Source organism: Sphaeramia orbicularis, chromosome 3 (assembly GCF_902148855.1).
Source record: "Sphaeramia orbicularis chromosome 3, fSphaOr1.1, whole genome shotgun sequence".
Lineage (NCBI taxonomy): Eukaryota > Metazoa > Chordata > Actinopteri > Kurtiformes > Apogonidae > Sphaeramia > Sphaeramia orbicularis.
The window spans coordinates 23,779,388-23,849,685 of record NC_043959.1 but is presented as its reverse complement, the minus strand read 5'-3'; the positions used below and the strand labels follow the sequence as shown (position 1 = coordinate 23,849,685).

The 70,298-nt window shown below is 36.7% G+C and overlaps 1 protein-coding gene across 2 annotated transcripts; it reads right to left on the bottom strand.

The window, feature by feature from the left end:
* Positions 1–14,895: 14,895 nt before the first annotated feature.
* Positions 14,896–44,159, bottom strand: bnc1 (basonuclin zinc finger protein 1). 2 transcript variants are annotated; one of them, XM_030126031.1, is made up of 5 exons: positions 43,863–44,159; positions 33,229–33,331; positions 28,136–28,371; positions 20,783–22,812; positions 14,896–16,379 (listed from the first exon to the last, which is right to left on the bottom strand). In XM_030126031.1, exons 1-5 carry the CDS (start codon positions 43,875–43,877, stop codon positions 15,551–15,553), a joined length of 3,213 nt encoding a protein of 1,070 aa, XP_029981891.1. In that variant the 5' UTR covers positions 43,878–44,159; the 3' UTR covers positions 14,896–15,550. The 2 variants fall into 2 exon arrangements, with proteins under 2 accessions (XP_029981891.1, XP_029981899.1); XM_030126039.1 differs by lacking the exon at positions 43,863–44,159 and adding an exon at positions 41,432–41,839.
* Positions 44,160–70,298: the final 26,139 nt, after the last annotated feature.

The window sequence follows — 70,298 nt, the reverse complement described above, 5'->3', positions numbered from 1 at the left end:
AACAACCAATCACGCTCACTTTCACACCTGTGGGCCATTTTAGTTTGACCAGATCAGCTATCAGTGTGTAAGGCTCAGAACCTAAAGTAATTTATGTTGAAGAAATGTAAGGTTTAACAGTGAAATAAATTACAGGGGATAAGTTAATTCATGTATTTGTTAAAAATATATTCACAGTGTTTACCCAATTAACTATTTACATTTATGTTTGCAGAATTATTATTTACAGGTTCACACATTTAACCCTTTCATGCATGAATTATGAGAACCTTAGTTGAGTTGTTTTTTTGTTTTTTTTAAAAATGTTTTTATTCCTCCTTAGGCATGAAAAAAACAATGAGGTTGAGGTTTTTTTCAGAGATTTACAAAAATGTCCACTCAGCTACACCATGAATTTTATTCTTGAAGCAAAGAAACATGTATTTAAAACCCAATATCATAAAGTGATAAGAAAACAGTGAAATGAAACCATGTTTAATGCAGCTAATCTGATGTTTTCTCACATTATAACATATTCTAATACTAGTTATTACTCACTTCATGGAGATAATATGCAAAAAAATAACAATTAACAGTTGATTTCCACTCAAGAACCAACCAAGACCAGCAAAGTTAAAATAATGGTATGAATTGCAGTTTATGAGATGATGCATAAGTGTCCACTGTGTCGGTTGATATGGAACTAAAACAACAAAACCCATGAATATACAAGAGAACAGCTGGAGAATAGCTGTCCACTGGAGTGACCACTATGCATGAAAGGGTTAATTATTCTCATTTGTTGTATACAAGCAGCTCAGATAATCTGTTGAATCATTTACTGATCTAAGTACTGCCAGCTCCTGATTGGTTAGTTCAGTCATGTGAGGAAATGTTTTAGAAAGTGTTTTGGCGGTAGTGGCGGTGTGTGAAAAAGTAAAGCACTGTTTAAGAAGAAATCCATCTCCATCCTGCTGTCTCATTTTATAAAGAATGAACCAATAACCACCAACGAACCCTCACGTTACAAGTGCATGTCTTTGCGTGGGTTCTCTCCGGCTACTCCGCCTTCCTCCCACCATTCGAACATGGAGAGAACATGCTAACTCCACACAGAACGGTCCCTGGTTGGGTACTAGGTTATTATTTTAACCCAAAGTTAGTTAAAACTTACCCAAACCATGACCCAGCAGTCACATGTTTCAGTAGGCAGCAAAGCAAGGAAAAAACAGGTAAATTTTTTCTAAAAGGTAGATTTGAGGTGTATCTGTAGATGAAAAGTTAAGTTTGGTGACTGTCAAGGTCGTAGTTCATCGTAACTGGCATTATTTTTATACTCATGGAATACTTGAGAGACCTGTAGGACTATAGCTGAGTTTATACAAAATGTCAAGCAACTTTTGAGAACTCACCTAAATGAAAATCAACTTATTCGAAGTAAATAATCCAGAATGTGTTTTGTCACCAGCAGGGGGCACTGTAGGTTACATTACACATTGCTTTAAAAAACAAGTAGAAGGACTAAAGGGTTCTTTAGCTGGGTTCCGTCCAAAATGGGACTGATTTGGTCTCGTCTTTTGTTCACATTATCTGATGTATCAAACATTTTTTCGCACTTTCATTAGAATATCCATGAGTTAAATGTTCGACACACAGGAGCGCCTCTACCAACTGTGGGCCCCATGAAAGGTAAATGTTGTGGTGGCGCAGTCCATACATAACATCACTTACGCTACCATGCACTGTAAGCCCGGAATTTGTATTTACTAAAATGCTTTAATTACAATGCACTTAAATGATTTAAGTTTTATGATATTACTATAAAATGTTAAGTATATTCTACTAATTTGTAGACATAGTTGAAAGTACGAAAAAGTTTAAGTTGAAAGGAATTAAATCACTAAGTTTTAGTCGTGACCACACCTTTTTATCTTCGCATTGCATTGTGGGTATTGGGCATGTTGTTGAAAATGTGTTATTTTTCTGTGCAGGGGTTCAGCGGGGTTGTGGTGTTAGTGTTCATTTGGATTTAATGTGTGTATGGCAGTGTTTATTGGCCTTTTTGTGTTTGTTTTTGTATTTTTGTAGAGCTGCACCATGAGTCAGAGCCATAGGAAGAACAATGGCTTTACTGTTCAGCTAAAACTATTTTTGCACAATGGAAATCTTAAAGACTTGTCAAATTTAAAGCACTTCCTGTACTGATAAATAGCATTGAACTAACTTCCACACATGCTACAATATATTAAGTTGAATAATATCATAATTATTATGGTCAGGAATAGGATTTTGAGTTTGAATATCTTAAAAAAAGTTGTTTAATCAATGATAAATGAATCTGGCTGCAGTTGAGAAAATTAGTCAGTATAACCTAAAATGCTGAGTTGAATGGTTGGATAGTGGGGTTGATTTTACAACAGATTTAAAGTACAAATAACTTGTCTTTTAGTGTTTTCTACCGAATAGTTTAAGTTCAATACTTTTAGCATTAACCCTTTCATGCATAGTGGTCACTACAGTGGACAGTTATGCACCATCTCATAAACTGCAATTCATACCATTACTGTAACTTTGCTGTTCTTGATTGGTTCTTGAGTGGAAATCAATTGTTAATTGTTATTTTTTGCATATTATCTCCATGAAGTGAGTAATAACTAGTGTTAGAATATGTTAAAATGTGAGAAAATATCAGATTAGCAGCATTAAACTTGTTTTTATTTCATTGTTTTCATATCATTTTCTGATATTGGGTTTTAAATACTTGTTTCTTTGCTTCAAAAATATAATGCATAGTGTAGCTGAGTGGACATTTTTGTAAATCCATGAAAAAAACCAACTCAATTGTATTGTTTTTTTCATGCCCAAGGAGGAATAAAAACACTAAAAAAAAAAAAAAAAAAAAAAAAAAACCCAAAAAACAAAAACTTAACTAAGGTTCTCATAATTCATGCATGAAAAGGTTAAAGTTGAACCTACTTAAACCAACTGATTAGTCGATCATTACTCAAATCATTTAAGTGCAATCCTTGCCTCAAATTTTTTGAGTAAACTCTCCTTATCCGGGCTTACAGTGTGAAAACGAAACTGAACATACTAAACATACTTTGAATGTCCGACTCCCGACTTCTATGCCTGTCTTATACAGCTGATCTTACACGAAATTTTCACTTCTTCTAACCTGTAACCCCTGGACCCCCTCCACTGCTCTGTGGGCCCCCCACAAATGCTGGGCCCCATGAATTTGTCATGTTGGCACCCCAGTCGACACAGATTTTATTCCAAAAAGGTATTTTCAATTCCTATTCACACTTTTAATCTTTGGTATAAACTGGCCAAAAACACCTTAAATGAGTGAAGTGTTTATTTTCGTACTTTTCTGTTCCCATAAACATTTTCCAGTACTTATCGACCAATCCCATCCGGTTTTTCCATTAATTTGTCGCCTTTCTGTAACTCCCAATGCACGAACAAACCTTAGTCACAGCTTCTTTTTCTTCTTCTTCTTCTACTTCCTTTTTTGTAGGTGTTTGAAATCTGTCATAAACGCAGCGAGTACATTTCAGAAAACCATTGTGGCAAAGGCTCCTGCATGGCATCAGTCTGTTGCTTCTTAAAAATAGCCCAAAGATTCGAGTTGTTCCAGATCCAGATACAGCGATGTGGAGGAAGCTGAGCAAGTGCTCCACCTCTACAGATCAACCAGGTTCTCTGCTGAATATTGTCGCCTACATACAGCACACAGGAGGGACTGAAATAACCCATTGTGCCCTCTCTGAGTGGTACTAGATTTCTGCAACGTGCCAGAGAAAAAGGACGGGGGCCACTTGTCAGAACTGGGTTTTTCAGTTCCTAAGTGATGAGGAACCGCTCTGCAGCTTTGCTAATGTACAGTAAATGTGATGGGTGGGTTGAATTGTTGAGTTATGCAAGGCTTTCAGCCCTCTGTATTAGTGGAATACTTTGGCATGTTGCGTAACGGATTTGTCCTCCTCGCTTTTTCAATGTGGGCCCCGGCGATACTTCCACTGTCCCTGGTCCATTTCCATCCATGCCCTTTAACTTCGCATAGTGATTAATTCACCTCTTCAATGAATGTGAGTGCTATTTTTTAGGGGGGTTACTGTAGTATCAGTCATTTTGCAGAGATGCAAATTTTTTCTCACTTCAAAATGTGACTGTCATCTCACTGTGTTTGCTGTTCGACGACTCCAAAAGAAAAGCCAAACCAACTACATCAAACCTTAGAAAATATTCTTGCTTCACACACAACGTCTTTGTGTTGACATTACCTGTGTGTATGTGCGTCTCTAATGTGATGTACTTGTATGTTCAGGCTGTTAATCAAGGCCTTGTGGCTGTTCAATGAAGCAATTATCCTCTACTGAGCTCCAAATTCCTTCATATACTTAACATGTGATGGAACTTTATTAATCTCAAAGGAAATCCTTGTGACATATGTTGCTTACTGAGAATTTAACATAAGAACGTGGTAAATAAGAGGTAAAATACAGCAAAATAATAAATAATAGAAGTCAAGTCAGCAATGATTGTTTTTACTAGATGTTTGTTTTTATTGGATGTTCGATTTTATTTGATGTTCTGATTTTATTGGATGTTTTGAATGTATTAGATGTCTTATTTATTGTTATTTATCATTTTATTTTATGGCACTGAAGAGGGTAAGCTCTACCTGGTTTCGTTATACAGCCATTGTACAATGACAATAAACCTATTCTATTCTATTCTATTCTATTCTATTCTATTCTATTCTATTCTATTCTATTCTATTCTACTCTTTTTTTTTATTTCGTTGTACCTGTACAATGACAATAAAGACATTCTATTCTATTCTATTCTATTCTATTCTATTCTATTCTATTCTATTCTATTCTATTCTATCCTATCTTTTTTTTTTTAAATTTCGTTGTACCTGTACAATGACAATAGACATTCTATTCTATTCTATTCTATTCTATTCTATTCTATTCTATTCTATTCTATTCTATTCTATCTTTTTTTTTTAATTTCGTTGTACCTGTACAATGACAATAAAGACATTCTATTCTATTCTATTCTATTCTATTCTATTCTATTCTATTCTATTCTATTCTATTCTATTCTATTCTATTCTGTTCTATCTTTTTTTTTTATTTCGTTGTACCTGTACAATGACAATAAAGACATTCTATTCTATTCTATTCTATTCTATTCTATTCTATTCTATTCTATTCTATTCTATTCTATTCTATTCTATTTTTAAAAATTTCGTTGTACCTGTACAATGACAATAAAGACATTCTATTCTATTCTATTCTATTCTATTCTATTCTATTCTATTCTATTCTATTCTAGGCTGTTGTTGAAGAGACATGCAGTTGTTCTTCCACACAAATAAAAATAATCTAACATAATCAAAGATAAGGTAAAATATGTATATTGATCATTTAAAATAATCTATAGCAACAAACACAACTAATTGTAATAACATGATATTACGTGAAATTTAAGTAATCAAAGATTGTGTAGGGATTTGGTGCAGGCTTTAACCTTGGGAAACAGTAGGTTTGTAATAAATAGCGATACAAATGCATCAAAATGATAACTAATACATATAAAGTGTATCTAAAATGTCCTTGTTATAATGGAACGGTGTCTCTGGACATAATGGAAAGTGGAAAAAGGTAAGGTAAAATAACCCTTGCATATACTGATAATTAAAAGTAGTATGAAAACACAGAATTACACATTCTATTGTACATGTAATGTTAACTGAAGTAATAAAAGATAGTGTGAAATTTGATGCATGCTTATGGACACTTGAACATGAGAAAACAGTAAATATGTAATTATTAAGAGGTATAAATACATCAAAATAATAAATAATACAAGCCAAGTCAGTGCCTGTTGTTGAGGAGACATGCAGATGTTATTTCACACAAATAAAATAATCTAACATAATGAAAGATAAGGTAAAATATGTATGATATTGATCATTAAAAGTAATCTATAGCAAGAAACATGGAATTACATGCTATTGTGCATGATATTAAGTGTGTTAAGATGTCTCAGTTATAATGGAATGGTGTCTCTGGACATAGGAAAAGTGAAAAAGGTAAGGTATATTAAAAGTAGCATGAAAAAGTAGAATTACACATGCTATTGTACATGTAATGTTAACTGAAGTAATAAAAGATAGTATGAAATTTGATGCATGCTTGTGGATACTAACATAAGAAAACAGTAAATATGCAATAAATAAGAGGTATAAATACTGTAAAATTATAAATAATACAGGTCAAGTTGTGGAGGAGACATGCAGATGTTATTTCACACAAATAAAAATAATGTATAATAATGAAAGATATGGTAAAATATGTATGATACTGATCATTAAAAGTAATCTATAGCAAGAAACATAAAACTACAGGATATTGTACATGATATTAAGTGAAATTTAAGTAATAAAAGATTGTGTAGGGATTTGGTGCAGGCTTTAACATAAGGTAATTTCATAATAAATAGAAGTACAAATGCATCAAAGTTATAAATAATACATATAAAGTACATCTAAAATGTCTCTGTTATAATGGAACGGTGCCTCTGGACATAATGGAAAGTGGAAAAAGGTAAGGTAAAAAAACCCTTGGGCGAACTGATAATTTAAGGTGAGAATGTAGAATTACACATGCTGTTGTACATGTAAAAGTTAACTGAAGTTATAAAAGATGGTGTGAAATTCGATGCATGCTTGTGGACACTAATAAATATGTAACAAACAGCGGTACAAATACATCAGAATTGTAAATAATATGACTAGAATACCTCTAAAATGTCTCTGTTAGTGAAGACATATGCAAATCTACTGCACATGCTGTTATTTCACATAAAAATAATTAAATGTAAGATTATACATGACACTGGCATGCAGAAAATGTAGAATTACACATTCTATTGCACATGATGTTGAAATAATAATTTAAAAAAAGTGTGAAATTTGATGCAGGCTTGTGGACACTTTAACTTTAAGTATGTAATAAAAAGGTACAAAAACATATAATAATGTGTGTGAAGTACGTCGAAAATGAGCCTGTTATTGAAGAGATACGCAGATCTATTAAACATGCTGTTTTACATTAACCTCCTGAGACCCAGCAATGCAAGAGTTTCACAACTTTACTTTAAAAAAAAAAAAAAAAAAAGTCCACTGAAAGGGCATTATATTAAAAAAAATCATTTTGAAATAAAAAAAGAATGTATCTGTTGCATCATGCTGTTTCCAATTAAGGCAATTATTTAATGTAAAATAGCGAAAATGTTTACTTACTGGGTCTCAAGAGGTTAATAAAAATAATCTAAAGCAATAAAAGATAAGAATGCATAAATTATTCTGGTAATTAGGAGTAATCTGTTTAGGATTACATGTAACTGAAGTAATAAAATATAGTGTGAGATTTGATGCATGTAAGATTTTAGAATAAGAAAAGAATAAATATGTAATAAATAAGAGGTACAAATATGTGAAAATTATAAATAATACATGTGAAGTACTTGTGCATATGCTGTTATTTCACATGATTAAAAATAATTTAATGCAATAAAAGGTAAGATTACATATGCATAGTACTGATAACTAAAAGAAAATGTAGAATTACACACATGCTGTTATACATGTAAAAGTAAACTGAAGTAAGAAAAGTGTGAGATTTGATGCATGTTATTATAAATGATGCTGTTGTACATTGATATGTATTATTCACTACAAGCTAGCGCATATATTCCAAAATCTTTAAATACAACGGAAAAAACTGAAATGGAATATGTGATTTGTTTGCCTCTGACCAAAACTTGGTGATTTTTCTCTTTAAAAGTGACATTCTGTCAAATTATTAAAAGCCCTGTCAGCACACTTTTCATAGGGAATATTACTCAGGACGAAAGTAATCTGAAAATATGAATTATTGGAACAGGTACATGCACAATATGGACAAAAGTATTGAGACACGTTGAATGCAGATGTTTCTTTTCTAATAATTATGTCATAATATAGTTTTACATTGTCATACATATCATTGTATTGGTTAGTTTGGTTTAAATTGTTATCTTTGCTTCCAAAATGACTCAGAGATGGTTTTTACTTAATTTCTCTCAACATTGATTTTTGTTTTTGTTTTTTTTTATCCGTGACTATGATGTTAAACGTTCTACCTCGAAATTTATGAAATATTTTTTGTGCTCTGACTGTGAATAATAAATAATAATGATAATTTTCTACCTCAACTAACATCTACTTTCTTCACATCTCACTTAGGAAGAAAAATCTGCCATTAAACTTTAAGGAAATATTCATGTTTACATCTCAAATCAGCTGTAGACATGATGTGTCCCAATATTTTTGTTCATATAGTTTATAAACATCAATATTTCCTTAAAGTTTAATGGCAGATTTTTCTTCCTAAGTGAGATGTGAAGAAAGCAGATGTTAGTTGTGGTAGAAAATTATTATTTACAGTCAAAACATGAAAAATATTTAAGAAATTTAGGGGTAGAAGGTTTAAAATCATAATATTAAAATAAATAAATACTACTACTACTACTACTACTACTACTACTACTACTACTACTACTACTACTACTACTACTAATAATAATAATAATAATAATAATCTTTGCATTGCATTGGTTAGTTTGATTAAAATAGTTTTTTTTTTAATCCATGTCTATGATTTTAAAACCTTTAAATTCCTAAAATATTTTTTTGTGTTCTGACTGTAAATAATAATCTTCTACCACATCTAACCATCTACTTTCTTCACATCTCACTTAGGTAGAAAAATCACCCATTAAACTTTAAAGAAATATTGATGTTTATAAACTATATGGACAAAAATATTGGGACACATCCTGTCTAGAGCTGATTTGAGATGTAAACATGAATATTTCCTTAAAGTTCAGTGGATGATTTTTCTACGTAAGTGAGATGTGAAGAAAGTAGATGGTTAGATGTGGTAGAAGATTATTATTTACAGTCAGAGCAGGAAAAATATTTAAGAAATTTAGAGGTAGAAGGTTTAAATTCATAATAAAAAAAAAAAAAAAAAAATAATAATAATAATAATGATAGTAATCATTGCATTGGTTAGTTTGGTTAAAATGGATTTCTTTTTTCTTAATCCACGTCTATGATTTTAAATGTTCTACCTTTAAATTCCTAAAATATTTTTTGTGCTCTGACTGTAAATAATAATCTTCTGCCACATCTAACCATCTACTTTCTTCAAATCTCACTTAGGAAGAAAAATCTGCCATTAAATTTTAAAGAAATATTGAGGCTTATAAACTATATGGACAAAAATATTGGGACACATCATGGCTACAGCTGATTTGACATATAATCATCAATATTTCCTTAAAGTTCAATGGGTGATTTTTCTTCCTAAGTGAGATGTGAAGAAAGTAGATGGTTAGTTGTGGTAGAAAATTATCAATATTATTTATTATTTACAGTTAGAGCACAAAAAATATTTTTGGAACTTAAAGGTAGAATGTTTAAAATCAGTCATGCATAAAAAAAAAAAAACAAACAAACCAAAAAGCATAATCAACGTTGAGAGAAATTAAATAAAAAAACATCTCTGAGGCATTTTGGAAGCAAAGATAACAATTTAAACAAAACTAACCAACGCAATGATACTTATCCTGATATAAAACTATATTATTACATTAGTTGTTATCGTTTTGCATCCCGGACCCATGTTAGAAAAGAAACACCTGAACTCAACGTGTCCCAATACTTTTGTCCATATAGTGTAGGCTGCTGAATTCACTTTTAATCATGTAATAATAGTGAAATTCATCTGTGTTGCATTCATATCCCAGTCCAACACTACTTCCCTGCTTGTAAACCAATATGAAGTGACGGTTTACGGTGAAGGAGGAGGTGAATTAAACAACCTTTTAAGAGTTGTATCTTTTGCAGCGAAGCCTGTGCGTTAACCTCCCCGCAGCCTGAAGCCCGTGTCTGTTAGTGCCTCATCAGTATTGCTCCGCCTAACACCGAGTATTACGAGGCCTCGGGGGAGTCAGCGTGGATCAGATGATGCTTCTGCTGCGGTGGAGACGAGCAAAAGCAACACCAGCACCGTTAAAATCCTCCTCTGTGCACTCTTTGTTTGCGTTGGCGTCCTTACATTTATATACCTGCTGTATATATCTCCCTTAGATGGTCATGTGTTACTTAAATATAGCTCCTCTGATGGGATTCAAAGCTGTTGTGCATTTATAAAAAAAAAAAAATGGGGAAGAAGTGAATGGGATGAGGCTTGTAAAACATATGGCTTTTTATTTAATTGGAATGATATTGTAACATTAAAATCAAATTAAACATGAACACCTATCAACATGTGTGTGGGATTTTTTTTCTTTTTGCTCTCTTTTTTTTTTTTTTTTTTTTTTTTTTTTTTAGAAACAAATACATGGGGGTTCATATTTTTCCCATCGCATTTACATAGAGAATGAAAAAAAAAAAAAAAAATACAAAACACAGAGCAAAACCACATCAGTAAACCATAATCGGACGTGTACAAGACAACATTCTTGTTCATTCATTTAAAAAAAAAGAAAAAAAAAAGAAAAAAAGGAGAAGAAAATGAACAAAAGTAAATTAAAACATGTAGCTAATGTTAGTGGTGATGTCAACCTATTTTATACAGTATATTTTTTGGTTTCTTTGCGATAACAAATCACTCTATTCACAAAATGTACAGCTAATAAACCGTTTTGTTTTTTTTTTTTTTAAGGTGTGCTCTTATGTGGGGCTTCTATTATTAGTCTTATTATTATCATTATTATTATCATTATAAATTGCATTTTTTTGTCTTTGTTTCTCAGTGTTTGACTCATTCACAGTACATGTCACACAGCATCGGATCTCCTCGTCCAATCAGTCAGTCAGTCAGTCAGGATACTGCAAGCGACCACACAAACCATACGAGAACGGCGTCTTTATCAAGTCTAGATGTCTTTACACCGTCAGCTTTTCAATCCTGATCAATCAAGTATTTTTGAGTATTTTTATTTTTTGCTTTTATTTACAACAGAGCCCGTGCCTGAAATACTGCTGTTAATCACAAATTCGACAAACAGGAAAAGAGTTGGCGGGCCCTTTTTAATACTGCATCCCCCCTTTCGCACGAGAAAAAAAAAAACACTGGAAGGGTTTAATTGTTTTTTTTTTTGTTTTTTTTTCAACTATACACACCTGCGGAATGAAAAATCTTTGGTCAACATTAGCGGTATGCAACAACCAGAACGATAAAAGACAGCTCATAGAACACCATACAATAAATTATTGTTTCAAGTCCACAAATACTATAGCTTCTCGGCGAGAGATTCATAATGAAATGACACAGTTGAAATGACACGTGTAAAGGTTACTTCACTACGTTATTACGCACACAGCTCCACGGGGTAAAAAGTAGGGGGGGGGGGGTAAAGGGGGGTAAGGGGGCGGGGCAGGAGATGAGACGTCTGACAACGAAAAACACCGATAAAGCAATCACTCGCTTCGTAACAGTTTCTTGACTCAACTTACACTTTTTGACAAAACATGGAAGATTCAGTTCATACGAGTGGAAGTTGGTTACTGGGCAACAAGGCTGACCAATAGGAGGGAAGGATTGTCGGTTCTGCTGGATTGTTCAAGTTGTAAACAGGCAGATAAATAATAGAATCAACACTGGGATTGGTTGGTTTGGACGTGTGATCAGTTACAGATATGACTTCAAGATGGAAGGGCTGGGTGATGAAAATGAAAGATGACAGTAGTTGTTATGGTCAGTGAATCTTTTGGTAATTGGATTTTCTTTTCAGAAACCAAACAAAAATTGATATTTGCTTTAAAATAGAAGAATTCAAATTGAAATTAAAATAAAAATTTCAAGGCGTTTTTCTTTTTCAGTGTCAAAACAGATAAACCAAATTTTTAAAAAAAACAGAATGATTTTATTTTTTTTTTCCTAATAACAAAAAAGAAAGTTACTACCTGGCAGAAATGGAAAAAAAACAAAAACAAAAATGCCTAATGTTTTTCATTTTCTGAGACCAGATGTTGTCATTTTCAAGGAATGGGTCAGTGTACCATTTGGTAATTGGATTTTCTTTTCGGAAACAAAAGAAAAACTAGTGGTTAATTGGTTTTCGTTTTAAAATAGACTAATCAAAATTGAATTTGAAGGCATTTTTCAGTGTCAAAACAGATAAACCAAATTCAAAAAACAGACTGATTTTCATTTTCTCTTTCTAATAACAAAAAAGAAAGTTACTACCTGGCAGAAATGGAAAAACAGACCAAAAATGCCTAATTTTTTTCATTTTCTGAGACCAGATGTCATTTTTTAAGGAAAGAGCGCTAATGGGTCAGTGTATCATTTGGTAATTGGATTTTCTTTTCGGAAACAAAAGAAAAACTAGAGGTTAATTGTTTTTTGTTTTAAAATAGACTAATCAAAATTGAATTTGAAGGCGTTTTTCAGTGTCAAAACAGATAAAACAAATTTTAAAACAGATTGAACTTCATTTTCTCTTTCTAATAACAAAAAAGAAAGTTACTACCAGACAGAAATGGAAAAACAGATAAAAAATACCAAATGTTTTTCATTTTCTGAGACCAGATGTCATTTTTCAAGGAAAGAGCGCTAATGGGTCTGTGTATCATTTGGTAATTGGATTTTCTTTTCGGAAACAAAAAAAACTATTGGTTAATTGGTTTTCATTTTAAAATAGACTAATCAAAATTGAATTTGAAGGTGTTTTTCAGTGTCAAAACAGATAAACCAAATTTAAAAAAACAGACTGATTTTCGTTTTCTTTTTCTAATAACAACAAGGAGGTTACTACCTGGCAGAAATGGAAAAAAAAAAACAAAAATGCCAAATGTTTTTTATTTTCTGAGACCAGATGTTGTCATTTTTCAAGGAAAGAGCGCTAATGGGTCTGTGTATCATTTGGTAATTGGATTTTCTTTTCGGAAACAAAAAAAAACTATTGGTTAATTGGTTTTCATTTTAAAATAGACTACTCAAAATTGAATTTGAAGGTGTTTTTCAGTCAAAACAGATAAAACAAATTTAAAAAACAGATTGATTTTCATTTTCTTTTTCTAATAACAAAAAAGAAAGTTACTACCAGACAGAAATGGAAAAACAGACCAAAAATGCCAAATGTTTTTTATTTTCTGAGACCAGATGTTGTCATTTTTCAAGGAAAGAGAGCTAATGGGTCTGTGTATTATTTGGTAATTGGATTTTCTTTTCGGAAACAAAAAAAAACTATTGGTTAATTGGTTTTCATTTTAAAATAGACTAATCAAAATTGAATTTGAAGGTGTTTTTCAGAGTCAAAACAGATAAAACAAATTTAAAAAACAGATTGATTTTCATTTTCTTTTTCTAATAACAAAAAAGAAAGTTACTACCAGACAGAAATGGAAAAACAGACCAAAAATGCCTAATGTTTTTTATTTTCTGAGACCAGATGTTGACATTTTTCAAGGAAAGAGAGCTAATGGGTCAGTGTATCATCTGGTAATTGGATTTTCTTTTAGGAAACAAAAGAAATACTAGTGGTTTTCGTTTTAAAAGAGACTAATCAAAATTGAATTTGAAGGCGTTTTTCAGTGTCAAAACAGATAAACCAAATTTAAAAAACATTGATTTTCGTTTTCTCTTTCTAATAACAAAAAAGAAAGTTACTACCTGGCAGAAATGGAAAAACAGACCAAAAAATGCCTAATGTTTTTCATTTTCTGAGACCAGATGTTGTCATTTTTAAGGTAAGAGTGCTAATGCCTAGGTCACAGAGATTCTCACAAATGATGGCTTTGTACGAATCTTCCAGTTCGTATAAAATCTGGAGTTCGTAGACATTCGTGGAGGGAGCTTGGTTAGAGCATGGTTAACACCGGATGTCGTCATTTTCAAGGAAAGAGCGCTAATGCCTGGGTCACAAAGATTCTTACGAACGCCTTTAAAGTCGATTTTAATTCCTCTATTTTAAAATGAAGATCAATTAACCACTAGTTTTTCTTTTAAGAAAATCCAATTACCAAAAGATACACTAACCAGGGAGCATGTCTACGATGTCCAGATTTCGTACAAACCCACTGTTCGTGAGAGTCTTTGTGACCTAAGCATTAGCGCTCTTTCCTTGAAAATGACAACATTCAGTCTCAGAAAATGACAAAAAAAAACAGCCGTGTTTAGCCCGTTTTTCCCTTTCTATGAGGTAGTAACTTTTTTTATTAGAAAGAGAAAATGAAAATCAATCCGATTTTTATATTTGGTTTATCTGTTTTGACACTGAAAAAGAAAAACGCCTTAAAATTCAATTTTTTTCTTCTATTTCAAAGCGAAAATCAGTTAACCACTAGTTTTTGTTTGGTTTCTGAAAAGAAAATCCAATTACCAAAACATACACTGACCTATTATGATAAAAATGTTTGACTTGAGGTTTTATTTTGTTTACCTCTGGAAAGCCTCATGTTCTACCTGTTATGTCATAAATGGTTGGTCATAAAAAAACAGTTTAACACCATACGTTCAACTTTCATTCAGGAAGAAAAATCAGCCTTTAACCCTCAAAGACCTGTAACTATTTTACCGCTATTGATCATAATATTATCCTCTGCAGACTACATTGCTTCATATTGAAAATCAGGTATGTTCCCATGTTTTATTTACTGACAATGTCGATCAAACCTCTACATCATAAATTCAAAGGTTATTATATTAAAACAGAGAAAATGTTTGATTTTTTTCAGCAAAATATATCATTAACTGAACATAAAAACTAGCATCTACATCCACTGTCATTGATCCAACTCCATGGGTTTTACAGGTGAATCAATGTTGTAGAAGATGACGGTGTTTCCACGGTAACTACGGAGCCTCTGAACATCCAAATGGGTCATATCTGATGACCATGAAAAGACGAATAATTGCATTTTACATCGATTATTTACATATATTGAAAGGATTAGCTGTTAAAAAGTTGCATAACATTTTATTTTAGTTGTCTGTGGTTGTTTAGGTCTTTTAGGGTTAAAGTCAAAGGAGATTATTACTTGATTTTAATTATTATCCGTACGTTTCAATATGAAAGTGTCACCCAGCCCTACATCTGAATGTTAAGAATACAGATCCACATGCTTTGCTGTGGCCAGAATTGAGCAAAAACAACATATTCTTAACTCTAAACATTTAGATTTTTAGTGTTTTTATGGCAACTGTAATGTATTTTAATTACATTATTCCTGAACATTGACCACAATGTGATCAGATTTTGCTTCAGAGAGCAGAGGCTGCACTATCCACAACAATTTAACTCCTAAATAATGTCAGCATGGGCTAAGTTATGGGATTTAAAAGTGCTTATTGGCGAGCCTTTTTTTTTCTTTTCTTTTCTTTTTGGTGCCCAGATATATAAAAACATACAACAACAACAGCAACAACAACAAAAAAAGAGACAATTGAAACAAAGAAAATCAGTCATGTAGGCATAAAAGCTCAACGAATATCTACTCCTGGTCCATGGCGGCCCCTGAGCTGACTGCTAGGTTCCTGTGGAGGTTGGGGTTCTGGCTGTGCCTGTTTCGGCTTCGTACAGAGGAGAAGGACGTATCGCAGCCCGGGACTTTACATTTGTGAAGCAGGCGCAGATGAACAGTCTTATAATGGGCCCTGAACGTGCCCTTGTTGCTGTAGACCTTTTGGCAAACGTGGCAGGTTATTGGAGATCCACCCCCACCTCCCTGAAGCCCTCCCTGAACTCCCCCAACACATCCGAGGGTCCTCTCCCCCTCCAGTGCCAGCTCCTGGCCCCCGGGCTTCCCCACGCTGATCCCATCACAGCTTTCATCGCTGTCCTCCATTGGGAGCGCCTCCTCATCCTCTTCAATCCCTTCCTCGCTACCGGCCCCATCTGAGTCCCAGGAAGACCGAGCGTTGCTGCCGCGAGGTGGAGCGTACGAGGAGGTACTCAAGTCCAAGACCGCCCCATCCTCCCCACCTCCGACACGTTCCCCCCCTACTCCTCCTCCTCCACCTCCTAGTCCCTCCAGCTCCCCCGCAGGAGACACCTCAGTACTGTCTGGTGTGGTGGACATTTTGCTCATGGGGAAGACCAGGCCCATGCGGTTGTGTCCTCGGAAAATGACCGAGGTCTGGCTGGTCGGGTCTCTCTGGTCCCGATGGAGCAGGTCTCTGTCGAGCTGGTCCTGGCAGTAGTCCGACAGGCCCAGAGAGTCTCTGTCTCTGCATTTGGACGAGGGCGAGTACAGGGCGCTGGTGGGGCTGAAGGTGTCTTTGGTCAGCAGCTTGTGGTGCAGGTTCAAATTAGCGCTGTGTCTGGAGAGCACACATGAACATCAGTGAAAAAAACAGTTCTACAGTCAAATCTGAGAGACTTCAAAAGCAGATATTAAATATACATATACAGGGTGGGGAAGCAAAATTTACAATATTTTGAGGCAGGGATTGAAAGACAGTGTATGACCAATTAGTTTATTGAAAGTCATGAGAATTTATTTACCACAAGAAAACTGACATAATAGAAAATGTTTTTATTCTATGTGTCCTCCTTCTTTCTCAATAAATGCCTTCACACGCTTCCTGAAACTTGTGCAAGTGTTCCTCAAATATTCGGGTGACAACTTCTCCCATTCTTCTTTAACAGTATCTTCCAGACTTTCTCCTAATAGTTTTGCTCATAGTCATTCTCTTCTTTCCATTATAAACAGTCTTTATGGACACTCCAACTATTTTTGAAATCTCCTTTGGTGTGACGAGTGCATTCAGCAAATCACACACTCTTTGACGTTTGCTTTCCTGATTACTCATATGGGCAAAATTTTCTGAAAAGGTATGAATAATAGTGTTAGGTATGATTATGACATCAATATATTTTTGGTTTCAAAACAATTGATGTAGTGCCTGCTGAGAAAAAACAACTAAATGTTCATTGTAAATTTTGCTTCCCCACCCTGTATATTTTGCACCATTTTTGACTGCCTGCAGCCATGTCAGTGCTAAATTAGCAAAGCATTAGATGATGAAAATTCAAGAACCTTTTCCTTTCATTTACAGCAGAAGATTTTTGTTTTGTTTATGAAGAATTTTGAGGTTTAAAATACATCGTTTGATTATTTGTTCTTATATACAAACAAACGTCGGTCAGTGAGACGTTGTTTAAAAGATCAGTGAGAGATACACTTGTGGACCACTGCACCTGTTTTTAGCTTTTCTATTTGTTATATGTTACTGTGATCGCTTCTACTGTCCATCCTGTTTGTTTGTTGTACATATAATCTGTTCTGTTGTTTGTTGTACATGCAACCTGTGCTGCTATTTATTCTGTTTGTATGCTGCCTCTTGGCCAGACCATTAATACCCCGCCCCCCAATGGGGTGGCAAGGGGTATTGTTATTGGTTTGGTTTGGTTTGTTTGTTTGTTATCACTCTAGTAGCAAAACTATTGGTTGAATTCATACCAAATTTGGTTTATCGATTGCCAGTTACCCAGAATAGATCTCATTACTTTTTGGGAACAGTAGGTCAAAGTTCAATTTTTTTTATGAATTTTATAAAAAAAAAAAAAAAAATCCCCCATTTACTTGCAATGGGTGAAATTTCATGTCAATAAAAACATCAATTTTGTTTCAATTTACTTCAGACTTGGCACATATATAGTGGCAATTGATATGCTGACATTGGCGCACGTGTAGACATGATGATATCAGCTGGATCGATGCCAAAATAAGCTACAATACGTATGAGGGGCGGGGCTTGTTGTGCCTGGAACCACTTGTAAATGAGAATCAGTTCCAAACTGACTTAACTGGTTAACCCTCCAGTACCCGGGTGTGCTTTTTAGGCACACTTTGCACTTCATGTTAAAAAACTTTGTTATTTTTCACAATTTAAATAAGGTTAGAATTCAAAAGTTGTTCATTTTTGCACGATCTTTAAAATTCTGGCCACCGACTAAAATTTGCACATTGTAAACAAAAGAAAATTACCAGACTAGCATCTTTCTCCCAAGTGTGCATAAAACGCACTATCTCTTCCATTTGATATGCACGATTAGGACTGACCTTGATTTACAAAAATAAAATCAAATTAGAGCAGAAAAATAAATCAATGTATAATATTTAATAGTTTGATTTATTGGTGTGCCATTTTGGCACACTTGGAGACAGATGCTAGTATTTTTGAACATTTGACCTAGCGCCAAAAATAATGATGCAAATTAACCGATGTTGGAGTTAATCATTGACATATGCCAGGCTGCAAAAAGCAAATAATATGTGATCCACTTTTTATGTAGTATATTGAAAAAAAATATTTTTTTTGTGTTTTTTGCATCCAAAAAAATGGTTTGTTTACATTACAAACATGGCATTTAAAGGGTTAAAAAATGTGACAATTATTGAGTATTTGGTATTTTTATTTACGGCTCAAGTTGAAATAGAAAAAAGTGTAAAAGAATTAAAAACAAACTGTATGAAAACTTTTTTGACATTTTTCCACAAGTGTGCCAAAAAGGCACACTTGGTGCTTAGTAAGGGCCTTGGTGGACAGGGATGCCGGAGGGTTAAATAAAGGTTAAATAAATAAATAAAGTATAAAAGGTACAATACATTAACTAGTTACAATCATCAAATCAGATATACTTCTATTTGACCAATGGAAGTGTTAAAGTCCAACAAATGCATAGTTTTCATCTGCCAGTATGGGTGTTTGGTACATTTGTACATATTGATTTCAACGCCTATGTTTTCTGATATTGACTGGTATGAAAATGTTTTTTTTTTCCAGACTGTATAATCCAAAAAATGCTGAGCAGATGTTAACCTTTTAACTCCCACCTCTTTTCATGGATCCTAACCCTAGGGTTTCTAAGAGGAAGCGAAAGGTCAATATTTATCTTTTACATTTACATTGAAATGGACAGTCTCCTAGTTTCTATTTTTAACATGTAACTGAAACTACATCACTTCAAAATGGCACAAATATAACCCTGACTCAGTGAATGTTCAGAGGTGAAAATAAGCACTGATTGCACTGATGTCACACTCATTTTAGATAATAAAGTCTCTGTAAAACACTCCATGCCTGCACTCCACTGCCTCCATAACACTGTATACTTTACTACAGGATTCTCATGGGATCATACATGAAATGCTGAAATATACCGAATGCACTATTGTACAGGTTCTGCTACATGAGTCAGTCTGCGATGCCTGTACAACCATCTAAGACACAGCATTAAACTGATATATATGGACACAGTGCAGCTCTGTTTATACATTAACTGTCTGTGTTATGGATAGGACCACACAAGTGAAGTGTACACTGCATATAATGTCCATGTGTGAAGACTTCTTTCTTTTTTCCTAAATCTGCACAAGCCTTTGACATACGCAAATGGGGTTATTTACACAGCTCAGACTCATACATTTGCATGCATGTATTAAGAGTAATTTGATAGTCAAGCAAAACAGCTTCAAGTTTTTATTTTACTAAAACTCCAGCGGCACGCTACATTGATTTACTTCTTCTTTCAGTCAGTCTTTAGCACTACACTGTTATTCTGGACATGACAATAAGCTGAGTTTGATGTGCATATTGCATATTGCATATCCAAATCAGGCCTTAAATATGTTATTCAGCTCTTAAAAGCATCCTTTGGACAGTGCATTCAGAGTTTGCATCTCATTCAATAGGGGTTCTGGCCATAGCTTGCAACAAATGGCCTCCTGTCTTTTTGTTTTATATACAGGGGTTGGACAAAATAATGGAAACACCTTCTATGATGCCACAATGTTAGGTGTTTCCATTATTTTGTCCAACCCCTGTATGTATATATACAGGGGCACCAATTGGACCGGGGGTGGTGGTGAACAATGTCACTTATACTGTGAAAACAAAAACGCAACTTAACATGCTTTCAACCGACTTCTAAACCTGTCTTGTACAGCGGCTCTTGCACGAAATTTTCACAACTTCTATATCCACTGGACCCCCCCAAATACTGGGCCCATGAATTTATTATGTTTACCCCCCCTTATCGATGCCCCAGTATATATAAATAGCCAGCAAAAGGCTCTATGCACAGCCCCACTACTTCCTGAACTTCAGGTGGCTCCTTTATTTCCAGTCTTTCATTATTGGACACACTGGTTAATCCAGATGTGCCTAATTAATCAGTTGTCACAACAAGAAGTAGCAGACACACCTGGATTAATCAGTGTATCCAATAATGAAAGACAGGAAATAAAGGACCCACCTGAAGTTCAGGAAGTAGTGGGGCTGTGCATGGAGCCCATTGGCAAAGGTGGTGTAGAGATGCATGACCAAAAGAAAAGCACATTTTTATGGCCAGTGGAAATACGTCTACTTTTGAACTTAGTGGTTGACACGGTTTTGCATGATTAAAGGTCTGCTTTTGGTGAAAAACTAAAAAAAATCCTATTTATCCTTTTAAGTTGTTGAGTTTCAACTTAATTGGAGTATTCAGTGCAAGTAGATACTGCAATATTAGGGGAATTTTCATTTTCATTCATGTTAACACCATGTTTTTTTTGGTAAAATCAGTCGACTGGTTGTTGAACTGCAAACTGAATGTGTAGAAAAGGAACAGCGCTGAGTTGGCCAGTCAATGCAACTTGGAAATCATTAAATAGTATAAGTTTACACATGCAAAAAGTGTTATTAACTATGCATGTAAAGACAGGGTGGCGGCATCTTACCTGTCTCTGCTCCTCCGTGAGGGGAAGGCAGCATTGCAGCCCTCCACTGTGCACATGTGCATCTCCTTCAAGTGGACGTTCTGGTAGTGCATCTTGACGCTGTACGGATTCTTAAAGGTCTTGCGGCAGATCTCACAGTGGTGCGGCAGGTCAGCGTCGGGATCGAAGTGAGACAAACCCGAGTCGCCGTAGTCTTCGATGCAGCTGTCGGACCTGTCCTTGTCCTGGTCCAGGAGCTGAGGAGAGCCCCCGTTGGTCAGCCGGTGCTCCATGTCGTTCCACCTGAGCTCCGACACGGCGGTGGCCAGATGACCTCTGTCCTCCCGGTCTTCGTTGCCGTTGGGTTCTTGGTGGAGTACATGGTTATCTGACAGTTTGCTTTCATATGGTGAGGATGCACACGTGATGACCCCCGCTTCCAGCTGCTGTGGTCTGCCATCTTCTCTTTCCATCATCTCTTTGTCTGAAGTTTCCTCCAACACATGCTTGATTTCCCTGTCCTTCTCTTCGCCGTTGTAAGACCCTCTCTCCATCTCCTCCTCATGTTTTCTATAGCCTTCAGGGCTGTCATACTCCTCTTTGTCCCTGCCCTGTAAAGGAGCCTCATCCTCAGAGCTACTCCCCTTATCCATCTGCGCATCCAGCTCCACCGCCTCCTTTTCTATCTTTATTGGCATGCTCGACTTCCGAGACTTTTTCTTTGGTATGGGGTCTGTCATACAGGCCTCTGGGACTGTGGTGGGTTTGACAGGCACAGAGGAGGACAACAAGGGCAGAGAGGGTAATGTACCTGGGGTATTCGCGAGCTCTGCTGGGGTAACCAGGCTGCGGTAGAAAGGTAACACTGGCTGAACTGTTTTTAAGTTGGGGAACAGGATGCCGCTCTGGCCCATACTGGAGAACGAGCTGTTGTTGAGTTTGGAGCCCGTGTCCACATGACTCACCATGTAGCTTGGCATCGATTTATGATTCTCTGCAGGGATGGGGCTGCCGTATTCAGACCTCTTCTCTCCTTGGGAGCCTTCATCAGCGGACAAGCTGCCTCGCAGGTCTTTGTCCCGGTTATTGCGGTTCATAGGCATGTGCAGGCGTGGGTTTGGGTTTGCACTGTGCCGATTGCGACTACGCAGCGAGCTGAACACCATGTTGCAGCCTTCTATGGTACACTTGTGCTTTATCTTCAGGTGCACTGCATTGTAGTGGATTTTCAGAGTGCCTTTGTCATAAAATGTCTTCTCACAGGCGTTGCAGAACACACGGCCCTTCTTCAGGGAGCCCCCTCCCCCACCATTTCCAGATACTGATCCGCCGCTGCTACCGTTCCTGTCTAGGGAACGCAGCTTGCCCTCAGGTGACATCTGTGTTATCTCAGAGCTCATTGAAGGTGTGCAGGGCGTTGAGGGTCCATCGGAGTAGTTGTCACTGGTGGAGAAGTCCTCTGGTTCAATCTTTGTAGTGGTGGAGAGGCTGTCCAACTGTTTCTCTGCGCTTCGGTCTAGATCAGCCACAAATGAAGCAGAGCCCGACCCGAGCATGCTGTTCTCTGGAGGGTGTGAATGAGGGACGGGGTTGTCCCTCCCTAGACTGTCTCGTCCTTGTTCTTCTCGTCTCTGACTCTGCTCTACTGACCCGCGACATGGCTGCTGCTGATGTTGCTGGTGTTGTTGCAACATCCCGGTCTGCGAGCCCAGAAACGGAGCAGGGACCGACCCCAGCAGCTGGAAGGGCAGCATGAACGCCATGCTGTTGATGAAGTTCTCAAAGTGGTGCATGCTGTTGCCACCCAGCTTCTCCACCTTGGTTGTCGACAGGTTTGCGGCAGTGCGCGGGGTGTTACGCTCGATGAAAGTGCGAATGTCAGAGTTGGTACGAGTGCTGGGAACCAACACCGCTTGGCCCTCTTTGTCCTGCAAAGCCATCAGCTCCACTATGGACTTGGTCTCTCCAAAACGTAGAAACTGCTGCAGCGTGGCAATCTCCTCCTCGAATGTCATGATGGCCCACCGGTCTAGCACCTTTCCAGCTACATCCTAAAAGCAGGACAGGAAGAAAGTAGACGGGAACACAGTGCAGGTAGAGAAAAGAGGACGTTGCAAGGTTATGAGAAAGATTGAGAAGGAGAGGGGAAGTGAAAGAGAAGAGAAAGCAATTTCATCATTAGCATTATAAGTGTCTGTTAGGTTGCTCATACATATTCACAGAGCGAGTTAGATGACACACCCTATAAAGCAGACTGGCAGGGCAGCTAAATAAAGGAATCAGATGGACTGTTAATACAAGCGGGCAGCGCGAAACCCTGAGAACCCTCATTACACAGACACACGGCGTTTCATCTTGCAGGTCATTTCTCTTCATTTAAATCATGTGGATTTACTCGCTGTGTAGAAGCAGACAGTGACACACTTCACACACACACACACACACACACACACACGCGCACACACACACATTCACAGGCTGAGAACATGCATAAGAGCATGCTAACAGACGCTCATACACACTCTCCCAGAGGCATGCAAAAGTAAATACATGCACAAACATACCACACACACATACATACATACATGCACACAAGTAAAGGAGGGGTGATCAGAAGGAGCTTCACATTGATCAAGCGGGTCCTCACTCCCTTAGCCCAGCTGTAATCACATGTGAGTTCGGGCGTCTTTGAAAGTGAAGAGCAGCTTCGTGCCGTAACCATGATTAATATTTCATCACAGAGCATTCATTGAGCGTCTGTCGAGGATTCTGACTCTGCGTTCGCCATTAGATGAGCTAACATGAATTAAACGCAGCCCAACTTGAATACTTGATGATATACTAATCGAAGTGAGAGCTCGCGCTGACACAGTGCCTGCAGCCCAGCTCAGGCTTCGGCCCAGCTTGGCTTCAGCTTGAGAGGAAATCTGGAGCAAAAGACATAATATTTACAAATCAACCACGGGGCGGTTTGGAGACCTCCCCGTGCTGGCGGTACCATCGCAACGAGCGTGGACCCCGTCAACCGGGAGTACCAGGAGAGCTCATGGCGATGGCCGCTACCTCACATCCCCACTTCCTCCTACAAGCCTTTGCTTTCTTCATCTATCATCCATCCACCTCCTCCTCCTCCCTTTTCGTCAAAAATTCCTTCTGTCCCTCCCTTCTTACTCTTGCTCAGCCCATCACTGCTATAGCCCTGCTTACATTTAATCTGGATTTCACTGGAGAGTTTTACTGTCCTGGCCTGAACTGCAAGTCTATTTTTGGGAGAAATATGCTTATTTAGATTCTTTTATGATATGGTATATGTGATTTCTGCATAACTTTTTATTTAAATAGTATACACATCAGATACTACATATTAACCCTTTCATGCACCGTCTACTCCAGTGGACAGTTCTACTCCAGCTGTTCTCTTGCATATTCATGCGTTTTGTTGTTTTAGTTCCATATCAGCAAACACAGTGGACGCTGATGCACCATCCCATACACTGTAATTCAGATCATTACTGTAACTTTATTGTTCTTGATAAACCTGATCTGCACTAACATGTCTGAGTGTAAATCAATTGTTATTTGTTAGACAAGAAGGTTTTTTTTTTTGCATATTATCTCCATGAAGTGAGTAATTACTAGCATTAGAATATGTTAAAATGTGAGAAGACATCAGATTAGTAGCATTAAAAATGTTTTTATTTCATTGTTTTCATATCACTTTCTGATATTGGGTTTTAAACACATGTTTCTTTACTTCAAAAATGAAATGCATGGATATTTTTGTAACTCCATGGAAAAAAAAAACTCGATCGCATTGTTTTTTTCATGGCTAAACACTGAAGAAAAAAATCTTGACTAAGGTTCTCATAATTCGTGCATGAAAGGGTTAATAATGAGTTGGACAGGTATTGATATACTGTGAGTCAGTGTTGGAACAACGTAGTAATATTATAAAATATGAATAGATGTATTAGATATGGCTATAATTTTAACCCTTTAAGTGCCAAAGTTGCAATATTGTGACAAGCAACATAAGTGAACGAAACAGGTGGCTTTTTGAAATGTTGACAACAAAATTTTACATAAAAAAAAAAAAAAACAAAAAAAACTCCAGTGCCAAAAGGGTTAACATGGGGTCATTAGAATACTCTGTCTAGCCCTTTCATGCATGAATTATGAGAACCTTAATCAAGATTTTTCTTTCCTGAGTGTTTTTATTCCTATTTCGGCATGAAAAAAAAACAATGCAATTGAATTTTTTTATGAATCTGTTTTTCACAGAGTTACAAAAATGTCCACTCAGCTGGACAGCATGCATTTGATTTTTGAAGCAAAGAAATGTATATTTAAAACCTATCATCATAAAGTGATATATTGTGTGAAAACTATGAAATATATATATATTTTTAACGCAGCTAATCTCATGTTTTCACACATTTTATCATATTCTAATACTAGTTATGGAGATAAAACGCAAAAGAAAAAAAAACATTTTGTTTGAGAAAATTAGCAGTTGATTTACACTCAAACATGTTAGTGCAGATCAGGTTAATCAAGAACAGCAAAGTTACAGGAATGGTGTGAATGTCAGTGTAGATGATGCATGAGCATCCACTGTGTTGGTTGATATCCTCCTGAGACCCAGGAAAGTGAACATTTTTGGCTTTTTTTTTTTTTTTTTTTTTTACATTAAACAGTCATCTTGATTGGAAACTGCATAATGCAACAATTTTTTCAGATACATTTTAAAAATTATTTTCATTTATTTATTTTTTAATGAAATGTCCTTCGCAATGAACAGCATTTTTTTTTTTTTTTATTAAAACTGTCAAACTTTTGTCCCCTACAGAGGACAAAAATGCATTGTTGGGTCTCAGGAGGACATGGAACTAACACAACTAAACCCATGAATATACAAGAGAACAGCTGGAGAATAGGTGTCCACTGTAGTGACCACTATGCATGAAAGGGCTAGACTAATACAAACACTAATAATTTTCCCACTCATTTAAAATAACGACTTTTCTGCATACACAAGAATAAATTAACAACAAACACACAGGAAAACCTTAATTTCTGTGGGATTGTGGATAAATTATGCATCAGGTTACACTGTTTGCTGCAGAAGAAGAGGCCTCAGTCTCTAACTACACTAAATCATGATAGTTTTTTTAGTGTTTTTTTTTTTTTATCATAGAGATTTCTCCACCACACTGCTTAAGCATAGCATAACAGGTAATGCACTGACTTAAAAAAACCCAAACTGTGGCGCTGTAATTGCAAAAGCAACCCTTATATAAAGAAATGTACATATATGTAGAAATCTGCCACGGTTGTTGTCATTTAAGGCAAAGACACGCAGGTACATGTTCATTACACAAAGCAATGGGAATGTGTCAAATGGGCTGTGATGTCTTTATTTGCATCTCCACAGATTCTCACAAATCGCACCAGAGGGCGTTTTAAAGAAATCTCTGCAAAACATATGGATTTAGCAAAATACCTCTGTGAGTGAACAGGGCATTAGATTCTTAAAATAAGAAGATTTTTTAAGTGTCTGAATTTTAGAAGATATGACCAATTTCCCAGAAGCATCTAATTTAACTATGTACAGTCCACCTGTCTGCGCACAACACAGATAATGGAGTTAACTATGTATTTTTTCCATTCATCTCATACTGTGTGAAACTATATAAAACTGCCACATCAGCTGACATTTGTATTTCTAAATGATCTGTTCCAAGACAGAAGAAGCGCTGCAACTGAACTGTAAATCTGTAAATTCATTTCTGACATTATGATCCTTGTTAAACCATATTTCGCTCTAAGTTGGTACAAAAAAATACAAGGTCAAGGAAAGAAAAAGAAAAAAAGAAATCAAGCCTTCATTCTTTTGGCAGACAGAAACATTACACTGCTTTTGTGTTTCCATAAACTTATACATCTGCAGTAAGAGTTCACATCCAGTCCAGTTTATGTCAGAGTATTGTGTGAACGCCATATTTATTCACATTGTTAAACGCAATAATAATGTTAAATAATGTCAAATAAAATATGCTGTTGTTCCTGCAGACCACAGGTGTCAAACATGCGGCCCGGGGGCCAAATCCGGCCCGCCAAAGGGTCCAATCTGGCCCGTAGGATGAATTTGTGAAATGCAAAAATTACACTGAAGATAATAACAATCAATAGTGTAAAAATAATTTTAAATACACATATAAACCAATTAAATCTCAACTGGGTCAGACCAGAAAATACTGTCATAATAACCTATGAATAATGACAACTGCAGATTTAATCTTTGTTTTAGTGTAAAAAAGTAAAATTACATGAAACTGTTTATATTAACAAACTATCCTTTTACAAAAAATGTGAATTGCCCGAAGAAATATGAACAACGTGAAATGTCTTGAGAAAAGTAAATGTAATTTTATCAACATTGTGTATTTGTAATTGTAATGTAAGTTGTAACGTATATGTGTAATGATAAACTGATTAACTGAGGCAGCATATTGTTAAAATTGCACTTGTTTTTCTTAAGACATTTCAAGTTGTTCCTGTTATTCAGATTTTTAAGGAAACAATGTAGATACAAACATTATCATACTGTAATTTTACTTTTTTCACTGGTATTATTTTACTGGTTTGGCCCACTTGAGATCATATTGGAGTGAATGTGGCCCCTGAACTAAAATGAGTTTGACACCCCTGCTCCAGACCCACTAGCAATAATGTTCAGTGTGGAACCAACAGGAGTGGACCTTAGTACTAAAAAAAGTGTTGTTTTGAAGTTTGTGACACTACTGGCCAGACGCCTAATTCTGTTAAACTGGAAAAACAAAAATCCTCCGACTCATCAGGTTCTGTTGAAAGACATTAAGCAACACTTGCATCTGGAGAAAATCTAATTTTCACTAAAAGATAATGTAGTTATTTTATTGAATTTGGCAGCCCTTTATAGATTACTTTAATATTAAGTAAGTAAACAGCCCCCCCCCCCTCCTTTTTTTATGTGTGCGTACATGTGAGTGCAGGTGTCGTGTTCTTGTTCTGACATCACATATATTGGACACTGTATATTACTTTTTTTATATTTTCATTGTTCTAATTTCAATAAAAAGAGTAAAAAAATTTAAAAAAAGCTGTTGTTAAAGTCTTTTATTCTGTAGTGAAACACATTTTTTGTGTAAACAGACCAACATTGCTTCTTATATTTTCCAGTTCTGCTCTTAAAACACACACATGACATTAGTTTTGTCATCTTAATCTTACATTTTCCCCCAAAACTACTTCTTTTAACCTCAGCTTTGTTCAGGTAAGCGTTGATAAAGGTCAAAACAACACATATATGTACATAAAAACACCTCTGCTCACCTGGAGCACGTATCCTCGTATGTAGTCCTGCAGCGTCCAGTCGAGGGCGTTGAGGATCTGGATGACCTCCTCCTGCTTGAGGACGGAGAACAGGCGGTCCAGGAGGATCTTGAGGCGGATGGGGATGGCCTGGGTCCCGTACAGCATCAGGCTGCAGATGTCGAACACCACGTTGGAATGTACGATCTCCACCTGGCTGCTCTGGTACATGTGGTGCACCTTCAGTTTACTCAGAGCTGGAAAGGCAAGGCAGAATGAACCAGATTAGAGTTCACAAAAACAGAGCAACGGATACCGAAGTCAGACGTATGTTCAATAATAATCAAACATAAATATTAGCAGTGCAGGAAACTAAAGACTTTAACCCATAAAAACCCAGAGCTACTTTTATGACAGTTCTCTCTATTTAACTTTCTCTCTTCTTTCTTTAAGTGTTTTATCACCATTTACTATAATATTATCCTCTGAATTTTGCTTTTTTTTTTTGTGAAAATCATGTATTTTCCAATATTTAACCCCTTTCATGCATGAATTATGAGAACCTTAATCAAGATTTTTTTTTCCTGAGTGTTTTTATTCCTCTTTAGGCATGAAAAAAAACAATGCAATTAAAAATTTTCTTCTGAAAAATAAATAATAATAATAAAAAAAAAAAAATAACAATAATAATTAAATAAAAATAAAAATAAAATAAATATATAAATATTATATATATATATATATATATATATATATATATATATATATAATATATATATATATATATATATATATATAAAATAAAAAAATAATAATGAAAAAAAAAAAATCTTATGAACCTATTTTTCATGAAGTTGCAAAAATGTCCACTCAGCTGGACACCACACATTTAATTTTTAACGCACAGAAATATGTATTTACTGATAAATTGTGTGAAAACTATGGGGAGGCCTTGTGATTCTGGGGCTTTATGCTCAGGAGAGATCTACATAATGTTACCAGTTCATGCCAGAAAAGATATGTAGTGTCTTAAAACTTTAATAAAGATATGTGTAAAAAACGACAACAACAACGAAAAGAACAACAAAATCCCTGAATATACAAGAGAACAGCTGTAGAATAGCTGTCCACTGTAGTGACCAGTATGCATGAAAGGGTTAAATCAACTTGTTTTTCATGGAGTTACAAAAATGTCCACTCAGCTACACCATGAATTTTATTCTTGAAGCAAAAAAACATGTATTTAAAACCCAATATCATAAAGTGATATGAAAACAGTGAAATGAAACCATGTTTAATGCAGCTAATCTGATGTTTTCTCACATTTTAACATATTCTAATACTAGTTATTACTCACTTCATGGAGATAATATGCAAAAAATAAATATTAACAATTGATTTCCACTCAAGAACCAATCAAGAACAGCAAAGTTACAATAATGGTATGAATTGCAGTTTATGAGATGATGCATAAGTGTCCACTGTATTGGTTGATATGGAACTAAAACAACAAAACCCATTGAATATACATGAGTAAAGCTGTAGAGCACAGGTGTCAAACATGCGGCCCGGGGGCCAAAACTGGCCCGCCAAAGGTTCCAATCAGGCCCATGGGATAAATTTGCAAAGTGCAAGTTAGGGCATCAAACTCAAAAATTGTATCATAATAATCTATAAATAATGACAACACTTATTTTTTTCTCTTTGATTTAGTGCAAAAAGCATTAAATTATGAAAATATTTACATTAACAAACTATCCTTTAACAATAAAATGTGAATAACCTGAACAAATATGAACAACCTGAAATGTCTAAAGAAAATCAAGTGCAATTTTAACAATATTCTGCCTGTTACTAAATGTTTTGTGCCTTCATAGATCTGATCTGTAATGCATATGTATAAATGATAAGCCGAGGCATAATATTGATAAAATTGTGTTTATATTTCTTAACAAATTTCTTTTTTTTCAGGTTGTTCACATCCTTTTTGTTTGCATAGTTTGTAAACGTCAATATTGGCATAATTTAATGTAATTTTTTGCGCTAAGGCAATTTGGAGTTGTCATTTTTTATTGGCTATCATGCTATTATTTTACTGGTCCGGCCCACTTCAGATTAAATTGGGCTGAATGTGGCCCCCGAAAGAAAATGAGTTTGACACCCCTGCTGTAGAGTAACTGTCCACTGTAGTGACCACTATGCACGAAAGGGTTAATTTACTGATCACAAAAACTCATATTATAGTCGAGGGTTATTATATCAGAAACAGAGAAAACTGAAGAAAAAAAAAGACTTTTTCAGCAAATACAGTCATGAAAAAAATGATTAGACCACCCTTGTTTCTTCAATTTCTTGTTTGTTTTAATGCCTGGTACAACTAAAGGCACATTTATTTGGACAAAACAACAAAAATAGCTCATAATAGTTTAATTTCAGAGCTGATATCTATCCATTTTCCACGTTTTCTTGATAATAAACAAAATCACTTCAGTTCTTACATCAGTATCTATGGCATTGAACTGACAAAAACAGTGCTTTTAGGCATTCCATGTTTTCTTTTCTGTCGGTTTTAGTCACATGATACATACAGGAGTTAGTACTTCATTGCATAAACATTGTTTTTGATGACTTTTGATGGTCTAATAATTTTTTCCGCGACTGTAGATCAGTAACTGAACATAAAACAAGTGTCTCCATCCGCTGTCGTGAGTCAAACTCTATGGGTTTTACTGGTGAATCAATGTTGTAGAAGATGACGGTGTTTACGCGGTAACTACAGCCTCTGAACGTCCAGATGGGTCATATCTGATGACCATGAAAAGATGACAAACTGCATTTTACACCAATTATTTACATGTATTGATAGGATTAGTGGCTCTACAATTATTAAACATTTTTGATCAGTAGATGATTTTGTTCGTTAGTGGATGGGTTAAAATGTTCTGTAAAGTATAATGCAAATGATAAATGACAGTCATACACATTAAAATAGCAAGATATTAGCAGTGATTAACGTTTAAGCATTTAAAACATGACCAGAACAGGAAATAAATAAGCAAAATTCCTCTGTCACTTACAATTTGACACTTTGTGAATGCATCTATTTTTATTCAATCTCAGATCCTGTTCTACAGAGTTGGATTTAAGCTCATCTTCTCAGACTAAAAGCAAAGTTTCTCTGCAATAAAATTCACCATAAAAGTCCAATATGTCCTTTAAATTACAGTTTAGATCAGGGGTGTCAAACTCATTTTCTTTTAGGGGCCACATTCAGCCCAATTTGATCTCCAGTGGGCCGGACCAGTAAAATAATAACAGAATAACCTAGAAAATAATGACAACTTGAAATTTTTCTTTGTTTTAGTGCACAAAAAACCCATTAAATTAGGAAAATACTTACTTTTATAAACTATCCAAACAAAAAAGATGTGAACAACCTGAAAAAAAATGAAATTTCCTAAGAAAAATAAGTGCAATTTTAACAACATTATGCCTCTACATGTGTATTATGGATCAGATCTACAAAGACACTAAACTCTGAGTAACAGGCAGAAAATAGTTAAAATTGTGCTTAATTTTCTTTAGACATTTCAGGTTGTTCATATTTGTTCAGATTATTCACATTTTATTGTGACAGAACAGTTTGTAAATGTAAATATTTTCATAATTTAATGTTATTTTTTGCACTAAAACAAAGACAGACATTTGAAATTGTCATTATTTACGAACATAATGTAATTTTTATTTTTTTCACATCAAATCGAGAAGAAAATATGGAGTCATTATTTTTTGTAGGTTATTATGCTGTTATTATTTTACAGTAGCTCACATTGGTCTGTATGTGGAACCTCAAAATGAGTTCCACAGCCTTGACTGTGGAATTTTAACACTTTGCAAATTCATCCCAGGGGCCGGAATGGAACCTTTGGCGGGCCGGATTTGGCCCCCGGGCCGCTTGTTTGACACCCCTGGTTTAGATCATGCTTAATGCCAGCAGTAACAATGACACTGTAAAACTGTAATTACACACAGTTTAACCCTTTCATGCATACTGGTCACTACAGTGGACAGCTATTCTACTGCTGTTCTATTGTTTATTCATGGGTTTTGTTTTTTTAGTTCCATATCAGGACTTTTATGCATCATCCAAAACACTTCAATTCATACAATTACTGTAACTTTGCTGTTCTTCATAAACCTGATCTGCACTAACATGTTTGAGTGTGACTGTAATAAACAAACAATTTTTTTTTTTTTTTTTTTTTTGCATATCCTCCTGAGACCCAGCAATGCATTTTGTCCTCTGTGCATTACAAAGGACATTCCATTTAAAAAATCAATCAATAAATAAAAATAGTTTAAAAATGTATCTGAAAAAACTGTTGCATGATGCAGTTTCCAATCAAGACCATTTTTTAATGTAAAAAAGCTAAAACTGTCCATTTCCTGGGTCTCAGGAGGACAATATCTCCATGAAATGAGTAATAACTAATATTAGACTATGATCAAATATGAGAAAACAGTAGCAATTTAGCAATTAGTGGGATTAAAAATGTTTTTATTTCATAGTTTTCACACAGTATATCACTTTCTGATGATGAATTTTAAATAAATGTTTTTTTGCTTCAAAACTTAAATGCATGGTGTCCAGCTGAGTGGACATTTTTGTAACTCCATGAAAAATACGTTCATTAAAAAAAAAAAAAAAAAAAAAAAAAAATCAGTTGCATTGTTTTTTTCATGCGTAAAGCGGAACAAAAATACTCAAGAAAAAAATATTGACTAAAGTTCTCATAATTCGTGCATGAAAGGGTTAATTACAAATGACAGTGTTGTGTGTTTACAGTAGCTGCATGTGTGTACAGTAAAAAGATGACGATACAAGGGATAGAAGTCAACACAACTATTCCCACACTTTACTTCAGTTTCATTTATTCTGCTATTTTTGAGTTTAAAGTTTCCGCCTCCACTACGGTTCATTTAAAACTGACTTTACAGCAAAAATCGATATTTATAACTGCATATTAATGACATTATCACAGATCAGAGCAGCAGATTGGACCAGATTTGTACTTTTTTTTTTTTTTTTCCATCAGTGTGTGGTGAATTCTTACCATGTGCCACCCAGCCATGCTTGCAGTTTTCACACTGCCTCCTCTTCAGCTTCCCAGGCTTGAAGCTGTCACAGTTACAGTTCACCAAAGTGCAGCAGATAGCCTGTTAACACACACAAATACAACAGAAAGAATGCAAAATGAATACATGTGAAACCAGTCAGGACACGAGCACCAACAGGAGTCTTAACGGCGTAAAATATGGCTGCTTCCGATTTGGTATTTTAACACAAAATCAATATATCGTACAAAAATACACACATTGAATCACATCTAAATGAAGATTTTCTCCTGAATGACATTAAATCAATTGAATTTAGCAACACATACTTGATATAAATGACAACTTTTGTGTGTTTAGAAGAAAGGAAGCACTTGGAACTAAATGTCTGATACATTTAGTTTATTTTTGCACAGATAAAAGAAAAAGAGGAAGATAAATGAAAACCGATACAGTGCAGAAAGAGGCAAAAAGGCACCTCTAGAAAAGAAAAAGAAAAACATTTATATAGTACAAATAACATAAAAAAAAACACATGAGCTTAATGAAAGAATAACATGCATGGTTTTAACGATAAAAAAGAGCTTAACGTACGTGCACATACATAGAGTCGCGGAAAAAAATTATTAGACCATCAAAAGTCATCAAAAACAATGGTTATGCAATCAAGTACAAACTCCTGTGTGTGTCATGTGACTAAAACAGACAGAAAAGAAAACATGGAATGCCTAAAAACACTGTTTTTGTCAGTACAATGCCATAGATAATGATGGAAGAACTGAAATGATTCTGGTTATTATCAAGAAAACCATGGAAAATGGATAGATATCAGCTCTGAAATTAAACTCTTACAAGCTATTTTTGTTGTTATCATTATATTTGTCCAAACAAAAGGACCTTTAGTTGTACCAGGCATTAAAATGAACAAGAAATTGAAGAAAACAAGGGGTGGTGTAATAATTTTTTTCTGCAACTGCATAAAAACAGTGATTTAAGACAGGGAGTTTGCAGTAATTAAATAATCTTTTAAGCATGTTTTAAAACTTTTTATACTTCAACAGTTATTTGCCATATATGAAAAGTTGTTCCGTAACTTGACATCCTTAAATCTTATAGAAAATTCTCCTCTAATAGTTCGAAGTTTTGGAGGATGGAGATTTGTAGATTGCTGTGTTAAATATGAATGAATCTGTGAATTTACCATAAAATAGCTCTTAAAATATTTCCCTTAATTGATTGTATCTGATAAATAAAATCACAGGTTTGAAGAATAGCCTATTTATGTTATACACTGCAAAAATCTAAATCTTACCAAGTGTATTTTTCTTATTTCTAGTCAAAATATCTCATCACACTTAAAATACGACATAATCACCTGAAGAGGAACTTTTCAGTGAGATATAAGAACGTATTTTTAGACGATAGATCTTTAAAATCTTACTTCAAGAAATCTTACCAAGATAATTTTCACTTGCTCCATTAGCAGATTTTTTTGTTTGTTTTTTTTTTTTGCTTAATTCAAGATTTTTATTTATTTATTTATTTTTGCTTAATTCAAGCAAAAAAAAAATGCTAATGGAACAAGTGAAAATTATCTTGGTAAGATTTCTTGAAATAAGATTTTCAAGCTCTATTGTCTAAAAATACGTTCTTATATCTCGCTGAAAAGTTACTCTTCAGGTGATTATGTCTTATTTTAAGTGTGGTGAGATATTTTGACTAGAAATGAAAAAAATACACATGGTAAGATTCTGATTTTTTACAGTGTATATGGTAAGAATCTGCAGCTTTTTAAATAGAGGATTATAGATGGTGTGTGTAATTCCGACCTGACTGCGAGTCTAACAAAGTGTTTCTGCAAAACCAGGATCTTGTGAAGGGTAGTAATGAAAGTACTTGCCCAAAAAGAAGAACATTAAGAAATATAAGGATAAATCAAACTGTAGTAGAGAAAAAGGAGGGAGTTTTGAGAGAGTTAATTTCCCTTTTATTATTTTGCATAACTTCACAAAACCTCCCAGAAAGGTAAATGCAAAAAAAAAAAAGAAAAGAAAAACACCTTCTCATCCCATGCTTGTGTGATTGTGCAGTTGAGGAAAAACTGTTGATAGTGTGTGCACGTTCTGTAGCCTCTACTCATCTTACACAGCAACATGATAAAAAAACGCACAACCTGTGAAGTTGCCCACGGAAAGCTAAAGAAAGAGCGTGATAGCCTTGAGTAATCCCGCTCCCCTTTAGCGCATGACTCGTTGCCTGGTTCGCCTTACGAGAGCTACGTTATAGCGCAGGTATTTGTGCAGCATATCGCGCTTCGAGGCAGGTTCTCTCTTCAGTAACAAGAGGTCTCGGACACACCTGGACAGCCGAAGAGATCCACCCCTGAGGCTCGCACAGTAATGCATCCACACACACAGGTTAGAGGACTCTGCGTTAGCTCATCTGCTAATGGCTTTGTGGTTTTTTTGTTTTTTTTTTCAGGACAAACAGGCAGGAAAAGCCCGCGTAAATGGCCTGACACGGAGACTCAAAGTGAGGACGGAATGGCTGTAATGAGTCAAGTTTTCTCGGTAGCTGCTGACTTGGCACACACCCTGATTCGCTAAAAAAAAAAAAAAAAAAAAGAAAAGAAAAATTTTGCTTCCCTTTTCCTCTCTCTCTGTTTAAGACAAAAAAAAAATCATTTACACACCAGGAACTGAGGGAAAAGCATCATCAGATTTATGATCAAAGCGGCTGTTGTTAGTGCTACATGCTTGAAAACCTTGGAGTGGCTGCGCTACACCACCGCTCTCCCTCTGCATCTATAATGTATGATCAGTGGGGCTTTAGTATACATGAGCGGCATGCTTAGCTCCTCCGCCACAGACCGCTCCCTCTCCACGGGCGGAGAAAGGAGGCGAAAAAAAAAAAAAAAAAATACAAGTGGATGGGTGGGTGGATGGGTGGGTAACGGGGCCTCCCCCTTCTGCTCATTTAGTCAGTGGCTCGGTCCGTACGCTGAGGGCTCGTCCTTGAGATCCAGGATCACGTTATTTCACCTCACAATAACCTCTCATCATTAGACAGATAAACTGACCCGAGATGAAGGCGACGGCAGCGAGCGCGGCCTTGGTAGCCCGCTCCGGCCTTCCGTCCCGTGACACCACCCTCCTCCTGGACGGTGCTGAGGTGTAAAAACCCCTTTGCTCATCTCTCAGCGACATAATCCCATCATTACAGAGCGCCAAGAACCAACACGGCCCAATTAGGCTAATCCCATCCCACTGTGGGTGCACACACACCTCCTGCTGCTGCTGCTGCTGTCCCCCCCCCCCTTCCTCCTTCGTACCCCCACCACCTCCTAATATACATCTCAATCAGCTGCTCTCACACACACACACACACATGCAAACACACACACATTCCTCCGGTCGTTTATCTTAATTAGCAATTCATTTCATGAGTTCCTGAGAAGGAGAAGAGGAGGAAACATGGCAGCCCAGGGCAGACCGACACTACAGTGGCCCTCGGTGACCAAACCCCCCCCCCCAATCCCTTGCCGCCTCGGCCCACCCCACCCCAAGCACCCCCTCTCCCTCTCTCTCTCTCTGTACTGTTGTCACAACAAAGCCACGGCTGTTCGCACGCATCAATGAAGTCGATGACAAGAAGACTAATTGCACAAAATGATGCGGCTGGGTCAGTGTTTCTGAAGCCAGAGCTCAACACTGTGTCTTTGCGTTATATCAAGGAGGTAAGAAACACACATCGCACACAGAAGCACACCTCAAATACATTACATACACCTGTAATTAGCAGGCATTTTACTGCTCGGCGTGTGGGAGAAGTGACAAATGGCATCAGGTCGGTTTCAAAGGTGTGTGTGCATGTGTAAATGAACATAATGAGGCAGTTTAGTCCTAAAACATTAAGAGTATCGATCAGAATCTGTACATTTTGTAAAAAAAAAATAAATTATAATACACAAATGACTATTATCCCTATACTTAAAATCATTAAGTTTTGCAGGGAAAACCCTGCATGTCAAAGGGTGCAAATATGTACCTGGGTGTGCATTTTATAAAGCAATTTAGAGGAATTTTGTAAGAAAATATCATATTTTAAAATATTTTTAATATTATCTGATGCAATGTTTGAATCTAATGATAAATAAACTCTAAATAGTGTTGAATCAGGCGATGCATATCATGATACAGAGGCTGTGATTCAACATATTGCAATATTGCAAGTAATGCAATATATAATTTTCTAATTTTATTTATTCATGTGTGAAATTTGCTGTGGGAGAACCAACAAATCCTGCATCATACACCTGTAAAACGCTGTGATGCCGATGTTAAAAGACAACCTCACGCTTGTTAATGTCTGTTCTAACCCTTCAAAACATGTTTATACATATATATTAAACAAATGTGTTGAATACTTAATAAAAGAGAACAAATAAGAGGCATCACCGTGGAGGCTCCTGTTCAGTAAAACAAACAGAGCAGCCTTCCGTAATAAACATAACATTAAAAGAACAATAAAAATATTCACTGGTAAGAAAAATACACGTCTTCTTTTATGTTTTCTGAAATACTTGGCATCCAAAATTAAATCTCCCATAATCCACCTGTGGGTTGTGACCCACTCTTTGGGTACAGTATACTTCCTGGAACACCCAGCGTACTGAACAATGCTGAACATTGCAGGACTTAAAGTGAAAATTAATGGCTTTTATAAAATATTTTACACAGCGCCAACACAAAACATGGTTGAATCCTGCTACACATTGCGGTCTAATATTGAAACATTCCAAGAGGGTTTAGTGCAAACTGTGTGCAGCCTGAGATGCCAAACCCTCACCTCAGCTTCTGAAACGGCCTCTTTTAATAAATAAAGGTCATATATTCATCGACGCTTCTCACCTGGTTTAAAGCGTCACTTTTCAGACGCGAGTAGACGCTGAAGACGGACAGAACTCACACTAAATAATCTTCTCTCAAGGTCCTCTCCTGCATACTTTTTCTCTGAGTTTTCAACAAGATTTGCATACCACGACACTATGTTAGGAAATACATTGCATTTTTGGCTTTTCCCATAGAGTCGACATGCGTTTGAAAAGACATAGAGGAACAGTGACGTCTGTTTATGTGTTGCAGGTTAAAAAGATGAAGGGAGGGACATAAAGAACCCGTTAGGGCGTGGAGGTGAAGGGGGCCGGGGGTTAAATGCATGAGCAGACCATGTCGGTTTGACTCTTCAGGTAAAGGTTGCTTTACTTCCATGTGGTTGCTATAGAGACCGACTGACATTACAACCATTACAGTTAAAAGAAGGTGTAAAAGTGCAGGAAAAACAAACAGAAGGGGGAGAAAACAAGCTGGGTTTTATCAGGTCAGACATCATCTGCAGCTTACGACAGGGTCATAACAGTCTTCATAGAACACACAAAAAAAAAAAAAAAAAAAAAGAAATAAAATCAAGTAGTCCTCTCTGGCTCTTAACATTAAATCCTTCCATATGTGCTGGATAGCCACGGTGCTTTAGAGACTCAACACAAGCCAACAGCTGCTTCTCGGACACAGAGCGAGAGACAGAGTAAGAGTTTTAGAGACGGATGAGGATTTGTTGGCCCTAATGCGCTGGAAAAATAATCAATTAGCAGCAGCACCGGCACTAAACTGACACTCAGTCAACGAGGAGGAAACAAGCAGGAGACGATGCCAACGAAGGCGACGAAACAATAACGCCATCGGCAGCTCCGGAGGAAGAGGGACTGGACGGCCAAGGAGGGGGAGGAGGAGGGGGAGGAGGAGGAGGAAGGGGAGGAGGAGGAGTGGGGATCAGATTTTTACTGTCAGCCATTAATCAGTTAACAAGACAATTACAGCACATGTGGGAAAAAACGGAAGTGAGACTTTTTCTTGACGGGAAGTATAAATGATCACTGGGATGGACAGTTATGGAGCCATTAAGTGGACGTTTTGATTAAATACATCGTATCTGTGGCTTGTGGAAGATATTTTTACGCTGCATGTTCTTTTAATGTTATTGCTGGTAATTAATTTTGGACTTTTAGGATATTTGCAGATTTAAAAAAAAAGGGCTAGAAATTCATATTTTGTCTGAAATAAAATACATTTCCTGACATTCTTATACACGTAAAGTTGTAAGTTATTAAAAGCAAATAATTTATTATTTAAAAGCAATAAATAAAACAAAACACCCTTGGCTACGCATATTTCATCACTGTCACAACAATCTACAAGATGTTTTTTTTTATTAACTTATAAAGCATTATTAAAGTATTTATTAACCGTTATTTAATAAAGGTAAAAAGAATATCAGTCTATCACATAATAAAACCACAAATCGTTCACGTTTTCAGCTTCTTTCAAACTCTATATGAAGATGAAGTTTATTGATACAAACAAAGTTCGTGTATTTCATTGTTTTTTTTAAATTGTTTGTTCAGAAAAACTTGTATTTTCTAACCATCACCTTTAACTTGTCATAATTTTGCTCATATTTTCTCCTTTTTCTATCAATTTACAAAATAAACACAGAATTAATTATCATTGAAGCCATTACTGTATTTCTAAACCTTAAGAGAAAACACAAGGGATAAAAAAACAGTTATGACTTTATAAAAAAACACAAAACAATCACCTTTTCTGCCTCTTTGCTGCTTTCTATGATAATTATCTCCATAAATTATTGGTTTTTATTGTTTGTTTGATAAAAACTTACAACTCCAGCATCACCTTTGACTCGTGTGGTTGTTACAGACACGTACACATTTTTCTGCCTTTTTAAAATATTATTATCTTTAAATAATAACTGCAAATGTATTAATGAATTCACTTTGTCAGCCTTGTTTCTGCTTTTTCTGCTTTATATGATGATTAAGTTCAATTATACATATTGAAATCTCATGAGTTTATGCATATTTATAGTTTTGATTGTTCAGAACTACTCACAATGCAATGGATATTTCCTCTATTTCCTATCATTTTTTTTTTTTTTAGAATAAACACAGACTGTATTATATTAATGAAGACATTATTGTATTTACAAACCTCAGTGGGACAAACACACTTTATTTTTCTGCTTTGTGCGACGATTAAGCTCCTTTTGGTTTGACTGGTTTGACAAAGACTGCATTTGCTCAATTTTGTGTCCATTTCAACACATGACTGATAAATGTTTTTTTTTTTTTTTTTTTTAAATGAAGCTTTTATTTTTAAAAACACACACACACAGATCGAATTAATCTGGAAAACTGGCCTGCAGATTTTTTTTTTGTTTTTTGTAATGAAAACAAAATAATGTTGTATTTTAATTTAGTTTTGATAAGAACACACACACCAGGGGGAAACTAGGAATTTATCAGAGCCAGAAAAACAGAAAACACACAGGAATTTAGTAGGAGGACGAGGACAGTGTTCCTGGTACGGCTCACGTTATCGCCGACTTCCACCAATAAAACCTGTAGCTGCTGCACAACACGCCGACAACACCTGATCGCCAGCTGTGTGTTGCCTGTTGTGTATGTGCACGTATGAATGCATGTATGTATGAACCCAGTACGTGAAGAAGAAACCACCACCACCACCACCACCACCCCCCCCGCCGGCCTCAGGAATAAATCATGCCTTGTTCTGAGCTATGCATATGTGACAGCGGGGGTAGTAAATTGTTAATTGACGACAAGTGTTAGTTAGAGCGAGGTTTTAGGACTCGTAGCACTGCTCAGCAGGCGACGCGATCCCGCCTCAGATTATGATTTAACGTCCAAAAGAGAGGAAGCACTTTGACACAGAGCAAATAAAATCACTCTACAGAGCAATTTCATGTCGCCTAAATCACTTTTCAGACACAAAGCTGGAGATGAATTCAACAGCTTCACTCAGGGTAAACTTCAGCTTTAAAACAAAAGAGTAAAATACATAAGCGAGCGCCTTTTTTTTTTAACTCTACTGGGTGTGAAAAGGCGAAGATGAACTCAGGAAAAGCCCGGGCCAGTGCAAGTAGTGACAGGCAGCGTTTGAGCCTATTAAGAGTCCATACAGCCCAAAGACAGCGTGAAAAACTCATTATTTCATACTCATCCAACCGTCAGTCAAACACACGTGCAAACACACACACACACACACTCAGAAAACACACTACAGAGTTCAACCAACACTGAACACCAGAAAGAAAGCAGATCTTTACCTGGATATCCATGAGAAAATGCTTGGCTTCTTTAAGAGGAGAAAAAAAAAAAAAAAAAATCTTAAAAGACAAAGAGATGAGTTTGGGGGGAGGGAGGAGGATGAGGAGAAAGGAGGGGGGGGAGAAGGAGAAGGAGGAAAGGCAAGGCAAGGAAAGGAAAGGAGGCGAGCCAAAGTTTGGTTGGCTTCCTGGTGTGTGTGGTTCCCCCCTGTTAGGAACTCGGAGGGACTGTTTGGCTCGGAGAAGGAGTAAATGAGGGGAACATGTTAGTACACTGATTCGGAGAAAGTTTGGCTCCCAGCTATGCTCTGATTAATATCAGATCTCCCTCTCTCCCTCGCCTGCCTCTTGACAATCTTGTCACATCTGGCTGACAAATCCTCGCAAGCCTTTTGGTGGCAGCGCAGAGCAGAGACTCAAGAGGCTGGAGCTGGTGTGTGAGAGGGAGAGAGGGAGTTTTGAGGGGTGTTATGGGGGTGGGTGGGGTGGGGTGGGGGGGGCGGGAGGGGTGGATCGCAGCTAGAGGAGACGCTAAAGGGGGTAAAAGCCAAGAACAGACTCACACACACACTCATACACTCATACACTCATACACAACCCCCCCCCCTTTACTCCATATCCTCTCCTGAACGGACCATCATGAACCTAATGAAGCTGACGAGGCTGGCAGGCCGACTTACATACACACTTTCAACTCTGTAAAGACGCCTTTTTGTGAGTGTGTGTGTGTGTGTTATGTGCTGTGTTGTGCCTCGGGGCTGTGCGACAACAAAAAAGAACCAAAAAAAAAACAAAAACCCAGAGAGGTAACAAAAGAAAAAGGGAAAAAAAAAAAGACAGAAAAGAAGTAAGAACTGGGAACAAACGGATAGGACATGAGTCTGTTAGGAAGAAACCACAGAGGGTAACACACTCCTACCGCAACACACACACACACACACACACACACACACACACACACACTCAACACACAAATAAATCTAAATCACTTTTATTGGCAGAGTCATCGACTTAAACTCATTAATAAACGCACAAAGTGGCTTTTTAGAGGGGTGCACAGCAGACCAGGAACATAAAACAATGACAAGAGCAAGAGAGTAATTCAACTTTAATGATTTAACATAGTTTTTTTTTTTTTGGTTTTTTTTATTCTAAAAGTGGTACGGAATATTTTAGTTTGGATGTAACTTGTTTGATAGGAGCAAAAAAGCCTGTTTGTACACTACACCGTGAGTAAAATGAAGAAAAAATGTGCTAAATCTGTCACATAGATGTTCCAACAGATCATTTTCTTACATTATAATAAGACATTTGTACTGTTATTGATACAGTTAATTAATTGGGATTGTCCACGATACAATGAACTAATAAACTACACTAAGCTAAACATATGTATGGTGTGTTTCGGGAAATTAATCTCCTATAATAAGCGACACGAAATAGCCATAAGTGTTTTTTCTGACTGTTTACACACTGGAGGAGAGAGTGTTTTGCTGCTACCGACACCACCACCACTACTATTACGACCACCACCACCATCTCCACCACCGCACAGACAGCTCAGCTAATTGTTACATTATGGCTGCAACAAAACATTAGGCTGCTCTTAAATTACATTCCAATAGGCTGTGGCCAGCAGCCAGGAAGGGCTTCCAGGAGGGCCAGTCTGCTCTGCTTCCCAAAAGGACAGACGAGACAAGACAAGACAAGAGAGACAGACGAGTGGATGGAGACTCAGGTAAGAACCGGACCGTGGATGTCTGGATTTTAACAGCCAGCGAATGGAGCTTAAGCACAAAGTCATTCAGGAAAAAAAAAAAAAACTATGATTCACACAAGCACATAGGACGGAATAGGAACGGGAGTTACAGCGTTTTTGGGAAGTTTACAGGGAGTTTGGATTGAAAGCAGGTGAGGATAGTGTCAAAAGGAAAGGGTACGTTCTGAAAAGGTGAGTTTTTGATGAGTTTGAGTCATCTTTTAAGTTATATTTTCATAAATCATCAAACACAGCTCCTATTTAAATCAGATTCTTGTTTTGCAGATGATGTTTTCGTTTATGACTTAAAGTAAGAAATCCCCAACTTTCAGCTTTTTTTGCATCAGCCGTAAATATTTTCCCCCCAGATGTGACAGAAACTAAACTTCAAACCCCACAACTTTTCGCACTTCCGACACTATCCAGCCCATAAAGTAAAGCGCATCCACATCCCCCCCACTATCACATGTGGAAACCCGCTTCCAATCAGCGTCCCTCAGTGTGAAAAAGTGTGTCCTGTCACTCCGATGTGCGTACTCCGCTTCCAGGTTTGCCTTTGTCGAGCTGATGCGTGAGAGTGTGTTCAGGAGCGAAGGGATCAGAGACGGGGGAACGGGGCGAGTGAAAAGCCCTCTCTCACTCTCGCTCTCTCTCTCTTTCTCTCTCTCTTACCTCGGCCATTGTCATCTAGTCGGATGTTTCCAAGGATACCGTGGAGTTTGCCATTCCTCGCCAGTCCCACAAAACAACTGCCTCCAACTCTTCCGTCCGTGTGAGAGGACTAACGTGAAAGAGCCATCACACCCGACGGCGGCAACGGCAACAGCAACAGCAACAGCAGCGTCTTCTTCAACAACACTGCTTCTACTCTCTCTCTCTCTCTCTCTCTCTGTCTCTCTGTCTGTGTCTTTTACACACAGCCACCGACACTCACTCTTCTCTGCAAGGAAAAAAAAAAAAGAAAAAAAAAAAGAAGAAGAAGTCACTGTGGTTCTGACTCTCACACACAAGCCTCTCCCCTGCTTTCTCTCTTCTAATGTTGCCGTGGACTGGCTCTAAACTACTCAAGATGTGTGTGTGTTGAAACTGGGCACAGGGGATTGGAATGAGATCCTCCCACTCGGCATTCTCACCTCAGGAGCTGCCTGCCTCCCTCCCTATCCTGCACACACACACATATACACACACTGCAACACACACATATGCACACATGAGATGAGGTGTGCATGCTCAAACACACACATGTCTACCCCCTCGGAGTCACAGGGCAGTCCCCTCACAGCTGGCTGGAAGAGGGCATGACACTCATCTTTCACAGAGATTTGATCAAAAGGAATCACAAAGGCTGGAGGCTCTCCTAATGCAGTCAGGGGAGACTCTCCCTCTCTTCCCCTCTCTCTCTTTCTGTGTCTGAGTAATGCCCTAAATCAACGCTGCCCCTGCTCGGTGCACACGGCCCAGTGTGTGTCTGTGCATGTGTGTGCGTCTGGATTCACCTTAACACAGCCCTGTGAACAACCTCCATAACAAGTTATGCCTTGTGCCGTCAGGAATGTGTCAGTGTCTGTGCTGAGTGTTTCTGTGGAACAGGAGTGTGGGGGGGGTGGAGGGGGTGGAGTGGGGGGGCTTCACACATGACAAGAAGTGAATCTGTGTTTTTGAGAATATGCAGAAAACAGTCAATTTGTGGAACATTAGAACAAAACGCCGCTCTAATACAGCCAGGAGTTCTAATTTTACACTACTGTTACACAACGCAGTCGATAGGAAGTTGGACTCCAGAACATCTGTGTTGGACCCGATCACAGGAAGCTAGAAAACTCACTCTACTGACCAACTTATGCTTTAAATGTCATGGTTTTATTCTGATCTGCTTTCAGTTTTTGTGCATCAGTGTGTTTTATGTGTTTTATACCCGACAACCTAATTTGGACATTTCAAGCCATTAATTGAACTGTTTTCCCTGGGTGTTTTTTTTTTTTTTTTTAACATTTAAACTAAAAGCATGTACTGATCTAAAATGTTTAATAAACCCTGAACCACTGACTCCATCAATATATGTGATTAATTCAAGTGAAATGCAGTTTGGTGGAATAAAATATGACCTTTTGGACGCTCAGAGGCTCTGGAGTCAATGTGAAAACACCTAGTTTGATAAATGACAGTGGTTGGAGACACCTTTATTTAATGGTAATTTCCTGAAATGTTGAGTTGAAAAAGTCACTTTCCCCCATTTTCCCTGTTTTAAAATAATAACCTTTGATTTTACTACATGATTAGTAAGTTAAATACCGGAAAATAACTGATTTTCACTAAAAAATTTCAAATGCAGATGACAATATTATAACACTGGGTTGTTTTTTGCAAGTTGTCTAGGTTTTTTCAACTGAATTAGGACCATTTTGCACCGCTAAATCCAAAAATAACATCTGTTTTTCTCAATCAGGTCAGGTTTTTTTTTTTGCTAATTTGATTTTGAAAAATTTGATCTTCTCACAAAATTGATTACATTTTTGTGACTTTATCAGTTGATTTTTTATATAGTTCTCACCCAAAATAGGTTTTAAGAGAAAAAAAATCATTTTCTAACAGGATTCCTGTTAGGTACAATGGTGTATTCACCGCAGAATGGAATGGTTAGATGTAGAGGAAAATTCATTTGAAAGTTACCACAAATACAGTTTTAGGTAATTCATGGTTAATTTTGGTTGCTGTCATTGCAAATTTGAGAAACCTCGATGAATTTCACAGTTTCGATAAAGGTTTGAATCAATTTTGGCTGCACTGTGATAGTGCCTGCATTAGGTTTGGCTGCAAAACATAATCAGCGCCTTGATTTTGTTGCGAGGAAAAGTCATTTGTCAAATGATCTGTAGGTTTTATTGTCTGTCCTCAAAGGGTAGGAGGTGATTTGGGTGGATAGAAGATGCACAAAATCCAGACAGATTTAGAAAGTCAGTGGTTTGGTTTGAATATTTGAATATTAATTGTGAGTAATTTATAATCAAATCCCATCATTTTAGTTTTTTTTTTTTTTTTGGCAAAATATGCGATGAAGGTTGGTTCCTTTCCCAGTCTACCTCTACACTTCAATGCAAAAAATAAAACCGAACCAGCCCCCCCGCCCCCCCCCAAAAAACAACCCCACTATCTCTCTCTAACCCAAATGCACAGTGCTGCCAGTGTCTAAACTAAGACTTTAAAAAAACAAGAGTTTAAGTGATAATCTGCCATTGAAACAAAGGGATATTGTGAAGTGTGTTGGTAGATCTTTTGTTTGGTACGAAATAGTTGAATGCTTTTATGTTTAAATATATTGTGTTATAAAGTTAATGTGCATTACATTTACAAAAAACATATGCAGTCGATTAAAAAATTATTATTCCATCAAAAGTCATCAAAGACAACAGTTATGCAATCCAAACTCCTGTGTGTATCATGTGACTAAAACAGACAGAAAAGAAAACATGGAATGCCTCAAAGCACTGTTTTTGTCAGTACAATGCCATAGATACTGATGTAAGAACTGAACTGATTTTGGTTATTATCAAGAAAACATGGAAAATGGATAGATATCAGCTCTGAAATTAAACTTTTATGAGCTATTTTTGTTGTTATCATTATATTTGTCCAAACAAATGTACCTTTAGTTGTACCAGGCATTAAAATGAACAAGAAATTAAAGAAAACAAGGGGTGGTCTAATAATTTTTTCTGCGACTGTATAAAAACAGTGATTTAAGACAGGGAGTTTGCAGTAATTAAATAATCTAAGCATGTTTTAAAACTTTTTATATTTAAACAGTTATTTACCATATATGAAAAGTTGTTCCATAACTTAACACTCATAAATCTGATAGAAAATTGTCCTCTACTAGTTAGACGTTTTGGAGGATGGAGATTTGAGGAGGCATTAAAATGAACAAGAAATTGAAGAAAACAAGGGCTGGTCTAATAATTTTTTCCATGACTGCACGGGTATATTACAATGATATAAATATAGGTATATTGCTATTATTATTATTATTATTATTATTATTATTATTATTATTATTATTATTATTATTATTATTATCATTAGAAATATAAGTGTGCCATCATCTTTAAGGTACAACAGTTATAGACAAAGGTATGTATAAATAAGAACATACAAATAAACACAGTAAAAAGTGCTCAAAACCCTAAAAAAAAAAGCCCATACACTCTTTGAACACAGTGAAAAACATGACAAATCGACAGTGACACTGGAGAAAGATACAAGAGGTCGGTACAATACAGAAAAAGTCCACAAAAGTTTTCCAAACCCAACTTTTGTCATCTAAACTAAACCACATGCAGGACTCAGGATCCAAACCCTGGCCTATCACAGTCCTGTACTTTCCCACAGATGAGTAACGTCTTATTTTACAGAACGAGCCATCACGTGGATTAAAAAAACGGGGTCATTAATGACGAAAATTTCGATTAAATTCCTCCAAATAAGCCTAATGAGGTAGTCGTATTAGTTTCGTTTGACGTCCCTTTTCCTTTACCCTTTCACCCCTTTTTATTTTCTGCGTCTGTCTTTCTTTGTTTTCATTTCTTCGTCCTTTCCCTTCAGTGTCGGAGGGAAAGCGCTGATGATTTTACCCATTAGAGGCATCTGCTAATCCACAAATTGCACAGCAAGTTCAAACAGGTACACCAGGTCTGCTGCTCTACCTGTGGAGCTCCAGGGGGAGGGGGTAGAGCGGGAGTGGGTGGGGGGAGGGGAAGTGGAAGGGGTTGTCACCAGGTGGATGGACACTTTAAACATCTGGTGAAGAAAAAAAAAAAAAAAAAAAAAAAGAGAGAGAGAGGGAAAAAAAGGCAGACTACTATCAGTATCGGAGTATTGACAGAGCTTAATGCTTCCCTCGCTTTTCATTGCCCCTGCTTCCCTATATAATCTAATTTTCCTACTTTTACTCGGTGAAGGAGCAAGCAGAGGGGTGGGTTTCAATGCCTTGCTCAAAGGTAATTTAACTGTAGAGCTGTGGGGAGGCCGGAGTGTTACTCATCTACTTTTCCCACCCACATTCTCCCTGGCGAGGAACTCAAAATGACAACCTTCCAATCATAAACCGGCTTCACGAAGCTCCGGGGGCCTAGCACCACCTCCTGACTCGACATTCAGAAATTTGCCGAGCAGCCTAGCTAACTGATAAAAATGCAGCTAATAGCCCTTGAAGTTGGACATTAAAACTGCATTACTTTCCACCGGAGATCAAAGCTGTTCTTATTTGGTGAAAAGCTCAAAATCTTATGAGGTTACATATATGGATAAGAGACATCCCGTCAAGGCATGTAACGCAAGGCTGGATGGAAAGCCCTGCGCTCCCTGCAGTCGTCCGGGCAGGCAGATCTGCTTACCGGCCTTGTATTTATTCCATACCTAGGGGATGCATACCAAACACAGCCCCAGACCTGGCCTGGATTAGGTCTACGCTGCTTGTCAGATTGCTGCTCCCTGGGCTGGAGCACCAGCAGACGTATTTTTTGCGCCCCGGGGGCCTGAGCGTGGAAGCTCCGGCTAAAACCACAGCAAATAAACTCCATGTGCAGGAGAACAGGTCACGCTGCCTACTTACATGTCTGTCATTAGCCTTCCTGCAGGGGAAGAAGAGCGAAAGGGGGGGGGCTGGAGTACTTGAGCAGATGAGCTGTTTTGGGAGAGAGAGCGTTACACACTCCTTTACTCACTTTCTTTATTTGATGAAGCGCAGCTCAGTGCCGCCGGTTGGTTTTCCTCGCACACTTTGTCATTATTAGCTTAATGATGCGTTTGGGCTGATTGAGGCCTTTTACTGAAATGAGAAGTGCTACTTACATGACTAATATTAAGGTGCTGCCTCAGGAGAATGCCATGCCTTTCATTTCCCAGGAGTCAATTTCAGTCCATTTTAAAGCATTGTGGAAACAGCAGCCTTGCTCAGCGCCATGGTTTTAACCGGAGCTGTCCTTGTTCTTTTATGGGTTTAACTTGTTTTCACATTTGTCGCTTTTGTGCAGCTTGTATTTATTGTCGGGACAGCGTTTCGGTCTGCCCTCTGGGTCCAGTCACTCTTGAAAAGGAGACTTTAACATGAGCAAGGTTTTTTACCTAATTCAATATTTATTTAATTATGATGCATTCACAGCTGAGCTTGATTCTGGGTAAAAACGACATAATATAGAGGAGTGTTATATAAACGGTTGCTGAATTAGGATGAATTGACTTTTTTGAGCATGATTTTAAAACCTGTGTTTGAGGAATAAAGTATGATGGGATTGCATTTCTAAGAAACATGAGGAAAATTAAATAAATATGTGAGTTTTTAACTGTTGGAATTGGGTGCTTCTGTGAAACTGGATACGTTTTGGTATCTGCTTTTTTAGACCCAATAATAAAAGAGAAATTTAGACATATTTCCCCCTAGGATGTACCTAATGATGACCTCAGATAAATGCAAAAAAAATTATATTCTTGCTCTGAGCCATCCCAAAATAAGTGAATTTTTATTAAAATATTGGGGCCAAAATAGGAACAAAACTGGGACAGGAAAAGCTACCAAGGTGTCGGTGCATTTGATCTTGAAAACATAGCTGTAAATGGTCTTATATACTGCTATAAATAAAGATACTGTGTTAAATATGTCAATCCTAGTGGTTTTTCTAATCTAGACATGTGGGTTTTTCATGATTCTCAGTCTCATTCCAGGTTTTGTGTACAATGCATCGTGTCCACTGGTGTTACATGCAGAACCTGCCCATCATTAGTCATTTTGTAACAGCGGTCATTTTTGCCTTGCATATTTACTTCGATTCCTAAAATGTACCTGTGTGAGAATAAAAAGATATATATATAAAAAAAAAAAAAAAAATAGTAGTGCATAATTTTCGTGTCCTTTTTACCGTGTTACATGCAGATTTTTGTCTAAAAATAATATAAAAAAAATATAAAAATGTGATTCATCTGAAAAATAGTTTCTCTTTTATCTCAGTACGTATTTATTTTTAAAATAGACCCAAAGTGCCACATTAGTCTACATCTGGTTTGAATTTTTACCCCCTCTGTCCTGTTTTTAGGGGCCAGTTTCATAGAAGTACCCAAATATTAGCTAAGGTCAGTTTTGTAGTGCATGTAATGTAAATGTTTTATATTGTGTGCACACCTGCCCGGGGACAGCAGATGGAAAGTAGCTTGTAGCTAACTCTGGTGCAAAGCATCTCTTCTCTTTGAGATTAATGTATTTGGACATTGTACCCGACACATAAACAATAAACTAAACTAACCTCAACATACAGTGCTGTGCAAAAGCCTTAAGCCATTGCACATGGTTGATTTTGAAGGTTGTGATGAACACGCATGTTGCATAATTAAGCACTAAACGCATCAGAATTAAAAGGCTTCAACGTGTAAAAGTATTTTTAGATTTCGCATCCTAAACTCTCATGTCACTAGTTTGGAAGTTTTCTCATACAATTTATTATATTAAAGTTTCATTCAGAACCTTCCACAGTTTTGATAATCCCATACAACACAGGTGTCAAACATGCGGCCCGGGGGCCAAATCCGGCCCTCCAAAGGGTCCAGTCTGGCCCCTGGGATGAATTTGTAAAATGCAAAAATTACACTAAAATATTAACAATCCTTTTAGTTCAGGTTCCACATTCAGACCAATTCAATCTCCAGTGGGCAGGACCAGTAAAATACGATCATTATAACATATAAATAATGACAACTCCAAATTTTTCTCTTTGTAATCGTAAATATTTTCATGTATTTACACTAAAACAAAGTATAATTTCACAAAAAAAAAAAAAGTGGAAAAACCTGAACAAATATGAACAACCTGAAATTTTTTAAGAGAAATAAGTGTAATTTTAACAATATTCTGCCTGTTACTTAATGTTTTGTGTATTTTTTATATTATAATGTACATGTGTAAATGATAAACTGAGGCAGAATAGTGTTAAAATTACACTTATTTTTTTCAGTTTGTTCATGTTATTCACATCTTTTGAAAGGATAGTTCGTAGATGTAAACCTTTTCATGATGTAAATTTACTTCTTTCGCTCTAAAACATAGAGAAAAGTTTGGAGTTGATATTATTTCTATATTATTATGTTATTATTATACCAGCTTGGCCCACTTCAGATCAAATTAAGCTGAATCTGGCCCCTGAACTAAAAGGAGTTTGACACCCCTGCCATACAGCTTCTATAATACACACATTTTTTTCTATATTTATTTTTGTTTTGTTTTGTTTTGTTTGTTTTTATTGCTGTTTAGATATGGCATTTCCTCCAGTTGATGCAGACACTGAAAATTTCTGGTGTGGTCATTAAAACTTTTGCTAAATAAACAAACCTTTGCATTTCTCTGTATGTATTTTAATTTATGTTTTCTTTGACAATTTTATTTTTAAGGATTTTATATCTTTATATGCATTTTGGATGTGATGCACAGTCGCTGGACTCAGAAACTGAACATTTCATGACTATTGTATTTGATAAAAAAAAATATCTGATCTGACTGTGAGCTCACACCTGAATTTAGATGTTGAAGATTTCCTTCAATTTTTGTGCAAACTGCAACTTGAATCGGAATAAGCAATAATTGTCACATTGATTAATTAAATTGCAGTTAGAGCAGAATGTGTTTTTTTGCACGACCTCTTATCCAAATATATTCAACTTCATATGTTAGAAACCAAACAAAAGAAACACACCAACATCAAGGAGGAGGTTTTAACAACTGAAATGAACATATATAATTAGTGGTGAATAAAAAATAGTTGCAAATGAACACAGGACTGAGGAACTGGTCATTTGTTTTAGCTGTTACTTGAAGAGATCATTTCATTTAAACAAAATTGTTGTTTATATCATTATTTCCATTAAATCTAATTGTTCCAATAATGATCCTGTAAAACAAAAATCTGCAAATTTTTTTTATTTTATTTTATTTTTTTTTACAACTATCAGTCCCGAAATGCACAGATATCCAGTTCATTCCCAGACATTTCATTTTGCTTTAACTTCATTTTTACTTAATCAGACAGTCTTATTGAGAATAGAATTTTTTCTTTTTTGAGAGAGCCATGAAACCAAGATCACAACAGTACAATCAATGCACAGAAACAGTCTCAAGAGTCATAATAAACGTCATATAATGGAGCTTTAAGATTTCCAAGGTTAATATAGGCCTTTAGTTTGCAGTTCAGTTCCTTTTATTCAAAAAGCTGAATAGTCTGTGTTCAACCTCAGATATCCTCTATACTGGTTCAGTGCAATTACTGGATCATGGACTGCAGTAACTAGACTCAGAGGATGATAGAAAAACACCAACTATTCGGCTGCAATGTGCAAAATTTAGCATTTATAATGATCATCGGCCAGGTAAAAATGTGTTGTATGGTATTTCTTCCTGAAAAACTAAACAAGGTGAAAAATCATTAGAAACCATGTGTATTCAACACTCCAGCTTCTAAACCAGGGGTGTAAAACATGCGGCCCGGGGGCTAAATGCGGCCCTCCAAAGGGTCCAGTTCGGCCGCTGGGATGTTTTTGCCAAGTGCAAAAATTCCACAGTCTTGAATTGAATTAAGCAAAAAAAAAAAAAATTAGCTTGAATTAATGAAAAAATCTTGAATTAAGCCAAAAAAAAAAAAATCTTCAATTAAGTACATAAAATCTTCAATTAAACCCCAAAAAAAACTTCAATTATGTAAAAAAAAAAAAAAAATCTTTAAGTAAGCAAAAAAAATCTCAAATTTAGCAAAAAAAAATTGAATTAAGCCAAAAAAAAAAAAATCTTGAATTAAGTAAAAAAAAATCTTGAATTAAGCCAAAAAAAAAAAAAAAAAAAAAATCTTCAAGTAAGCAAAAAAAAATCTCAAATTTAGCAAAAAAATTGAATTAAGCCAAAAAAAATCTTGAATTAAGTAAAAAAAAATCTTGAATTCAGCCAAAAAAAAAATATCTTCAATTAAGTTAAAAAAAAATCTTCAATTAAACCCCAAAAACCCCCTTCAATTATGTAAAAAAAAATCTTCAAGTAAGCCAAAAAAAATCTCAAATTTAGCAAAAAAAATTTAATTAAGCCAAAAAAAATCTTCAATTAAGTAAAAAAAAATCTTGAATTAAGCAAAAAAAAAAAAAAAATCTTCAATTAAGTAAAAAAAATCTTGAATTAAGCCAAAACAGAAATCTTCAATTAAGTAAAAGAATCTTGAATTAAGCCAAAAGAAATCTAGAATTAACAACTAAAAATTTTTTTTCTTTGTTTTAGTGCAAAAAATAACATTAAATTATGAAAATATTTACATTTACAAACTATCCTGTAACACTAAAATGTGAATAACCTGAACAAATATGAACAACCTGAAATGTCTAAAGAAAATTAAGCACAATTTTAACATTTTTTCTGCCTGTTCCTCAGTGTTTAGTGTCTTTGTAGATCTGATCCATAATGCACATGTAGAAATGATAAGTTGAGGTATAATATTGTTAAAATTGCACTAAATTTTCTTACATTTTTAAATTTGAATTTCAGTTTTTTTCAAAGTTTTTTTTTTTTTTTTTTTTTTTGGATAGTTTAGAAAAGTAAGTATTTTCATAATTTAATATTTGGTTTTTTTTTTTACACTAAAACAAAGACAAAAATTTGGAGTTGTCATTATTTATAGATTATTATGTTATTATTTTACTGGTCCGGCCCACTTCAGATCAAATTTAGCTGAAAATGGCCCCTGAACTAAAATGAGTTTGACACCCCTGTTCTAAACGCTGTTAATCCATCTGTCGGTTTATTATAAATGAGTATCCAACATTACCTACTGCAAGCTTTTCCCGCCAATCACACCCCAGCGTAATAGTGTCAAAACCAGTTAAATCTCACTTAATGTCTCCTGTCAGTCAAATGTATCCTGCAGTTATACGAGTGGAGTTACGGATTCCAACCATCATTCCTCCGTGAGCGTTTGAATTCCTGTCAATTCATCTGTTCTCAGACACAGAAAAGCGGAATCAGTGAAGGAAGCATTCCGACGTTTCAGGCTTTTCAGAATCAACCCGTGCGTCGCTGCTGCAAAAACACTGAAGAGAAACAAAATAAATAGACAGCGTGGAACTGAAGGAACTGTTCTTGTACTTTGGAATTCGCTCCACTTTATTCATTCATCTTCTGAACTCCTTTGTCCTCGCGATAGTCGTGGAGCCTTTCCCAATAGGGTTGACGCTGAATGTGTCGCCAGTTCATTGCAAGGCTGACATACAGGGTGACACAAAAAAACGGGAATTTTTTAACAATCCAATAAAACCAAGAGTGATGGAAGAAAAATATTTTATTCATAGTGATTGAAACCTTAAAACATGCCATTTAAGAAACAATGATGGAATTTTCATTTTTTAAAAATTACAGGGTGACCCAAAAAAACGGGAATTTTTGAAGTGCGTATTGGCAGACATGAGCAAGTGGCAGCACTGCGAGACAGTGACCTTGAGCAAGTAAACACACCCCCATTTTAGTAACCATTGGCGGCTGTGCGAGAATTGTTCGGTAACCGTGTGATCTCAAGATTCGGTTACGTTCCCTGGCCCCCTAGATCGCCAGATTTGTCCGTTTGTGATTTTTTCTTGTGGGGCTATCTCAAGAGTAAAGTGTACACGACTCGACCAAGAACTCTGGATGAGTTAAAACAGAGAATTCAGGATGAAATTCACAGTATCCCAGCTGAGATGTTGCAGCGGTCAATGAGGAATCTCAACAGCGGATTTCAAGAATGTATTCGTACAGGAGGACGCCATCTACAGGGTGGGGAAGCAAAATTTACAAAATTTACAGTTTTTCATGTAAAGTTAATGTGGAGCTGGATTAGCACATTTTCGAAAGTCTTTTTGCGAATATTCATTAAATAGTTGTGTTCTGTGCTCCGCATTTTCATTTTATTATTGTATTGTTGCATTTACTGTTTTTGTATTATAGTAAAGTATATACAGGGTGGGGAAGCAAAATTTACAATGAACATTTAGTTGTTTTTTCTCAGCAGGCACTACATCAATTGTTTTGAAGCCAAACATATATTGATGTCATAATCATACCTAACACTATTATCCATACCTTTTCACAAACTTTTGCCCATATGAGTAATCAGGAAAGCAAACGTCAAAGAGTGTGTGATTTGCTGAATGCACTCGTCACACCAAAGGAGATTTCAAAAATAGTTGGAGTGTCCATAAAGGCTGTTTATAATGGAAAGAAGAGAATGACTATGAGCAAAACTATTACGAGAAAGTCTGGAAGATACTATTAAAGAAGAATGGGAGAAGTTGTCACCCGAATATTTGAGGAACACTTGCGCAAGTTTCAGGAAGCGTGTGAAGGCAGTTATTGAGAAAGAAGGAGGACACATAGAATAAAAACATTTTCTATTATGTACATTTTCTTGTGGCAAATAAATTCTCATGACTTTCAATAAACTAATTGGTCATACACTGTCTTTCAATCCCTGCCTCAAAATAATGTAGATTTTGCTTCCTCACCCTGTACAGGAAGTAATTTAAAAAAAAAAAAAGAAAATTCCATCATTGTTTCTTAAATGGCATGTTTTAAGGTTTCAGTTACTATGAATAAAATATTTTTCTTCCATCAGTCTTGGTTTTATTGGATTGTTAAAAAGTTCCCGTTTTTTTGTGTCACCCTGTATATAGACAAACACTCAATAGGGGCAATTTAGATAAACCAATTAACCTTATATTAGTGTCTGTCTTTGGAAGGTGGGAGGAAGTGGAAGTGGGAGTACCAGGACAGAACCCATGGAAATACAAGGAGAACATACAAACTCCACACAGAAAAGTCCCACCCCTGTTAACTGGTGTTGGAATCGAACCCAGGACCTTTTTACTGTTGTTTGTCTCTATATGGGTCAAAACACGGTATTAACCCTTTCACGCATAGTGGTCACTCCAGTGGATAGTTCTTCTCCAGCTGTTCTCTTGTATATTCATGGGTTTTGTTGTTTTAGTTCCATATCAGCCAACACAGTGGACACTTACGCACCATCTCATACACTGACATTCATACCATTACTGTAACTGTGCTGTTCTTGATAAACCTGATCTGCACTAACATGTTTGAGTGTAAATCAATTGTTATTTGTTCGACAAGAAGTTTTTTTTTTGCATATTACCTCGATGAAGTGAGGCATTACTAGCATTAGAATATGTTAAAATGCGAGAAGACATCAGATTAGCAGCATTAAACATGTTTTTATTTCATTGTTTTCATATCCCTCTCAGATATTGGGTTTTAAAAACATGTTTCTTTACTTCAAAAATTAAATGCATGAATATTTTTGTAACTCCACAGAAGAAAAAAAAAAAACTCGATCGCATTGTTTTTTTCTTGCCTAAGGAGGAATAAAAGCACTGAAGAAAAAAAAATCTTGACTAAGGTTCTCACAATTCATGCATGAAAGGGTTAATCTGATCTTCAACAGAGGGCGCCGCCCCACCTGTCTCACATGAGGAAGAAGACGATAGGAATCACCTCCAATAATTTGACAAAAACATTCGTATTTAAATAAATGAGCTATACATGATACGGCCGATGAGTACTGTGGATCATCTGCATTCAGGTGAAGTTTCAAAATGTTTTTAATAAGCAGCGCCGCCCGAGAACTTCATAGACTCTCGGTATAAATGGTGCGTGTGCAGTGGAAACCCCCACCCCAGGTACAAGAGATAGGAGAGCATCAGAGTCCAAAACATTGCGCCCAAGCACCACCCACAGGACTAAACGTCACATCCCCCAAAAAATCAAGACCTTCCTCAGAAATGAAATCAGCGAATAGGTACTACTGAGGATAGTTCAGTGGTTAACACAATGGACTTCCGAGTGGGGGGGCATGGAATCAATTCCCGGTGCAAATGGTGTCAACGTAGGGCTGCTCGATTATAGAAAAAACAATAATCACGATTATTTTAGCAATTGAAATCACGATTATTAAAAACGATTATTTGTTAACCTTAAAGTTGTTTTATTTTTTTCTTGCAAAACAATGTAAAATATACTCTTTAAACATAAATAAAGCTTTTAAACACTAAAACAAAGAATGTTCACTTTTGTACGAAAACAAAAAAAAAATCTTTTAATGTAATTCAGTATACTGTAAATTCAAGTATGCTTCCTTTTGTAAACAAATAGTGCACTGGAATTAAACTGCTATAGACTTGCCATTAAAGTATAGCAATTAAAAAAAAAAAAAAAAAACCTCACGTAAAGTGCAAATTACAAATTCAAGTATGTTCAGTGTAGTAGCAGCTCGTGTAAAATGATGTCTTGAAGGCAAAACCTAGCGTTTGTCCAGTGTATTCACCATTTGTCTGAAACCTGAGTTGTTCATGGTGTTAATGGAGCACATAACTTTAACCAGGTAATGTTCAATGGATTCTGTTTTTCTTTTGGTGTCTCTCCGATGTTGATGAGTAGGGAGTTACAGCGTAAAGAGATTCGGAGATTGAAGATTGTGTTGCGGACGAAGATGTAGACGGAGTTGTTGTTCTTTTGTGTTTTGGTTTTTCATCAGATTATCATAAAGGTGGTGGTGGTTCAACTTTAAAAGGTTACAAAGGTTTGTTGTGTTAGCGGTCGGTGCGGACACAACTACGAAACACTTTTTGCACATGATGTGTTTTTGCTCTTCGTCTTCTTCGTCAAACCCAAAGTGATTCCACACAGTTGAATTTGACTTGCCTTTTTTGTTTACCAAGCGCTTCTGCTGTGATTCTCCTGCGATTTTTCAAGACCGCTAGGTACAACTGTCCTGGTGGGCTAGCTGGCAGCTGTAGCTTAGAGGGGGGCGGGGCCGAGCAGCTCATGGTAGCTTGCGTGCACGTGAATTAAAACAACTCAAAATTAATAATCGCTTTTTTCTCGATAACATAATTTTTGTAATCGTTGAGTGCAATAATCGAAATCGTAATTGAATTTCGATTAATTGCACAGCCCTATGTCAATGATCTGTTTTAATGTCAATTTTCAAATTTTTTTTAATGCCATGTGATCTACCTGCGCTACCTTCACCCCTGGTCCAAGTGCATTGTCCATATTAAGACACTTGTCAGGGGCCGACTTAAACAACAGTCATCAAAAAATGTGCATGTTTGAAGGATAGACAGGTGAAATTTACATATAAAAACTAGAAAAGCACTTAGAGAGCGCAGAACTCCGCCAAGGCAGATCAGCCCCCACCCCCCCACCCCCACCCTGATCACCACCAAAATTTAATCATTTGTTCCTTGTGCCAGGATCAATATTTCCTGAAACTTTCATCAAAATCCTTCCATAACTTTTTGAGTTATCTTGCTAACAGACAAACAAACACTCCCCGATGACAACACAACCTCCTCTGTTCCTTGGCGGAGGTAAAAAAAAAAATACATGACTGTAAACACATACTGTTTAATTTTAATTCAAATTCATATTTTACAATAGCGGTGCATGTATTTTGGTGTATCCTAGTGCTGATATGTGGTCACAGTGCAGCTGAAAACTGACTTGGATACTGTGCTCCACCATCAAATAATTTCACCCGCTGCCACTAGTAATAATAACAAAATAATAACCAATTTTAACCTTCAACCCTCAATTTTCTTGTTCTTCAGTCTTGTTTTGTGTTGGACCGACTCTTATCTCTCCTCGCTGTCTTGCAGAACCTGCCCTAACACCTCCACAACACAAGACAAGTAATGTTTTGTGTGTGTGAGCGTTCAACATGCCACGAGTGTTGTCCCAGCATCTGCCTTTCCTCACTTTAGTTGACAGTAAAAAGGCCTAAAGCGGAGCTATTACCTCCCCTGCTCCCCTGCAAACTGCCCGTACCAGGCTCCGGCCACCACGCCAAATGGCTCCAGGTTTACCCGTCATTCCTCGCCATTATTCAATACAGACGCTCAGACTGTAAATCACCACAGAGCAGAAACCCCCAGACAGCTTGAAAATGAAACAAGACAGATCTAATGGGCTGAGTAAATTCAATATGTGACGACTTCTTTTGTATTGCGCTACTTATTTACACTAATAAACTGTTGTGTACGTGTGTGTTTACGCAGTATGCAACGCAGTCATGCAACAGCGTGCATGAGACCAGGCATATGGAGATAGAAAATGATGTAACAAGAAAAAAGTGAGGGGAGCGCTTTCACCATGCAGTACTAGGAGAGGTCAGGACTTTTCATGTGTGTGGGAGGCACAGGGCTTTCATAGAGATTGGTTTTATATAAAACAGCATTAGTGAAAGCAGAGCTAGCCACTGAGTGCACTTCAAATGTTAACAGAAGACCACAGGATATTAGTGTGCACTATGAATATATTCTTCTCTCTTTAGCTACTGAGTAAAGTGTAGGGGACACAAAAGTAAAAATTGATGGGAGCAATATTAATGCAGCAGGCTCAGGGCAAAACACGACAAAATGCTATATATGCAGGATTTGTCAGCAATCACTTATTACAGAGGTGCTAAATGTGTTTTTTGAGCATCAGTGCTACATTTCTGAGATAAATTCTGCAAAATAGCTCAACACTCCATGTATGATGATAGAATCTGGCATAGATGCAACTGTTTCATGCATTGATGTGAAGAATACTCTTGCAATAATATTAAAAGTTTAACCCTTTCATGCATAGTGGTCACTACAGTGGACAGTTTATTCTACAGCTGTTCTCTTGTATATTCATGGGTTTTGTTTGTTTTAATTCCACATCAGCCAACACAGTGGACGCTTATACATCATCCCATACTCTGCAGTTCATACCGTTACTGTTACTTTGCTGTTCTTGATAAACCTGATCTGCAGTAACATGTTTCAGTGTAAATCATTTGTTATTTGTTAAAAAAAAAAGGTGTTTTTTTTTTTTTTTTTTTTTTTTTGCATATTATCTCCATGAAAAGAGTAATTACCAGCATTAGAATATGTTAAAACAGGGGTGGGCCATTAAGTTTCCTATGGGGCCACATGGGAAACTTTGACAGTTGTTAAGGGCTGGATCAATACACTTGCAGCTCTCCTTAATATACATATATATATATATATATATATATATATATATATATATATATATATATATACATACACACACACAGGGTGGGGAAGCAAAATTTACAATATTTTGAGGCAGGGATTGAAAGACAGTGTATGACCAATTAGTTTATTGAAAGTCATGAGAATTTATTTGCCACAAGAAAATTTACATAATAGAAAATGTTTTTATTCTATGTGTCCTTCTTTCTCAATAACTGCCTTCACACACTTCCTGAAACTTCTGCAAGTGTTCCTCAAATATTTGGGTGACAACTTCTCCCATTCTTCTTTAATAGTATCTTCCAGACTTTCTCGTAATAGTTTTACTCATAGTCATTCTCTTCTTTCCATTATAAACAGTCTTTATGGACACTCCAACTACTTTTGAAATCTCCTTTGGTGTGACGAGTGCATTCAGCAAATCACACACTCTTTGACGTTTGCTTTCCTGATTACTCATATGGGCAAAAGTTTCTGAAAAGGTATGGATAATAGTGTTAGGTATGATTATGACATCAATATATGTTTGGTTTCAAAACAATTGACGTAGTGCCTGCTGAGAAAAAAACAACTAAATGTTCATTGTAAATTTTGCTTCCCCACCCTGTATATACTTTACTATAATACAAAAACAGTAAATGCAACAATACAATAATAAAATGAAAATGTGGAGCACAGAACACAACTATTTAATGAATATTCGCAAAAAGACTTTTGAAAATGTGTAAATCCAGCTCCACATTAACTTTACATGAAAAACTCGAAATGCATCCAGATTTATTTGTTTGCATATCACAGTTCCTTTTCTTTTTCTTTACCCCTGACTTCAGTAAAGAAAGACTTACAAGTCCATGTCTTGATATAACTCTGCATTCGGAATAAATCTTTCTTTTTTTGCCGTTAGCTGACATCTTCATGGGCTGAAACTAACCAACAAACCAATCAGTGCATAAGCCTTATGCAAGTACAGAAAGTATGTGTGAAAAAAACGGTAAATTAGCAGATCCTTCAAAATAAAAGCAGTGGTGTTGTATTGGTTACGTCTATTATGATGATATATATTTGCATTGACTTTTAATTTGCCAATGACGTCATGTGGGCCAGTTTGGGTCAGCTGTCCCCCGGGCCTTACAATACCCCCAACGTGTCTGTGTTAAAATGTGAGAAAAACATCAGATTTTATTTCATTGTTTTCATATCACTTTCTGATATTGGGTTTTAAACATGTTTCTTTACTTCAAAAATTAAATGCACAGACATTTTTGTAACTCCATAAAAAAAAAACAAAAAAAAACAACAACTTGATCACATTGTTTTTTTTTCATGCCTATGGAGGAATAAAAACATTCAAGAAAAAAAATCTTAACTAAGGTTCTCATAATTAATGCATGAAAGGGTTAATGTGTAAAACTTAGTGACATCTAGTGGAGATGTTGCAGATAGCACCGCTTTGCCCTGACCTCACCATGATCTATGGTAGCCTCCAGAGATGCTGTAGCCAGTGTTTGCTTTGTCAGTTCTGGGCTTTTTAGGTAACCTCTTAAGCCCAGTTGCCCACCCAGTCACAGTTCCAACAATGTTACCATGGTAACGTTCTGTGACGTTTGTAGCAGTATGCACATTCTATGTATCCACATAATCAGAAAAATGACAGCTAAAAGCTCAATGGAACAAATTTTCCAACAAATGAACACAGTCCAAGCGACGAGAACGTAAATGGGCAAATATCTAAAACAAGTTAACAGTCCGAAACCTGCATGAGTCACAAATAATAATAGTAATGATAATAAATAAATCAACAATACAAGTATTATTTCTCTACTGCTAAAACTGACTGAATGAGACAAAGAAGAGCAAAAATCCCATTCTGAAGTGATGATGATTTTTGTCTTCCCACGACATTGTTTTGTGTTAGACTGAAATGATTCCAACTAACAAATGGTCCAGGGTTGAACAGGTTTTAAGAGGATAATAACTCTATAGTCCATGTGACAGACATAGTGAGTCTGACCTCACTTACACCGATGCTTGGCCGTGACCTCGTGGTGAAACTTTTCAGTTCATTAGAAACTCTGATAATATCATGATCTTTTGTGCCAGATAATCTGTCATAGTCAATGTAACACTTTATATATTTGTTAAATAGGCAAAAATTGTAAAGAGAGAATGGATTTGGAACACTCCTGACACACTTCCAATAGAAGATAGAACTGTCTCTTTGTCTTTCATATTTCAGCCCTTTCCTCAACTGTAGATTTTTTATATTTTTTTACCTAACCCTTTCCATATTTTCCAGATGATGCTGAACATCAAAAGCATAATTCCCAGATCAAGCATCAATGAATGTGTAGGATGGTAAAGAACCTTAACCCCTACAGATATACAGCTAGTTTTGTGGCGACCTCCAATTGAATCTTTCTCTACATCTGACCTTTTCAATGTGATTCATTACCATTAATTTTTTTTGTCTTCAGTAAATTAATAATTTTCCTGTATTTTAATTAACAGGACAAAGAGAAGTCCATTTTGAGCACCTGAGGTGGGAAACCCAGCTCCCCAAGCCCTCCTCTTTGATTTGACACATTTACAAATTCATTGTGATTAGGGATGGGAATTGAGATCCGGTTCTTTTTGAGAACCAGTTCCCAGTAGCTCATTTCCTTGGAATCATTTGCCTGGCTGCTTAACGATTCTGCTTATCGATTCCAGCTTTGCTGCCCATGCGTGATGACGTCACACGTTGTTGCATTGTTTTGGATTAAAACATAGCAAACATGGCATCGAGGTAGAAACATTCCAAAGTATTGCTATACTTCGTGCGAAAAGATGACACCAGGGCCACTTGTAACACTGGCAAAGCTTCCATTCCCTCAAAGGGGGGAAATACGTCCAATATGCTAAAACATTTGTCCACACAGCATGTGATTCATTTGCAGGAATGTCCCATGTTTGATATGTTACTTAGCGACACTTGTAAATCTAGCAGCAGAGCAAACACCAACGGGGGAAACAAACATCCTACCACCTCCAAAAAAGTTTCCGAAGGTAGGGAAAAGGAAAATGAGGTGCACAACAGTGAGAGACATAGAGGAATTAGTGAAGCTTCTTAAGTTTCACTTTCACTTTGTACGGTCATATGGTGTGACACCCCCCCCCTCCGTTTGTACTCTTTTATTCCCTCACCTAATGAGAATCGCTAAGATAATCAATAAGGAATTGGACAGATAAGCAAAATCGAAAACGGAATCGGTAATCGTTAAATTCTTATCAATTCCCATTCCTCATTGCAATAGACTCTCATCGTTTACATTATTCTTTGACTTGGCCTCATTTTAGTATTTTTCAGCTTTGGTGCCAGAGTCCATACATATGCTCCTGGTGGGTGTAGAAACATTGAGCCTATACTTTTCTTTTTTTCTTTTGTTCAGACAAGGTCTAGTTGTAGATTTTAGCTGTTTGACAGTTTCGACTGTGACTCCAGTCTTCCTCAGAGGCGTCATCCGACGTGCTGCTGACGTGTCATTTATCAGCTGGTTGGCTGGACAGACCAATCAGAGCCCGTCGAGCTGACCGCGGCTTCCCCACCTTGGATGGTCTCCGGAGGAGGGAATCCCAGGTGTGCGACAACGTGTATGCCCCCTCCTCATATACCTTGTCTGAATCAAAGAAAAAAGAAAAGCATAATTACATTAACAGAAGACAAAATGAACATCATTAGCAACACTGAGCCTATTAACATGACAATAAAAATCCAATAGCTGGGAGTAATCAGATAATTGTAAAAATCAGATGTGATGTGTTTACATGCGCTTGAGAAATATGATAATAAAAAAACCCTGGTGTACATGTTTCAGTCCATTATCAAAGTCCATTGTCAAAGGTATTCTGAGGACATGATATAGACATGAATAAGAAAGGAGAGTGAGAATTTACCTTAAGTTCACATAATGTGTAGCAGATTCTAGCCTCCGCTCATTCATGTGTTCAATTTAAGTCTCTGAAAATCCAGATATTTCTCATGATAAGAAACACAAGTAAAACGTCTCCACCTAAACCCAGACCAAGTCATGACAGAGGCGTGAGCATATTAAGACTAATGGTTTGAAGGGTCCAGACCAAGACACAGGGTGAGACGGAGTCAAGACCGAGACCAGACGAGATACACAGCAAGGCCATCCAATATTACAGACTGATATATGGGATGAGCTGAATCCTGCTGCCAGTGGATGTTAGAATGAGGCAGCCTGTGGAAAGACGAACCAGGAATTGGCAAAAGAAATAAAAATGCACTGGAAATCTAGTAATGGCTGTGGTCTTGACTGGTCTTATAATAAAATCCAGAGTATTGAGAAAGCAAGACCTATAAAAATGGTCTTGAAGACAGCCTTGATTGCTTTTATTTCAGTGACTGTTTTAGCTCTGATGCTAAACCTTCAATTAAAAATATATGATCTACATTTCCAGCTGAAGTTTTTGTCGTAGTGGAATGGGAATCAGATTCAAATATCTGATTTTAAGTGTAAAACCTTTTTTCTGCTTGCCTTCTCCGCTGCATTATTTATATTAACTCTCACCAGCAGGGTCAGTCTGGTACCAGAACCCACTTCGGACAGCCAAAACAACTGATGAATCAACACTATGTATCCACAGACTGTATCAGCCACTGAATAAAATAAAAAGATTATTGTTTACACACATCTGTACTACAATATTATCATTTCCTTATTGAAACTAAAACTTAGACGTTTTTTTTAAGTTGCTCAAAAGAACAGTGTCTTATAATCTTCATGTGCTGCATCAGCAGATAGTTTACATTATAGCTCTGTTAGCTTAGCTCTGTTAGCTTGGCTCTGTTTTTAGACGGTATAAAGCCACAGCAAAAGAAAAATCCCCTATTTTCTGTACAGTTTGTGTAGTCAGTAGCTGAACTAAGGGCGCTTTCACACTGCGTACCCGAGTCCGTACCATACTTGGATACGTTTACACCTTTCCCACAGAGGTTGCGTTCACAAGCACATACCGCGGCGCATGCCCGAGTGCGAGTGGGTGTTACAGGACCGAAACAGTAGGTGGCGGCGTGGAAGGAATTCTGTCGCTATCTAACAAAAATGGAAGTCAGAAGAAGACAAACCCTTACGTCATCAACTGAGCGACTGTTCTGTTCATTTGTCTACAATGGCAGCAATACTTGTCTATGGGTGTATTCACACCTGGAAAGTCCTTTGGTCCACTTATTTGATTCGGATCAAATGCGGACTTTATTTTTTTCATTTGGGTCGGATTGCATTCACATTGCACTTTTTGCTAGTGGACCAAAATACGTGAACACAAGCATGCATGTGACGAACTGTGGTAGCATTAGACAGAAAAGTTGGGGGCGGGGTGAATCAGAGATGGCCAGTGTTGATGAAAATAATCGTGGTACTCCTACATACAGTTATCATTTTTGGAATATAAATTGTATTTTTACTGGCACAAATTTTCTAAAATAATGTTAACACTCAAGAAAAGCTCAGTTGGAGCCAGTTTCATAATATGGGCATCTGACCAAATGTCAGTGGCACATTCAGTTTCCTTATTGCTCCACGTCTGTCTACAGTTCATGGCTGCTGCTGTTAGCTCTGACCACCCGTAAACCTTGGCTACCTCCAGTGGCTATGGTGGCTCGTCAAGCACAAAAAGGCACAAGATTCCTTGGTTTGGTTTGGTTTGGTTTGGTTCGAGGTCGGTTATATTCACACCAGAAGTGAACCGTCCCAGAGTCCGTTTGGAAGTGTGGTCTCGGTCCGCTTGTTTGGTTTGAATCAGAGTTTGCATGTTTGTATTCACACCTAAAAAAAAAGTCTGGACTTTCTGGGGAAACGAACTCTGGTCTGTTTTAAACAGACCAAACGTGGTAGGTGTGAATACACCCTATCTGTTAGCCAGTTTGAGGCAATGTGGAGAAGAGTGACCTTCATTGTCCCTGATATATCACCGAGTGGTTCGGTCGATAAAGCGAGCCTGTGCCGCGCGGACCCGAGGCTTTTTCAGGAGATGACAGGAGTGCTGTCTATAGTCTTGTGGTGATTAGGTCATTTTTGTTGTTGGAGTGGTGATTAGGTCACATCCGTTCTCGGACATGGATCGCTTTCACAATGCAACTTACCATACTGGAGTCCACACAGTCCCAAGACTACCTTCTCAGCTGGACTCGTGTACGGTACTCGAGCACGGAACGTTTGCATTCAGACTGATCAAATTAAGCAGACTTTGGGGTCAAACGTACTCTGATACGGACTCGGGTACACTGTGTGAAAACGCCCTAAAGATCTGTTTGGAATCCAACAAACAAGGTCAAAACTGTCACAGTTTAATCTGAACCATGGATCAACAAACAGCAACTTAGTAAAGATAATAGTATCGCATAATAACTTTATACCTTCATAAGCCTCAGAATCAAACTCACCTGTGTAGAAGAAGCGTTGTCATTTCAGCATCAAACTCCATTCTTTTCATTTAGAACTGAGTCCAGTGGAGAAAACAACATCAGCGCTTTTAGCTTTTGTCACTTCATTTGCCACTAAAAGTTGTTTCTTAGTAGTTCTCATCCCATCTGGTCACTTTCTGATGCTTTGGTGAAAGGTCCCATGGTGTTTTCAAAGTTTTCCTCACCATGGGAGACTGGGGGAGTGACTCACCACTCCCTCTAGTGGTCACATAAATCCCCAGGCTTGTCTCTGGAAATAAATTCACTTCATATCTCTATATAATCCAATACATTGGCATCTTTGGCAGAACTTCACAGCTCTTTATTCTAAACCCTGATGATACTTTTAGGTCATACTTGATTATATTTAAGTGGAAATGCTACACATAGCCCTTTTAATGTTACATCGGTAATAAAACACTGACAATAAAACTTTCTAACCAGACGCTATGACTATTGAAAGAGTAAAATGAGCTTGATCTTGGAGCTGCTGAGGAAACCCGATCTAATTAGCTCCTCAGTATAAATACCAGACGGCAGCAGAACAGCATCTCTGATTTTCTTTCAGCTCGGTCTTTAAATTGCACATAGAACATGAAGGTATTTGATAAATGAAAGCTGATGAAGAGTGGCAAATGTCAGCGAACATAAGAGAGGAACGCTACATTTAGTATAGAATAGACAAAAATAAGCACAGTTTTTGAACTCGGAGCAGGTGTTTCAGTTGAAAATTAGGCTAAAAATAATGATAACATGATGGATTTTTACCTTTGCCAAGGAGGTTATGTTTTCATCGGCTTTTGTGTGTTTGTTTGCAAGGTAATTCCAAAAGTTATGAATGTATTTTCAGGAAATTTTCAGGAAATGTTGATACTGGCACAAGGAACAAGTGATTACATTTTGGTGGTGATCGGGGGTGGGGGGGCACAGATTTTTCGTTTGTTTGTCTGTCTGTTAGGAAGATAACTCTTAAAGTTATGGAAGGATTTTCAGGAAATTATCAGGAAATGTTGATACCAGCACATGGAACAAATGATTAAATTTTGGTGGTGATCGGGGGGGGGGGGGGCAGTTTTTTTGTTTGTTTGTCTCAAGGGAGTAGGTTTGATTCTGACATTGGTGGGGACGCAAAAGTGCTCCAAGGCAGCACTCCCGAAAGTTGATGTTTTTTTGCATTTATCATCATAATTTCACGTCATGTAGAGCTGATCAAAAGAGCAAACAATCATAGTCAGAAAAACATTCTGTAATTGACATGTTTAAAATGCATATCTGAATGTCTAAAGACAACACAAGAATTTAATGCATTCTGCAATTTTATCCTCATGATTAACATATCCATCATTATTTAACCTCACCTGTAAATTTACAGCCTCTCCTCCTCTACCTCCTCCAGCTTCTCCTCTTCATCTGCTCCAGTTTCTCCTCCTCTACCTCCTCCTCTACTTCGTCCCTCCTCTCTACTGTCTGTCACCTGACATAAATATGTTGATGCATGACATATGAACAGATTATGAATACAATAATCATACAGTTTGATGGTACAGTTACTGCCTGAGCAAAAAAGGCTTTTACTTTCAATTATTATTATTATCGTACTTTATTCCCCAAAAATATGGATAAAATCACATGAGGATCTAGAATCTGAGGTTTTATTGTATTTTCCCTACAAATTTTCTTTATTTGGGTTGTTTTTAACAGTTGTCTTCCATACAAATATATAAAAATAAGTAAAAACTTTTAAAAAGTGTATCTGTTAAACATTAGATAGTGTCTTTTATTTAATATCTGTATTGTTGAGCCTCAACAGTTCTATACCCTTGAATTAACTTACACTTTGACTCCTAAAGAAGGGTCTTATGTCCAGTTTTCTTTTCTTTGACAAGAGGAGATACATCAAGCATGACAGGAGATGCACAAAGCAGCCAGCAGTAAACCATATAGAAACGTATATCAAACAGCCAACTAGCACTAAACCATACAGAAACATATATAAGCCACATAGAAACATGTATAAACCAGTCAACTAGCACTAAACCGGATAGAAACATATACAAACCGCATAGAAACATATAGAAATCAGCCAACTAGCACTAAACCATATAGAAACATATATAAACCAGCCAACTAGCAGTAAACCATATAGAAACGTAAATAAACCAGATAGAAACACATAGAAAAAAAACAGAAACATTTGTAAACCAGCCAACCAGCAGTAAACCAGATATAAACATATATAAACCAGTTCAGCAGCAGTAAACCACACACCTTGGCAGATATCTCATCTCTTAATCATCTACAGTTCCATTATTAGCAAACTTTGCATCGTTTTAATTCAGCTAGCTGTAGCTAGTAACACAAAATGTTTTTCAACATTAGAAAAGGTTCCATACCTCTATAATTGGATTATTTTTCTGCCTCCTCTTCTCTCCTCTTCTAAACTGTGCAGCTCAGGCCTTGGAAGGCCTTTTCATGGTGATAAACTCTCCAGTCTTTATCTGGATGCTAGTTCAACTCCTGTCTTTCTTTTAGCTTCATTCTGTGTCTGTCACTCACACATGCAGTGAGCACCGGTCTGGAAGAGCTCACCTGAGAAATTACAAGGGGGGGGTTGTTGTTTGTTTGTTTCTCTCATTTCCTTATTTTTAAGGCAGTTAATGAGAAATTATCATGTTATTAGTTCTCAGTCTATGCCACAAACGGCCCTGCACGCATGGACACGCGCACGCGAATGCAGGTAAACAGACACATGTACAAATGTAAATGTAAATGACACCTGTCATATTCAAATCAGTCTCGCTGACATGACCCAGGCAGAACAAATGCAAACATGTTGACAACTTACACTAAGCGGTTGGAGATACATAAGAACTGCCTCCCGTCCCGTCCAACTAGCGGCTAACTGTAGCTTTTACAAGTAGATGGAGTAACAGCGGGAACAGCCAATCAGATGTACGATAGCAAAACTGCAGAGCCAATCGGAGAGTGATAATTAGGTTAGAGGCGGGACTTCAAGCAGAGACTGACTATTAACCCTTTGTGTGCCATAATCATTGACTAAACACTACGGCAGGGGTCTCAAACTCATTTTCTCTCAGGGGCCACATTCAGCCCGATTTGATCTCCAGTGGGCCGGACCAGTAAAATAATAACAGAGTAACCTTTAAATAATGACAACTCCAAATTTTTGTCTTAATTTTAGTGCAAAAAACCCCATTAAATTATGAAAGTACTTACTTTTATAAACTATCCAAACAAAAAAATGTAAATAACCTGAAAAAACTGAAATTTCTTAAGACAAATAAGTGCAATTTTAATAATATTATGCCACAACTTAATATTTCTACGTGTTCATTATGGATCAGATCTACAAAGACACTAACAGTTAGTAACAGGCAGAAAATTCTTAAAATTGTGCTTAATTTTCTTTAGACGTTTCAGGTTGTTCATATTTGTTCAGGTTGTTCACATTTTATTGTTACAGGATGGTTTGTAAAAGTAAATATTTTCATAATTTAATGTTATTTTTTGCACTAAAACGAAGACAAAAATTT

What these genes read in the sequence shown, in the direction of transcription:
- bnc1 (XM_030126031.1), bottom strand. An exon ending in TACGAGGATACGTGCTCCAG is followed by an intron (nt 22,813 to 28,135) that starts GTGAGCAGAGGT and finishes TCCTGCTTTTAG; the next exon opens with GATGTAGCTGGAAAGGTGCT. An exon ending in TCACGGAGGAGCAGAGACAG is followed by an intron (nt 16,380 to 20,782) that starts GTAAGATGCCGC and finishes TGTGCTCTCCAG; the next exon opens with ACACAGCGCTAATTTGAACC.